The sequence below is a fragment of the Lathyrus oleraceus genome, chromosome 6 (genome assembly GCF_024323335.1).
Source record: "Lathyrus oleraceus cultivar Zhongwan6 chromosome 6, CAAS_Psat_ZW6_1.0, whole genome shotgun sequence".
Taxonomy (NCBI): domain Eukaryota; kingdom Viridiplantae; phylum Streptophyta; class Magnoliopsida; order Fabales; family Fabaceae; genus Lathyrus; species Lathyrus oleraceus.
The window spans coordinates 88,401,736-88,473,824 of record NC_066584.1 but is presented as its reverse complement, the minus strand read 5'-3'; the positions used below and the strand labels follow the sequence as shown (position 1 = coordinate 88,473,824).

Below are 72,089 nucleotides of genomic sequence, written 5' to 3'. Positions count from 1 at the left end.
TACGGGCGTCACAGGCACTTGGTGTGACGACCGTGATGGCGTGTGTGACGCTCTTCACACAATCAGCTTGCAACGGTCACTGCTTGCGTGGGTGCTTCATAATTTGTTTTTATTATTATATTTTATTTTTGTTATTTTGTTTTGCTTATGCTTATTTTATTTTGATATTGTAATGCTTTTAAATTGCCTTGCATGCTATTCTACTACCATAATATATGTATTTCTTTAACAGGCATAGTAATTATTAGCATATAGTGGATATCATTACTTGTAATTATAGAAATTGCATAGATCAAAATAAAATAAACCAATAATGCAATAGCTTCATAAAATAATCATAATGTAACATTGGAAAACAAAAGCAAACATGCGAAAGAAAAACAAATACTAATATTAAAAATAATGTGAAACAAAACTAATAAATAGCCTAAACTAAAACTAAGTAACTAAGAAAAAACAACTTCTAGCCACTTGCAGGATCTCTGGCCGGAGGAGCGAATGAGTTAACACGGTTTAGCAACTCGTGGAATTGATTTGTCATGCTGCTCATGTATCCCAGAAATTCTTGTCCCATATTAGCTAACTCTTCTCTGAGGGCGTCTTGTTCTGACATCAAAGCTTGAATGGTGGTGTTATAATTAGCTCCGGGCATATGATGTCTAAGATCTGGTATTGCCGACTCCTCGGTCGGGATAGGTTGAGGTGGAGGGTCAATATCATAATAACCAGATGGTGTCTGAGGGTCAGACTCAGCATAAGGAATCTGGTCGTCACAAATCTCATAGTCCTGGATGGATTCAGTAGATCTAGCAGGAGAAGGTGTTCCATTGTAACAACCCGTATAATATATATCTAGAATAATATCATACAAGTGTTAAATTTTGGTACTGTCACAACATAAGTGCCTAATGGCATCAATATATATATACATGTCCAAACTAGAACATCAATGGAACATGTTATACAATAATGCCTAAACAATAAAAATCTAAGAACTATGTACAATATCTTCATTGCACACAACTCCACAGCGGAAGATTATAATGAACAACAACCCTTGAAACATCCATAACAGTTTCTCTTAGATCCAACCTGTAAAGAATACCTGAAAAATAACAACAATGATAGGATGAGATAATAATCTCAGTGAGTTCTCCTATCCTATGGGTCCACTCGGCTCTACAGGGTATTCTAATCGAACTCAACTCATATCCAACTCAAGTCAACAAGGGAACGAAGACCTGAGCGATGGGGAACTATCTCGCAATTGTATGACAACATGCATCTGAGTTCTCATAACTCAACCACGATCATTATTCAGATCATGAAACATCAATTCCGATCGGACTTACGTCTAAGCCAGACTCGGTTCATGCATGCTCGTATGATTCGACTTTCGCGGTGGATATCCGGTCCCCCTATGGGACTTAAACCCACTATTGAGAACCATCACTCGTATGGAACTCTAACCCACCTAGGGTATCTTTCACCGTATGGGACTCTAACCCACATAGGTGTCCACCTTTCCCCCATGTCCGCCATGGTTGGGGCTCAAACCCAATTGAGGCTCGAATCATTGGTCCCACATCCCAATGCTTACTCATCTAAGCATACCAATAGAGATGTGTACCACCACAGAAAAACACACATTCTGAATACATGATCGGTTCCACCAAACGTTGGTTCCACGAACCATAACAAATTCATCAATCATAGGTGACTTCATTCACCATAATACACAAATAATAATAGGGCATTGTCATACCCCAATTTTGTCTGGGCATATTTAAATTTTTGTAAAATCGATTTCATTTTTAATTTGCATCATATGCACAACATGACATGCATTCCATCATGAATAATAACTAAAATATCAGTCAAAATAAATTTATTGAAAATACAGACAAATCGGTTGAATCATTTCCTCAAGTACAGACAAAATCAGTGGATACAAAGTTTCAAAATCAAACTTGCAGACGTCAGTATTATTAATCTACGGTCCACATAGTTTAATCGGGTATGCTCGTTATATTTTTCGACAACTTTTTCAGCTACATTTTAATCCGTCTGAACCTATTAACCGGTGAAAATTTATTTTAAAATTAAAAGAAACGCTGTAGTTTTTCAATGAGTATATTTCGCACTGATCATTTTAATGTATCCGATTTAATTTTTCGAACAAATTTTCGCTCGACTTTGATTCATTTTTAATCATTTTAATTTTATTCTTTTGTCAAAGTATTCAAATTAAATAAATAGAAATTTTCATGTCTTTGTTTTATTTTTACCATATTTATTTTAGAAGTTGTGAATTTTAACTGTTTCAATTGATTTAATCTCATTTAAATTAATTAAAGCTTCTAGAAGGGGCGTCTTTGATATTTTAAATCAGTTTGTGTTTCTTTAATTCAATCTTGATCATTGATTCAAAATTAATCAAAGGTTCACATGCATCATCCTCATTTTCCCTTATTAACCAATCATAAATCAACATATTATTTTACTTAATAAAATCTAAAAATTCTAAAAATATCTTCCTTCCAATTACATGCTGCCACGTAGCCCCCTCCCAACGTCTCTTTGCTCACACAGACGCTACTCTTTCGGGGATATTTTCATTTTGGGGGTGATTTGGGGAAAGCATATTTTTGGGGATTTCTTTCAATTCATACACACACCCTCCAACGGTAATGAGGAAATGTTAAAAAGGGAAAAAGAAAATAAAAGGAGAAGGCCAATGATCTCTCTTCTCTCGGGGGGGACAGACTTTCTCCAAGGGATCCCTCTCCATTAAAAAGAAAATACTCTCTCTCTCTCTTTGAAAAACAGATTTTGGGGCTTGGCCAATAAAAAAGGGTTTGTTGCATCTCCTTCGACCATTTTTTCTCTCCCTCTGTTTCCGGCGAAATCTCATCTTCCTCACTCAAAGTCTCCACCGATACCACCATTTAACCTCTTCTTCTTCCTTCAACCTCCCCCACTAAACCGAAAAATCCACACATACCTTGCTTCACCATGACCGTCGTCAGCATCACAGACCATCCATCCACCTTCCTTCAAACTCCTTCCACCGGTGACATCCAAAATCCGCCGTGACAAACAAGCTTCCGAATCTCCTTCCGCCTCTGCCACTCACCATCAAAACCAACAACCGACAATCTCCCTTGACTTCCGTAACTCGCATCCGCTCACCTTAAACCTCACAAGTTCATCATTACCATAACGTTTGAGTTGCGATTCGTTTGGATTCTATATCTATGCCGCAGTTTTGGAAGTAAATCTGAGAATGGCTGCTAGGGATGATAAAATATCCACAAACGAGACATATGGAGGAAGAGCAAAAACATCGCCATTTGATGTTGTCTCCGGCGAAGTCCAGTTGTGGTAAAGTGGAGCCGACGATATCTCAGTAGCATTCTCGGCGACGCAGCAACGACATTGCGATTCGTGTTGCAACCGTGTGAAATAGAGAAAGGGTTACAAGAGCATGTAAAGTCACTACACTCATCAAGGAAACAATTTGCTCACTCAATATGGTATTAACTCTTTTTTCACCATCACTGCTATTTGATTGTTTGTTCATTCTGTATTTAAAATATGATGAAGTAAATTGCTCTGTTCCATGTATTGAGAATTTCAAATTAAATTATTTTGATAAGTTGTTAAAACTACTGCATATGAGTGCATTTATACGACCTTGTTTTACCCTCATGGGAGGGTTTTAGTGGGTATGTGGATCATGGATTAGTGTCGATTTGTTTAGTTATGTGAAATAATATAAGTATGTAAAATATAATATTATGTTGTTACTTGGAAGTTGATAGAGGTTTTATCTTGACTTTTCACGTTGATTCACTTTCCAAAAAAATGATAACAATTATTATATTTGTTTTACAAAAATATTTTTTTTTTCAAACTTGTTCATTTCTCTTTTATTATTATATGTTGTTACTGTGATACTAAATTTATATTAGGAATTGGGTTTTCCTTATGAACATTAGTCTCGTTAACTATTCATGGCACCCTTATATGTTATAATTGAAATTGTAAATAATATTGAGTGGTTGTTTAATTTCATTACCATAAATCAGATTTTTTTTATCTGTGGATTTGGCAATTTTATGTTGATATGCCGTTGAAGTTTCTATACATCAAGTTAATATTTTTTCCGTATTTTGGTCTTTGCGTATGACATTACTCGTGTTGTCATTACGCACAAACCGCTTGTTGAGCACATCGTGACCAATTCACTTCGATCACTGTTAAATCGACATTGTCACTTGTTTCTATCTCTTCTAATTAAATAAATAAATTAATAAAACTTTGCTTAATTAGTTAATTTTGATTAATTACTTTTAATTAACTTTATTATTTGATTTAATTAAATGATTTTGATAATTAATTGATTTAACCAAATTTTAATAAATTAATTTTGACAATTAAATGTTGATCGATTTCCTCCACTATCACAATTTCATAATCATTTTTAATTTACTAATTCGATTTCACTCCATTTCATCATCGATCCAAAATCATGTTAAACCACTAAAATCACACAACGTTCGGTTCAATATCGAGCCCCATTTTCAGACACCTTTCGTAAGTCGATCGCTTTTAAAGGATCGCCATCAACCTCACATGGCTTACTCTTGGGCTTTCTTACAATGAGACCTATTCGATTTTAATTTAATCGATTAGATGAATTATTCACTAAATAAATTCAATCCATTCGTAAACATAAATTTTAAACCTCGATCCAACATTGAGTATTCTTTATTAAAATTAAATTAGAATACCCAATCACAATCAAACACCATTTCATTTGGAAATAAAAAGGGGGGTAGCTTTGAGTTTTCAATTCCTCTCCTCGATTATTTAAATACGAGTTCTCTTACTCGGTTAGTCAAATAGTCGTCATTTCCATCCACCTAAGCACAAACAAATCAAACTATTTCATAATAACAAAACGAAAAGGGAGATGACTTTGAGTCTTCAATTTTTCTCCTCGATTATTTGAATACAAGTTCTCTTACTTGGTTAGTCAAATAATTGTCGTTCCTCTACAAATTTCCGAACCCAGATTAAATCAAAATATTTTCACAGTAAGCTAAATGAAAAGGGAGTTGATTTTGAGTTTTCGACTTCACTCCTCAATTGTTTGAATACGAGTTCTCTTACTCGGTCAGTTGAACAATTGTCATTTTTTACAAACATACAACTTAATCAAACCATTTTCATAACAAACTGTACGAAAAGGGAGATGATCTTGAGTTTTCGATTCCTCTTCTCAAATGCTTGGATATGAGTTTTCTTACTCAGTTATTCAAGTATTTGTCGTTCATTCTAAAAATACATCAACCATACGCAAACTTATTTTCGTAATCACTCAGATGAAAAAGAAAGTGGTCTAGAGTCTTCTATTCCCTTTCCCGATTATTAGGATACGAGTTGTCTTACTCGGTTATCCGAGTATTCGTCATCCGTTTAAAATACCTTAACCATCATTCAAATCCTTTCCATAACTAAGGATGAAAAAGAAAGTGGTCTAGAGTCTTCTACTCCCTTTCCCGACTGTTAGGATACGAGTTGTCTTACTCGACTATCCGAGTAATCGTCATCCAACCAAACAAAATATCCAACATATTAATCCAGCTTGTCATCCCCGTGTGACTGAAAGTCTTTTCAGAAAGAACACTGTTAATCCTTTCTAATGCGCATAACAAACTAGTGCTTAAAGCCTCCGCCGAGAGTAGACAAGCCAGCGTTTAGCCTTTAGAACGTGATCTAAATAGCTGTTCGGTAAAAGACACCAACCAACCGTAGTTCCCCGAACTACGAATGCTCTGATTTCCTTATTTAAGGATACGTAGGCAGAAGATTGTTGTATCTTCGTGAGCACACTAATAAAAAACCTCCCCTTTCCTTTTCCGAGGTTCCCATCCATTTCAATTTCTAATATTTTATAACCCAAAGATAATAAACAAACATAAATTAACACTCGAAACGCAAATTAAAACTAAAAGGTTCCCGTTGAGTACAACGGACGTAAGGGGTGCTAATACCTTCCCCTTACGTAATCCACTCCCGAACCCGAATATGGTTGCGACGACCATTATTCCATTTCCTTAAGGTTTTATCGATATTTCCCTATCCCTTCATTGGGATAAATAAAGAGGAAGAAGAAGAAAACTCATGGGTTTTAGAGCCAGTTATTGCGGTTATGAACACTAGTCCTCGGACTAGGCAAGGTGAATAGGCAAAGAACTTGGTTGTCAATTATTAGTTCGAACTCTTCAGGCCCGAGGTTTGCTATAAACATAATGTTGAAAAGGAAGGGTATACTCATAGTCGCAATGCCATAAAAAGGGCTTAGGTCAAGCATAGGTTGACGTAATCCGATAGCATTACCAATCATGGTTATCAATCCGCCTATTTGAATCGGTGCCCGTTCATCTTGGATAAGGCGGTCAAAGTTCGCCAACATAAAAGTGGCACCATTCACTGGACGGTTCTGGGAAGCACAAAATATGATGAAGAGTTCATCACGTGATACTGTAGTAGTATTTGACTTCTTCCCAAAAAGGGTGTGGGCCAGGATCTTATGGAAATAACGAAAGGCCGGGTTATGTATGTTTCCAGAAAGAAACTCATGTTCCTCGGGGTCGTCATTTCCAGTCAAACTTCCCCAAAAATGTTCAAGTTCTCTATATTCAAAAAGGTCTTCTTGGCTCACTGTGAATGTATCAAAAGAGGTAGGGAACCCTAAAAGGTTAGTAAAGTCTTGAATGTTAAATTGATACTCCATGTTGAACATTCTGAACTGAATGAAACCTCTGCTTATTCCTTTTCCATGACTGGGTAGATAGATCAGAGAGCTAAGGAATTATAGAGTCAGTCTCCGGTAAGTGACGAATTGTCTTCGAATAGGAGTGGTTTCCCACCCTATTTGACTCAGCAAATACATGACACTTTCTCTTAGTCCAAGGGCAGTAATTGCCCAGTCATCAGCATACAAGCTAGGTAGCATCTCTCTCTCTGCTAGTTCCTCAAACTTTTATTTATGAGCTTTCCCTCTGAATTTGATACCCATACGATCAATTTGTCCCATCAGGTTAGTGTTAGCTAGAGAAAAGAAAAACAAGAGTTTTAGTCAGGATTTGGCCAAATGCCGAAAGAAGAAAAGAAGAATTTTTTTATAAATTAAAATAAATGAAGAATGAATACTAAATAAAATTTAAAAGAATAGTCAAAGAAGAAATAAAAAAAAATATTTGTGGGTTGTCTCCCACGAAGCGCTTTGTTTAATGTCGCAAGCTCGACATAAAAACTATCAAATATAATCTATAAATTCTGGAGGCATTACGTCTAAGTGCAGGACTTGCGAATCTTCATTGTTCTCAGCATAATGATAATGTTTTAGACGCTGCCCGTTTACGATAAATGGTTCAATAGATTTTCCTTTAATTTCCACCGCTCCACTTGGAAAGACATTGGTGATTTGGAAAGGGCCTGACCATCTAGAACGTAGTTTTCCTGGGAATAACTTAAGTCTAGAGTTGAACAAAAGGACTATATCGACTTGTTTTAAGATTTTTCTTGATATACGTTTATCATGCCATTTTTTCGTTCTTTCTTTGTAGATTCTGGCATTTTCGTAGGTGTCTTGTCGAAGTTCCTCTAATTCGTTTATGTCAAGAATTCGCTTTTCACCAGCGGCCTTATAGTTTAAATTTAGATTTTTAATAGCCCAGTAGGCCTTATGTTCTAATTCTACCGGGAGGTGGCAAGATTTTCCATAAATAAGCTTAAATGGGGTTGTTCCTATGGGAGTTTTGTAGGCGGTTCGATATGCCCATAAAGCTTCGGATAGTTTTGATGACCAGTCTTTCCTTGAGGTGGCGACTGTTTTTTCTAATATTTGTTTAATTTCTCTGTTAGACACTTCCACTTGTCCGCTGGTTTGAGGATGGTAAGGTGTTGCTACTCGATGCTTTACACCATACTTAAACAGTAGTTTTTCGAGTACCTTAGATATGAAATGCGATCCTCCATCACTGACTACTATTCTTGGGACACCAAATATTGGGAAAATTATATTCTTAAAGAGTCTAGTTACTACTCGTGTGTCGTTTGTTGGAGAAGCTATAGCTTCAATCCATTTTGATACGTAGTCAACTGCTACGAGTATGTACTTGTTACCAAAAGAAGGCGGAAAAGGTCCCATGAAATCTATTCCCCACACGTTGAAAATCTCTACTTCCAAAATGCCCTTTTGTGGCATCTCGTCGCGTCTAGATATGTTTCCTGTGCGTTGACATCTATCACATTTCTTGATGGCATTATGTATATCTTTCCATATGTTTGGCCAATAAAGACCAACTTGTAGGATTTTAGAACAGGTCTTGGATGTACTTGCATGTCCACCATAACGAGCGGAGTGACAATGTTGGATTATACTTTCTACCTCTTCTTCAGGTATACACCGACGAAAAATACCATCGGGGCCTCTTTTGAAAAGTAAAGGGTCATCCCAGTAATAATGTTTTATGTCATGGAAGAATCGTTTCTTTTGTTGGTAAGATAGATTAGGTGGAACTATTCCGGCAGCTAAATAATTGACGAGATCGGCGTACCATGGTGTAACACATATAGCTAGGGTGGTCTCTACTTGTTTATCAGCTTTATTTTCTTCCAAAGTAGCTATAAGTTTATCGTACGAGAAATCATCGTTGATCGATGTTCTTTCCGGTTCCAGGTTTTCAAGTCTAGAGAGGTGATCTGCTACTACGTTTTCAGTTCCTTTCTTATCTTTGATATCCAAATCGAATTCTTGTAGCAACAAAATCCACCTTAGGAGTCTAGGTTTAGCGTCCTTTTTTGTTAAGAGGTACTTAATGGCGGCGTGGTTAGTGTAAACGATTATTTTAGCTCCGACCAAGTAAGAACGAAATTTATCTAGTGCAAATACTACTGCTAAAAGTTCTTTCTCGGTCGTGGCGTAATTCATTTGTGCTTCGTCTAGGGTTCTACTTGCGTAATATATGACGTGAAGCTTTTTATCTTTTCGTTGTCCTAAGACAGCACCTACGGCGTAGTCACTTGCGTCACACATTATTTCGAATGGTTCATTCCAATCTGGAGCCTGCATTATGGGCGCGGAGATCAATGCTTGTTTAAGCGTTTGAAATGCTTCTAAACATTTATTGTCGAAGATGAATTCAGCATCTTTCATCAATAATCCAGTTAAAGGTTTAGTTATTTTAGAGAAATCTTTAATGAATCGTCGGTAAAAACCGGCATGTCCTAAGAAGCTTCGTACTTCTCTCACAGTTTACGGAGGTTGAAGGTTTTCGATTACTTCTATTTTGGCTTTGTCTACTTCAATTCCTCTATTTGATATGATGTGTCCTAAAACAATTCCTTCTTGTACCATAAAGTGACATTTTTCCCAATTAAGTACTAGGTTTACTTTTACACATCGTTCTAGAACTCTTTCTAGGTTTTCAAGACATTCTTCAAAGCTTTGTCCGCATACGGAAAAATCATCCGTAAATACTTCCATGATGTTTTCGAGAAAATCGGCGAATATTGCCATCATGCACCTCTGGAAGGTTGCAGGAGCATTGCAAAAGCCGAACGGCATTCGTCGATAAGCGAAGGTACCAAAAGGACATGTGAATGTTGTCTTTTCTTGGTCATCAGGATGAATTGGTATTTGAAAGAAGCCTGAGTATCTGTCTAGATAGCAGAAATGAGAATGTTTTGCTAATCGTTCTAACATCTAGTCAATGAATGGTAAAGGGAAATGATCTTTTCGGGTTGCTTTGTTTAGTTTCCTATAGTCAATGCACATTCTCCATCCCGATTCGATTCGTTTGGTTATAGTTTCTCCTTTTTCATTTTCAATAACTGTTATACCTCCTTTCTTTGGTACTACGTGTACAGGACTAACCCATTTTCTATCAGATATAGGATATATGGTACCTGCCTCTAATAACTTTGTTACTTCCTTTTTCACTACCTCACTCAGGATCGGGTTTAGTCTCCTCTGATGTTCCCTAGAAGTTTTACAGTCTTCTTCTAGCATGATGCGGTGCATACAAATAGAAGGACTTATCCCTTTAAGATCGGTGATGTTGTATCCTAGTGCGGTTGGGTATTTTCTTAAGATATGTAGGAGTTTTTCGGTTTCGAGTTTTCCTAAGTCTGCATTAACTATCACTGGTCGTTCAAGTTCTAAGTCTAGGAATTCATATCTCAGATTTTTGGGAAGTGTTTTCAGGTCGAGGTTTGGTTTCTTAAGGCATTGCGTAGGATCCGATGTCATTGCTAAACATTGGTTCAGTTTGTCTTCTACACGATAGTCAGACAATTTGTCATTTTCTAACTCTGTTTCTTTTATGCATTCATCGATGATATCCATGAAGTAACATGTGTCGTCTATTGCAGGTGCTTTCAAAAATTGGGAAAGAATGAACTCAATTTTTTCTTCTCCTACTTCGAAAGTGAGTCGTCCTCGTTTTACGTCTATGATAGCACCGACGGTTGCTAAGAATGGTCTTCCCAATATAATGGGTGTAACTTCATCTTCTCTTATGTCCATAATTATAAAATTGGTTGGAATGTAGAATTGACCTATGCGCACGGGAACGTTTTCAAGAATTCCTACAGGATATCTAACGGAACGATCTGCTAATTGCACAGACATTTTAGTTGGTCTTAATTCTCCCATTTCCAGTTTCTTGCATATGGATAAAGGCATAACACTGATACCGGCTCCTAAATCGCATAGAGCTTTGTCTATGACAAATTTTCCTATGTGACAGGGTATAGAGAAACTACCAGGATCTTTAAGTTTAGGAGGCATATTCTGGATAATAGCGTTGCATTCAACAGTGAGTGTAACGGTTTCGCTCTCTTCAAGTTTCCTTTTATTAGAAAGAATTTCTTTTAAGAACTTAGCATATGAGGGCATCTGCGTAATAGCTTCTGTAAAAGGAATTGTGACGTTTAATTGTTTCAGTAAGTCAACAAATTTTTTAAATTGGCCCGCATCTTTGGTTTTAATAAGCCTTTGAGGGTAAGGGATAGGTGGTTTATAAGGTGGTGGAGGTACATAAGGTTCTTTCTTTTCTACGGTTTCCTTATTACTCTCCTCCTTTTCCTTAGGTTTATTTTCTTCCTCAGTTGACTTTTTAGAGTTTTGGTTCTCAATTCTTGGATCAGACGATCCTTCTACCTCTGTTCCACTTCTCAATATGGTTGCATGAGCGTGGCTTTTCAGATTAGGTTGGGGCTGTCCAGGAAATGTACCAGTTGGGGCAGCGGTAGGCGCTTGTTGTTGAGCTACTTGTGATATTTGTGTTTCCAGCATTTTGTTATGGGTAGCCAGGACATCTACTTTACTTGCTAGTTGTTTAATTTGTTCGCTGGTGTGTACATTCTGGTTTAAGAAATCTTTATTGGTTTGCTGTTGAGAACCTATGAAGTTCTCCATCATGATTTCCAAGTTGGATTTCCTAGGAACATTATTGTTAGGTGTGGATGGGGTCGGCTTTTGATATCCAGGGGGTATAGCTGGGGCTTGACTGGGAGCTTGTCCTGGTGCGTATAAAGCATTATTGCTCTTATATGAAAAATTAGGATGGTTCTTCTAGTTTGAGTTATAGGTATGCGAGTAGGGATTTCCTTGAGCATAATTCACTTGCTCTGCTTGGATTCCTATTAGGAGTTGACAATCTGCAGGAGTGTGACCTTGGATTCCACAGACTTCACAATTTTGAGCTGCGGCAACCACGGTGGCTGGAGGTGATACATTTAAACTTTCAATTTTCTGGGCCAGAGCATCCACTTTTGCATTAACATGATCAAGGCTACTTATCTCGTACATGCCACTTTTCGTTTGAGGTTTTTCTACCATTGTTCGGTCGCTTCCCCACTGATAATGGTTTTGGGCCATGCTCTTGATAAGTTGATAAGCATCGGCGTAAGGTTTATCCATAAGCGCACCACCTGCGGCGGCGTCTATTGTTAACCTTGTTATATAAGAGACCATTATAGAAGGTATGAATTACTAATCAGTCCTCTAAACCATGGTGTGGACAAAGTCTCATCATGTCTTTGTATCTTTCCCATGCTTCGAAAAGAGACTCGTTATCTTTCTGTTTAAATCCATTTATCTGGGCTCTCAACATAGCTGTTTTGCTTGGAGGAAAATATCGGGCAAGAAAAACTTTCTTCAACTCATTCCATGTGGTGACTGAGTTGGAAGGAAGAGACTGAAGCCATCTTCTAGCTTTATCTCTTAACGAGAAGGGAAAAAGACGAAGTCGAATCGCCTCTGAAGTGACACCATTAGCTTTAACAGTATCAGCGTATTGGACAAATACGGATAAATGAAGGTTTGGATCCTCGGTAGGATTTCCAGAGAATTGATTTTGTTGCACTGCTTGTAACAACGAAGGTTTAAGTTCGAAGTTGTTTGCTTCGATTGCGGGTGGAGCAATACTCGAATGCGGCTCATCTTGCGATGGAGCGGCGTAATCTCGAAGAGCACGAGCTGGTTCTGCCATCTCGGGTATCGACGAAGGAAGAAGATTTTTGAGGTCGGGCACTTCGATAGGAGGGAGATTGTTTGTAGCACGATATTCCCAAATTCGTCGTAAGACTCAGAGATATAGTTCAATGTCGTTGATTCGTAAGTAAAACGGCTCGCCTTGTGAGCGAGTGTGTGGCATACAAATCAACGAAAGAAAGAAAAAAATTGCCTTAGTCTCTACAGCGTAACAGAAGGGTTACGATATCGACTAAATAAAAGTCCCCGGCAACGGCGCCAAAAACTTGATCGCGACTTTATAAGTCTATTGGGGTACTAACTGCAAGTGCACAGTTCTATCGCGTAGTTTTAAAAGATATCGATCCCACAGGGACTTATGAATCGATATACCGTTTTTCTAAGGTTACTTCGTAAAGCTAAGGCGGATGATACTTTGATGATTAGGGGGAAAAGTAAAACTAATATTGGATCTAATTTAAATATCAATTAAGCGGATATCGGTATGTAGTTCGTCGTAATTAGGGAATCAAATCTTCGTTGGTTTCTTGGTTTTTAAAATAAATCTTTTCAGTAGACACTATTGATTTAAAAGTCTTATCTCAAACTCTCGCTCTGTTGAATAGACTATGACTTTATGTTAACGTAGCTGTCACTTATTAGTTAAGTCCAAAATCACTTTTTGAAAACAACTGAATCTATAGAAACTCTTTTCATTAAAATAATAACCGTTTAAACACCCTTGTCTCAAACTCTCGCTCTATTGACTTAGATTATATAATTAAACTTAAATGCTTAACTCTCGTCCTCACATTCAACCTTTAAAAATACTTTTTGAAAAAGATTAGAATTTAATTAACTCTAAAAATTGTTTTCGCCCTGATTTAGAATTAATGTCCAATTTACACTGTCCAGTTAAAAACTCAAACCGTCGTTCTATTGATTTTAACTTCTTTATGTCTTTTACTTTCGTACAAAAACCTTGGTATTAACTCTGTAAATTGAGACCATGAAAAGAGTGACTTTAATTTTAAATAAAATTAAACCAACTTAGTTTTGATTCCTTATTCCGCTTACTTTACATACCGATATCTAAATTAATTAGTCGGACATGCTAAACAGGTCTGAACAATTATCATGCTTAAATAAAACCATATCAGGCAAACAATATAAATAAATAGTAATGCAGAGCATATATAAATTAAAACAATAAATTAAAGAACCTGAATAATTAATAGGAATCTTGAACACTCCACCACAGACCGGTTGGATTTGTTCTTGCAATCTTCAATCGGACAGGAAAATAAAAGCAAAGGAATAAAATACTATGATCTAACGTAAGGTTAGATCCAGTAAAAGATACACAATAATTTCCGGTGTAGAAACTATTGTGTGAAAAATTAATTAAGTGCTCTGAAAATTGACTGGAAAAGAAAATGAAATAAAAATTGCTAATAATAGAAAGCTGTAGAAAATTAATGCTGTAAATGCTTGCACGGCGGAAAAAGAAGCGAGACTGAGCGAGAGCTGCAGGGTTGGATCTTTGGCTCTATTTATATTACTCTCATTTGTAACTGTTTCCCTTTGGTAGGTTTCTCACGTCAATTGGTCAAGCGAAGAAAGAGGAGGAACGTGCTTCCGTTGCTTCTGTTACGCATCAAACCCAAAAATATAGGAATGGGGGTGTGACGCTCGTCACACCATGTGTTACGCTCGTCACACCATGTGTTACTCTTGTAACACTTAGCAGGGGGCGTGACGCTCGTCACACCTTGTGTGGCGGTCGTCACAGCTTCAGCGGTTCTTGCTTGTAATTGTGGGCTGGGCTTTAGTGGAATTTGCTTTCATCCTCTTTTTGCACCCCCTTTTCTTCCTTTTTCACTTATGCTTCAAATAAGTTACCTGAGACAAATAGAAGGGAAAATACCACGTAATATCGAATAATATGAAATAAATTGAAACAAATAATAATATAATTTAATTAAATCGAGTCCAAAAATGTGATATTATTTCATGTTATCAATCTGCTCACCCTGACGTTCAATGTCAGTGGTTAAGAGCCCATTTGATTACCTATTCCATGGCTTGTTTGTCGAGGTTGATATGACCCCTCTTGACTAAAGCCCTACCCATGTAGGTTTGAGCCCCCTTGGTGGCATTTTACTTTATGCATGTTTGTTTTGTATGGTGTGATCGTCTCCCCATAGGATTGCTAGGCTTCGTATAGTCTCTCGTTTGCATGTCAAGTAAGGTAGCACTGTTCCTTCGTCTAGGACTTCCTTTTTTGCATGAGCATTCCTAAAACCCAAACAAACTCATTGATTTTTCTTCTCCTAAGAACACATTAACTCCTTCTACTACAGGCGAGTAAGTCTCCAAAGGTCGAGCATCCGGTAGATTGCGTAGTAACGTCGTTCATCTAAAAAACATAACCCTTAACCCGTAGTTAGCCGAACTACGGTTTGCTCTGATTCTCATTCCAGATGAGATACGTAGGCATAAGACGCGATGTCTTAGCGAGCACACTCCTCTTTAACCCATAGGCAGCCGAGCTACGAAGACTCTGATTCTCATATCCAGATGAGATACGTATGCAGTGGATGCGATATCTGTGCGAGTCATTTTCTTTTGACCCCCTCTTTTAGCAAATAGTACATTAGATAAACCCACACCCTTTAGACAAGAACAACAAAAGTGGATCCCGTAGAGTACTAAGGATGCGTAGGGGTGCTAATACTTTCCCTTCGCATAATCGACTCCCGAACCCAAGATTTGGTTGCGAGACCTTGTCTTTTCCTTTCCCTTTTCCAGGTTTACTTCGAGCGTTTCCTTTCCCTCCTTTGGGATAAATAACGCACGGTGGCGACTCTTCTGTCATTTCTTTCTCGCCGGTTGTTTTTTCGCATCTCCTTTTTCAGGTTGCGACAGTATTGTACTAGAGTTTATGAATAAGGATGAACGCTTTGAATATTTGGGGCATATGCCCCATATGCAAAGTCGATCTAGACGAGGGTAGGAGAGACTCCATCATATCATTCCTTACTACTTAAGGGTCGTTTCGTACAATTGAATCGTGTTTACCAAGTGTTGACCTTTGATTTATCTTGTATAATTCGCTGCTTGATATGACTGAGGATGCCTTGATTGAAAGATCTTGACTTGAGGCTTCGAGCTCCACAACTTAGAATAAAAGTCTTATTAAGTGACCAAGGGTCTTTTGGTCACTCAATCCAGACTGTGGGATTATACAAGTTCAAAGGACTTAATTGATCAAAATTGCTTTTGATCAATTTAAATCAGAGGATTTGAAATGATTTGGAATTTTTGGTTAAAACCTAATCTAATGGTTAAAATTGAATTAGACTATCCTAAGGGATCATGTCATGGTTAGTCAAAAATTCGATTAAGATTCTATGTACAAATTCTAAGGGAACATGCGCATGTTAATTAAAGTCTTGATCAAAATCTATGTTAATTCTATTCCTAAGGGAGCATGGCAATTACATGAGTAAAATATCCAAAATTACCCCTAAAGGGTAGAATGGTCTTTTGACACTTTCATGATTATTGAATCTAAAATTCTAATGATGAAAATTCTAATTAAACTCCTAATTGATCCAATTAACCTAAATTTTATCAATCAAAGTTAATCAATAAAACCAAAGAACAAACAAATCAAACAAAATAGAAAGCCTTTGCAAAACAGAGGTGTAGGCCTGGTTTGGATGTGCAGGAAAACAGTGGGCAAAACAGAGTCCAAATACATGGGTTTCAGTTGCCAAAGCCCAATGCTGGACAAGGTTCTCTTTAGTTAGGGGGTGCAGCAGAAAAAATGGTGTGAGATAGCACTGTATTGGGCTTATACTATGACAAGCCCAATCAGAAAATAAGCCCAGAGATTCGAAGCTATGTGTCATACCCCAAAATTTGCCCATTAATATTTTAAGACATTTTTCAGGGCATTCCGACTCATTTTTATGACACTGATCTTAAAGGAACAAAGGCCCAGCTCACGAATGGCCCAATCCAGAAAATGGCCCAAACTGGCCTGTTCGCTACACGTTCGCTACACGCTCGCCTAGCGAAGGTTCGCTACACGTTCGCTACACGCTCGCCTAGCGAACGTTCGCTACACGTTCGCTACACGCTCGCCTAGCGAAGCTGACAGACAACAGAAAATTTCGGGCTTCATTCTGAGCCCATTAGGTCATCAAAGGAGCATTATAAATACCAGCACTTCAGTAATGAAAAGGGGAGAACGAAAAAGGACGAAAGGAGAACCCTAGCAAGCAAACCCTCGCGCTCACAGACGGAAAACCCTGGAGGCTAACCCTGAGAATTCCGAGAAACCCTGAAGGAAAAGCCGGCGGCAGCAAGGTCACTTCCGCTCAATTCGATCCGGTCGGCCAATTCAAGGTTACAATTCGATTACAAACAGGTTGGCATTGCTATTACTACCTTATGTTCTTAATTTGCATATGGCATTATGATTAAATTTATGAAAATATCTTAAGTTTGTCATGTGAATTGTAGTGTGCACTTGAATACCTTAAATGATTAACCATATAATTGCTGTAATGAAAGCCATAAGGCATAAAATTGGTTGAAATTGTACTGATATCAAAACCAGAATCCGCAGTCGCTCGCTAGCACGTCGCTAAGCGAGCATGAAGCGAGTATTCGCTAAGCCTTCGCTAGGCGAGGCAGGCGCGAACCTGACAGTAGCCGACTTTTCTATTCTGATTTTTCATTCATGTTTTATCATAGCCAGGCATTGTTTATCTGATCATATTACTGTTGTGATTTCTTTCGCGGTGTAATCCTCGATTGCACCCTGATTTGGTATTCTAACCCGTTTGCTGAATGTTGCAAAGGTTCACACACCCCAGGAAAAGATTGTTGTTTAGGTCTTCCACTTTATTTGTGGGATACCCTTGTGAAGAGCTGCCCTAAATTGCTTAATTAATTTTAATGTAATTAATTTTAATGTATTATTTTTAATGTATTGATTTTAATGTGGAGATTCACCCTAATTACCTAATTAACTTTAAAACATGGCCTCTAAATATGTGATCTTGGACCTCTCTTTTGCCCTACGGTATTACGGTATAACGGTCATGTCCCGCGAATGTAGGGATACACTTAGCAACGGCCCTTCGGTTAAATCATCATAAAATAAATCATGGTCCCTCGGATGTTGCCTTCGAAAATACGATTTTGTCCCTCGATGACCCTTTCGGTGTAGCCTACGGTTAAATGATGATCGTCCCTTCGAATGCTAAGGTATCCTTACAACTGTTGCCTTCAATGACCTATCGATGACCCTACGATGACCCTTAAACATCCAAAGGGTAAAATTACTTACTTCTCAATAGTAAGGACAGTTTTACCCCCATAAGGATAGGAAACGTTCATAACGACCTTAGGAAGGTATAACTCTCAATTGCTGGATCATAACCTAAAACATTTTCCACCCCTCACACTTTGCAAGTCCTAGAAAATCACCACTTGGTATACATTCATACTAGAATCATTACCAAGTTATATTTTTCTAAACTGTTTTTCAAAATCAAACGAGATAAATACTTTGTATACATTCATACGAGAATCATTACAAAGTTAAACTCTCTTTTCGAAACATTTTTAAACAATTCACCAACACTTTTCAGACAAAAATATAAGTGATCCAGCAATTAAGAGCCCATGGATAACCATGGATACAAAGGGTGCTAACACCTTCCCTTTGTATAATGTACCTCCCGAACCCAAAATCTATTGAGGTCTTTCCTGTTCTTTTCCACCTTTCCTTATTGGATAAAAGAAAAGTCGGTGGCGACTCTTGCTATCCGCGACATTGCGATAAAAAGCAAAACACCCCAAGTCAGTTCACCGTATGACAGAACTGGCGACTCTGCTGGGGACACTTTAAAAAGAGAGGTTACCTTAAAAACAAGATCACTTATTTAAAATTGTCTGCTTTACTTTTAAGGGATTGCTTAGGTATTCTTGAGTGAAAGATCCTACACCCGGATCTAGTGTACCTTAGGTAAGTAGCAATAGATCATCGCGACTATCCGGCGTATACTGGAATGGTTAAAATGATGGCTACGGTTAATGTGACACTTTGGATGTCCTGATGTTCCTCATGTTTACTTGAGGAAAAATTTGGCATCTGCGTGGTGTCATTAAAGCATTAACCAGACTTTTAGAACCCTAATTGACTCATCCTGGCCATTAGAAAGTAGTGAGATAACTGACTTCGGTTCCGACTGGGGTTGGTTGAGACTCGATACTACACTCCTTGAGATTGGACTTTAGGGAAGCTTCGGTCAACCACTTGGTGTTGCACTAAGTAGACTTGAGGGAAGGTCAATGATTGGAGATCCTTTTAGAACCCGGTTACTATTCTAGGACAGGTTGAACCAACTAAACTTCAGTGGGGAGGGTACTTACCTATGGAACTCATGCAAGCCTTAAAACCTAGGAATGATGGTTGTGTGACTTGCTTGCGCTTGTTATTTATTTAACCTCATAACATCATAACATCATGACATCATGACATCATAACATTGTACTAACCATTTCAAGGACTTAGGGATTTAACTTTGCTCTGTTTTGTAAAGCTATGGCTCCCAGGAAGACCATCCGGATTAATCTTGTAGCAATCTCTCCTCAACTCAAGAACTTAGTGTCAGAACTTTCCGATCATGCCCAGTTCATCAAGAAACACGGTTCTCTCCTCAATTTGGTTACCACTGGTTTCAAAGAAGATATGATGAGAGTTTTATTCCAGTTCTTCGACCCTAAACATCATTGCTTCACATTCCCAGATTATCAGTTGGTACCTACACTGGAAGAATTCTCCAGACTGCTTGGGATACCTATCCTTGATCAAATACCTTTCAGTGGTTTAGAAAAGGTTCCGAAGGCTGAAGAAGTTGTCGCAGCTTTACACATGACGAAGTCCGACATTGAAGCTAATTGGGTAACAATGAGTGGAGTTAAGGGTTTACTTGCCAAATTCCTGACAAATAAGGCCCGAGAATTCTTAAAAGTTATGAATGTCCGTGCTTTCGAAGACATCCTGGCATTGCTAATCTATGGCTTGGTGTTATTCCCTAATCCAGACCAATTCATAGACATGAATGCTATTAAGATATTTCTCACTCATAACCTTGTACCTACCTTGCTGGGAGACATTTTGCATTCCCTCCACACTCGTACCATGAAGAAGCAAGGGACTCTCATGTGCTGCATACCTTTGTTGTCTAGGTGGTTTATTTCGCACCTTCCTCAATCAGTCATGAAGAACGAGCAGAATTTGAAATGGTCTCAAAAGATAATGTCGCTCTCCCACCCAGACATCTGTTGGTGTCCTCAGTTCAAGGAAAATGTTACCATCATTGATCGCTGTGGCGAGTTCCCTAATGTACCACTCCTAGGAATAAGAGGAGGTATTACTTATAATCCTGCTTTAGCTCTGCGACAGTTTGGTTGTGCTCGAAGAGATGGTCCACATGAAATGATCATCGAAGGCATTGTGTTCGACTATGACAACGATTCCCAAGGCCTCCGTCAAAGATTTGTACGAGCTTGGGGCATGGTGAAGAGAGGTACGTTAGGACAGAAAAATTCTATTCCTATGGAACCTTATCTCAGATGGGTACGCGCCAGAGCTCGTGAACTTGTCATGCCATATCTTGCAATCGGACCTCAGATTGTCGAACCTGAAGCTGAAGGAGGTGCTCCTCAGATCATTCCTTATCCAGATATGCCTACCAATGTTGAGGAACTAAAGAGATCCTGGATCCAGTTGAGAGAAGAAAGGGATACTTTCGAGACTCAGTTCGTCGCAGAAAGGAAGAAAGTGTTAGAACTTACCAGTCAGCTTAATGAGGAACGAAGACTCAATGCGTATCTTCGCCCAAAAAGAAGCCGCCCCGGGGAGACTTGAGCTTTCATTGTATTTTTATTATTATTCCTTTTGTAATGAACATTGGTCAAAGAAATTAGCAATAAACATTTCTCTCTTGTTGGTGATTTACGCAAAGTTAAATTCCAAAAGTCCTTGAAAACATTTCATACATTGCATAGCATAACATAACACTGCATAACAGGTATTCTACAAGTTCAATGTTCTCACGGTCTTCATTACAAACAGAAAAATGGATCTTGAACAAACTGTCAAAGATCTCCAGACTCAGAATGCTCAATTCAAGGAGATGATGCTAAGCTTATCCAAGGGGCAGGAGGAACTGAAGGTTCTTTTGCTCGAAAAGAAGAAAGACAAGAAAGCTGTGAGTTTCATTAACCCGGGAAGAAGGCGTAAAGGACAGGCCACAGGAGTCAAGTTTGGAATCCCGAATGGTCCAGAAGAGGGGGCGGAGAATGATTCAGAGGAAGAGAATGCTGATTTCTCCAACCCTGAGGATGACGATGAAGATTATGAAAATGAACAGTACTCTCCAAGAGATGATAAGTACAAGTTGCTGGAAGAACGTATGCTAGCTATGGAGGGTCAGAAGGCGCCCGGTCTGGATTTCGAAAGTTTGGGTCTGGTCTCCGATGTGACCATTCCTCGCAAATTCAAAATCCCCACTTTCACTAAGTACGATGGTGCGTCTTGTCCTCAGATGCATCTGAGAGCTTATGTGAGAAAGATTCAGCCGCATACCACTGACAGGAAGCTATGGATCCATTTCTTCCAAGAGAGCCTGTCTGGCACACAGTTGGAATGGTATTATCAGCTCGAGAGCTCTGACATCCGCACCTGGACTGATTTAGCAACAACTTTCTATAAACAGTACCAATATAACTCTGAACTAGCACCTACCCGGCTACAGTTGCAGAATATGACTATGGGATCTAAAGAAAGCTTTAAAGAATATGCTCAAAAATGGAGAGATTTGGCTGGCAGAGTCAAACCCCCTATGACCGACAGAGAATTGGTGGACATGTTCATGGGCACACTGACCGGCCCATTCTACAGCCATCTACTGGGAAGTTCTTCATCAGGTTTCACTGAACTTATATTAACAGGTGAACGTGTTGAAAGCGGCATCCGAAGTGGAAAGATACAGGCGGCTACCTCTGCAAGCACCAAAAGGTCCTATCAGGGGAGGAACGAATCAAATGCTGTGTACGGTCAAAAGGGTCGTAACAAGAAAAACCGTGACCACGACATTGGAGCAGTTACGATTGCAGCACCACCATCTCAAAACTTCCAGCCCAAACAAGACAGGCCAAGAAGGCAGTTCACCAGGATCAATATGACCTTGGCACAGGCACTGCAGGGAATGCTAAAGGCAAATTTGATCACCCTTAGAGATCCTCCTACAAATCCCAACACTACCTCTTCTCGTTATAACCCTAATGCCAGGTGTGCATATCACTCCGATAGCCCCGGGCATGATACAAACGATTGTTGGTCATTGAAGAATAAGATTCAGGATATGATCGAAGCTGGAGAAATTGAGTTTGAGCCTCCGGAGACTCCTAATGTCATCACTGCTCCTATGCCTAACCATGACAAGACTGTTAATGCTATGGATGACGATTCTCACATTTCCAATGTGGCGGACTTAACATCTCCTCTCCCGATCATAAAGAGGAATTTATTGCAAGCTGGTTTATTTCCAGGTTGTGCTGAAGATTGCAATCTCTGCATACTCCGGCCCGAGGACTGTTTGAAATTGAAGAATGGTATTCAACGGCTGATGGACGATCGTACAGTTCTCTTCGAAAAGATTCCTAAGGCGGAAAACCCTATTGAAGAAATATTTGTGATTGCTAGGTCCAAAGTTCCAGTGAAGATTACCGCTACCAGGGCGCCTGTGAAGATTACTGCTGAGCCCAGGGTTGCTCCCCTAATCATCACTGCACCTGGCCCGATCCCGTATTCCTCAAGCAAAGCTATTCCGTGGAATTATGGCGGTGATGTTTACGTCCATGGCGTGAAGCAAGTGGATAATGCTGCTAATACTAGTGGCATTGTTGGGACTAGTAAAATTACTCGAAACGGAAGGATCTTCTCTCCAGAAATCTCACCTCCTGTCCTTGAAACTCGAGGAAAGGAACCAGTCAATCCTTCTCAGTCAGAGACACCGGTCGAAGTTACTCCCGAAGATGTTGCCAAACAAGAAATGGAAGAAGTGCTGAAAATCATTCGCAAGAGTGATTTTGATGTTGTAGAACAGTTGGGGCATACCCCGTCTAAGATCTCAATGTTATCCTTGCTGTTATCTTCTGAATCTCAATGCCAATGCATTGGTAAAATTCTTGAAGACTGCTCACGTGCCTCAGGAAACATCTGTCGATCAGTTCGAAAATTATGTTGCTCACTTGGCTGTTGACAATGGCCTAGGCTTTTCCGATGCTGATCTGACACCAGCAGGAAAGAATCACAATAAAGCCCTGCATATCTCCATTGAGTGTAGGGGAATCACTTTGTCTCATGTGTTGATCGATAATGGCTCTTCCTTAAATGTGCTGCCGACAGCCGTGCTGGATAAGCTGGATTGTAAAAGCATTGAACTGAAACCTAGTGACATTGTGGTACGTGCTTACGATGGTGCGAAGAGTGTTGTCCATGGCGAAGTAGTCCTCCCTATCAAGATAGGACCTCAAGTCTTCAATACTACCTTCCATGTAATGAACATTCGTCCTGCCTATTCCTGCTTACTGGGACGCCCTTGGATTCATGAGGCAGGCGCTGTAGCCTCGTCTCTCCATCAAAAGTTGAGGTATCCCACAAAGGGCAAAATTGTCACCGTGTGTGGAGAAGAAGAGTACATTGTCAGTAGTGTGCATACCTTCAGATACGTCGAGATGGATGGTGAATTCGTTGAGACTCCTTGTCAGTCATTTGAAGTAGTTCCTCCGACCAATCCTGTCCTTAAGCCAACTTCCTGTGTACCCAAGGTTATTCGTGCTCCTCCTGCTATGATTTCTCTGAAGGACGCTCAAGCCGTGGTTGAAGATGGTGGTCGTACTGGCTGGGGTCAATTGATCGACGTACCGTACAAGTCTGACAAATTTGGCCTGGGGTTCAGCTCTGACAAGAGTCAAATTAATGCTATAGAAGATGCTGACAGCGATTGCGACCTGGATAGCTGGATTTTCCCAACAATTGGTGACAGACTCAATAATTGGAAGGCTGAAGACACTATCCCGATTTCCTTTAGTCAGGAGTAATTGTTATTGTCTATTTTAGTGTTGCAAATTTTTGTTTTTTTACAATTGAACTTCTCCAAGCGTTGTGTCTATGCCCGGGGCACAATAGCTAATTTGTTAAGGGTTTTGTCATCTTCATAAGCATATTCATATTCAATAAATCAATGGACTTTTTGCATTCAAATATTGCGCTCTTTATCTTTTCTGTCATCTTCCAAACGAGCTATGTTTTCTTACACACACTCACGTAACGAATTGCAGATCCATACCCACTCTGGATCCTGTTGACAATAGTTCTACTACTGTTCATTATGACTTTGAAAATCCGATCTACCAAGCCGAGGATGGAAGTGAGGAAGATTGTGAAGTACCTGGAGAACTTGCCAGACTGTTACTGCAGGAAGAAAGGACTATACAGCCACACGAGGAGTCAGTTGAGACTGTAAATCTGGGCACTGAAGTAAACAAGAAAGAAGTCAAAATAGGAGCAGGCTTGGAAAACAGTGTCAAGAGAAGGTTGATTCAGATGTTGCATGACTATGTAGAGATTTTTTCTTGGTCTTATGAAGACATGCCAGGACTGGATACCGATATAGTAGTGCATCGACTGCCAACGAGGGAAGAATGTTGTCCTGTTAAGCAAAAGGTTCGTCGCATGCGTCCTGAAATGTCTGAGAAAATCAAAGCCGAGGTGATGAAACAATTTGATGCAGGTTTTCTGGCTGTTACTTCTTATCCTCAATGGGTTGCTAATGTGGTACCAGTGCCAAAGAAGGATGGTAAGGTGCGAATGTGTGTAGATTACCGAGACCTGAATAAAGCGAGTCCCAAGGATGACTTTCCACTCCCGCACATTGATGTTCTGGTAGATAACACCGCTCAACACAAGGTGTTCTCATTCATGGATGGATTCTCAGGTTACAACCAGATTAAGATGGCGCCTGAGGACATGGAGAAAACTACGTTTGTGACGCAATGGGGCACGTTCTGTTATAAAGTAATGCCATTTGGTTTAAAGAATGCAGGGGCAATGTACCAGCGTGCTATGGTGGTTTTGTTCCGTGATATGATCCATCATGAAAGAGAAGTATATGTGGATGACATGATAGCCAGGTCTCATACTGAGGAGGAACATCTCGATCATTTATACAAACTGTTCGAGAGGTTGAAGAAATACAAGTTGAGGTTGAACCCGAACAAATGCACATTTGGGGTAAGGTCCGGCAAACTCCTGGGCTTTATTGTCAGTGGTAAAGGGATTGAGGTTGACCCGGCTAAGGTGAGGGCTATTCAAGAAATGCCAATTCCCCGTACAGATAAAGAGGTCAGAGGTTTCTTGGGACGTTTGAATTATATTGCCCGATTTATTTCCCACTTGACTGCTACCTGCAAACCCCTCTTCAAACTACTGATGAAGAATCAAGAGATGATATGGAATGATGAATGCCAAGAAGCTTTTGACAAAATCAAGAAATATCTCCAGGAACCTCCAATTCTGCTACCACCAGTTGAAGGAAGACCTCTAATCATGTATTTGACCGTGTTAGAAAATTCAATGGGGTGTGTATTGGGGCAACATGACGAGTCTGGTCGAAAAGAGCATGCCATATACTACCTGAGCAAAAAGTTTACCGACTGTGAAACAAGATACTCACTGCTCGAGAGAACTTGTTGTGCTTTGGCCTGGGCTGCTCGTCGACTAAGACAGTATATGTTGAATCATACCACTTTGTTGATTTCTAAGATGGATCCCATCAAATACATATTCGAGAAACCTGCCCTCTCCGGAAGAATAGCGAGATGGCAGATGATCTTAACAGAGTACGATATCCAGTATACTACCCAGAAAGCAATCAAAGGAAGCGTGCTAGCTGATCATTTGGCTCATCAAGCGGTGGACGATTACCAATCTATGAATTTTGAGTTTCCAGATGAGGATGTCATGTTTGTCACTGATTATGAAAAACCTAGACCGGATGAAGGACCCGCACCGGGATCCCGATGGACTATGGTTTTCGATGGATCTTCTAATGCGTTGGGCAATGGTGTTGGTGTGGTAATCATTTCTCCCGAGGGTTACCATACGCCTTTCACTGCTAGACTATGTTTTCATTGTACCAATAATATGGCTGAGTATGAAGCATGTATTTTGGGACTCAGAGCTGCCATAGACCTAAGGATCAAGTTTTTGAGTGTGTACAAAGACTCAGCATTATTAATCAGTCAGATCAAAGGAGAATGGGATACTAAACATCCGAATCTCATCCCTTATCGAGAGAAGGTGTTGTCACTAATCCCATACTTTGGAGAGATTACATTCGAACATATCCCACGAGAAGAGAATCAGTTGGCAGACGCATTGGCTACCATGTCATCTATGTTCAGAGTCAAATGGGACAATGAAGCTCCCATGATCACCATTGAGCGATTGGATGAACCAGCACATTGTTATGAGCTTAATATTGATGAAGTGGAAGAGAAACCTTGGTTCCACGAAGTAAAAAGATATTTAGAAACTCAGGAGTACCCTGAGGGGGCATCTATCAATGACAGAAAATTCCTGAGGAAGTTCTCTGCTAAATTCTTTTTGAGTAATGGAGTATTATACAAACGTAACCATGATTCGACTTTGCTTCGCTGTATGGATAAAAAGGAAGCAGAAAAGATTATGGGAGATATGCACGACGGTATTTTTGGGACTCATTCTAGTGGACATACGATGGCCAAGAAGATTCTGAGATCAGGGTATTATTGGTCTACCATGGAAGCTGATTGCCACCATCACTCCAGAACTTGTCACAAGTGCCAGATATATGCGGATAAAGTACATGCACCTCCTACTCCATTGAACGTGTTGACCGCACCTTGGCCCTTTGCAATGTGGGGCATTGATATGATTGGGGAGATTAAACCTACTGCTTCTAATGGACATCGCTTCATCCTTGTTGCTATTGATTACTTTACAAAGTGGGTAGAGGCCGCCTCATTCGCTTCTGTCACCAAGAATGTGGTGGCACGATTCATCAAGAATAATCTCATTTGTCGATATGGCATCCCTGAAAGAATTATTACTGACAATGGTACTAATTTGAACAACAAGATGATTACTGAACTCTGCACGCAGTTCAACGTAAAGCACCATAACTCTTCTCCGTACCGACCAAAGATGAATGGCGCTGTAGAAGCTACTAATAAGAATATCAAGAAGATCATACAAAAGATGACGGTGACGTACAAAGACTGGCATGAGATGTTACCGTTTTCTCTTCACGGTTATCGCACTTCAGTACGCACTTCGACAGGAGCAACTCCTTTCTCTTTAGTCTACGGAATGGAAGCCGTTTTACCAGTGGAAGTCCAGATTCCCTCTCTAAGAATCATAAAGGAGGTGGGCTTAGATGAAGATGAATGGATTCAGACTCGACTCGACCAGATAAACTTGATCGATGAGAAGAGACTTGCGGCTGTGTGTCATGGACAGATATATCAGAAGCGCATGACCCAGGCATTTAACAAAAGAGTCAAGAGACAGGTGTATCAAATCGGCGACTTGGTGGTCAAGCGTATCATTCTACCACAAGGTGATCCCAGAGGCAAGTGGACTCCCACATACGAAGGGCCATTTGTGGTTAAGAAAGTATTCTCTGGTGGAGCCATGATACTTGCTACGATGGATGGCGAAGGCTTCCCACATCCCGTGAACGCAGACATAGTCAAAAAATACTACGCATAAAAGAGACCTGCTAGGTCGACGTACCTAGGCAAAAGTAAGGGCATCCCGGCGAACCAAAAGGGTTCGGGCAAAATTTAGGGATATATATATAAAAAAAATGTACACCCGGCAAGTCGAAAACCTGAAAAGGCGGCTTGGGCAAAAAAGGGTATCCCGGTGGATTGAAAACCTGAAAAGGCGGTCCAGGCAAAAATTAGGGATCAAAGCGTATGACTATGTCCCATTCTCAGACAGCTTCATCCAAGTTCAAAGGACTGAACAAGCTAATCACTTCTATCCGACAGCAGGAGATGAGAGGTTTGAAGACATAATGGCAGTAGTGGAATTAAAGTCAATAGGACGTTTTCGGCATAGCTTTCTCTTTGTTTTCTCGACAATTTCCTCTTACTAGGATTTCTGTCTCTTTGTACACGAATTGCCTGTTTATAGGCCCTTTTCAAATTAATACAATTTTATTTCCTAAAAGATGATTTTGTTTTCTTTTTTTACTTTGTCTGTTTTGTTTGCGTAAACGTCCATTGATTTAATTCGAATTAATATATGCATTTGGATATGATCGATGTTTACCAAAAATGCGTGCATAAAATAGAAATAGCGATTACTACTAGGCTTCAGGATCGAGGAGAAGGTCTAATCATGCTTTCCAATGAATCCGTTGCTAATCCTATTCCCCAGCAAAGCCAGTCATTCCCAGAAGAGAGTGGCATTACTAGACAAATGGGTCATCTCTTCCACCCCCAGCCAGGCTTCTGTTGAACATTTCTACCATCAGACAGAAATCAAGCATCCCCGGCTAAGAAAGGGTCATCGATACCAGTATCTCCCAACCAGAAGATTGAGATTTGTTTTCCCCAGTAGAGTCCTCTGGAAGAACTTTTCAGATGCATAATTCATTCATTACATCATTTCACAGCATACGCATGCATACATCGTTTGCAGTTATTTTCGAAAGCATAAAGCATCTCATGCATCATGACATGGCATGAAGCTGACTTTATTTTTCAGGTTAATTATCTTCCTGATACAGTCAAAATAGAGAGTCATTCAGACGGACATCTTCATCGATTACGTTCAGATTCAAATACATCTTTCAGATACACTCCATGACAACATTCATCCTGACGTCCTCCTAGTGACGGCATCTATAAGCCCATCCCAGACATTTATTGCAAATACAACGTATACAAATACTATCAGATATAGCCTAGCGTACGGTTCATTCTGATTCAGCTCAACATATGACTCTTTCAACTCAGATGCGATCTAACGTACGATCCATTCCGACCTTCAACAACTCCAATACGGTCCAGCATACGACCCATTTGGACCTTCAAGGCCTCGGATGCTACCTAGCGTACGGTACATTCTGAAGTGTAGTCTGGCGTATGACTACCCCTTTATTATCAGATGCAGCCTAACGGACGGCTCGTTCTGCTACTCAGAGACGGTCTAGCTTACGACCCGCTTGGATGTTCATCCCCTCAAATGCTACCTAGCGTACGGTACATTCTGAAGTGTAGTCTGGCGTATGACTACCCCCTTCATCATCAGGTACAGCCTAACGGACGGCTCAGTCTACAACTCAGATACGATCTAGCATACGATCCATTCTGATCCTTCACCCCCAGTAACGATACAGCCTAATGGACGGCTCGTTCCGCAACTCAGATACGATCTAGCGTACGATCCATTCTGATCCTTTATCCCCAGCATATTACTCCTCCAACAATACGGTCTAGCGTACGACCCATTCGGATCTTCATTCCTCAGATACTACCTAGCGTACGGTACGTCCCGAGGTGTAGTCTAGCGTACGACTACTTTTCGTCAGATACAGCCTAACAGACGGCCCATTCTGCAACTCAGATACGATCTAGCGTATGATCCATTCTGATCTGTTATCCCCAGCGGCGTATGACCCATTCTAACTCCCCAGTGAAGTCGACGGCCTAATGAATGACTCACTATACGGTCTAGCGTATGACCCAGTGACACCCATGACTTCAGATATCTTCTAACGTACGACGTACTCTGAAGCTCTCATCATCAAACTTCCTAGATGGCATCTTTAAGCCCATCTCCATCAAGACTAACTACTTGACAAGTGCAAATTTTTGGGGCATTCTAAGTGTTCAATAATCTTCCACCTCCAGACCACGAATGGCGTACATACCATTCTGACTCTCTCGGTTCAAGAATATCGAACAGGGGCAGCTGTCATACCCCAAAATTTGCCCATTAATATTTTAAGACATTTTTCAGGGCATTCCGACTCATTTTTATGACACTGATCTTAAAGGAACAAAGGCCCAGCTCACGAATGGCCCAATCCAGAAAATGGCCCAAACTGGCCTGTTCGCTACACGTTCGCTACACGCTCGCCTAGCGAAGGTTCGCTACACGTTCGCTACACGCTCGCCTAGCGAACGTTCGCTACACGTTCGCTACACGCTCGCCTAGCGAACGTTCGCTACACGTTCGCTACACGCTCGCCTAGCGAAGCTGACAGACAACAGAAAATTTCGGGCTTCATTCTGAGCCCATTAGGTCATCAAAGAAGCATTATAAATACCAGCACTTCAGTAATGAAAAGGGGAGAACGAAAAAGGACGAAAGGAGAACCCTAGCAAGCAAACCCTCGCGCTCACAGACGGAAAACCCTGGAGGCTAACCCTGAGAATTCCGAGAAACCCTGAAGGAAAAGCCGGCGGCAGCAAGGTCACTTCCGCTCAATTCGATCCGGTCGGCCAATTCAAGGTTACAATTCGATTACAAACAGGTTGGCATTGCTATTACTACCTTATGTTCTTAATTTGCATATGGCATTATGATTAAATTTATGAAAATATCTTAAGTTTGTCATGTGAATTGTAGTGTGCACTTGAATACCTTAAATGATTAACCATATAATTGCTGTAATGAAAGCCATAAGGCATAAAATTGGTTGAAATTGTACTGATATCAAAACCAGAATCCGCAGTCGCTCGCTAGCACGTCGCTAAGCGAGCATGAAGCGAGTATTCGCTAAGCCTTCGCTAGGCGAGGCAGGCGCGAACCTGACAGTAGCCGACTTTTCTATTCTGATTTTTCATTCATGTTTTATCATAGCCAGGCATTGTTTATCTGATCATATTACTGTTGTGATTTCTTTCGCGGTGTAATCCTCGATTGCACCCTGATTTGGTATTCTAACCCGTTTGCTGAATGTTGCAAAGGTTCACACACCCCAGGAAAAGATTGTTGTTTAGGTCTTCCACTTTATTTGTGGGATACCCTTGTGAAGAGCTGCCCTAAATTGCTTAATTAATTTTAATGTAATTAATTTTAATGTATTATTTTTAATGTATTGATTTTAATGTGGAGATTCACCCTAATTACCTAATTAACTTTAAAACATGGCCTCTAAATATGTGATCTTGGACCTCTCTTTTGCCCTACGGTATTACGGTATAACGGTCATGTCCCGCGAATGTAGGGATACACTTAGCAACGGCCCTTCGGTTAAATCATCATAAAATAAATCATGGTCCCTCGGATGTTGCCTTCGAAAATACGATTTTGTCCCTCGATGACCCTTTCGGTGTAGCCTACGGTTAAATGATGATCGTCCCTTCGAATGCTAAGGTATCCTTACAACTGTTGCCTTCAATGACCTATCGATGACCCTACGATGACCCTTAAACATCCAAAGGGTAAAATTACTTACTTCTCAATAGTAAGGACAGTTTTACCCCCATAAGGATAGGAAACGTTCATAACGACCTTAGGAAGGTATAACTCTCAATTGCTGGATCATAACCTAAAACATTTTCCACCCCTCACACTTTGCAAGTCCTAGAAAATCACCACTTGGTATACATTCATACTAGAATCATTACCAAGTTATATTTTTCTAAACTGTTTTTCAAAATCAAACGAGATAAATACTTTGTATACATTCATACGAGAATCATTACAAAGTTAAACTCTCTTTTCGAAACATTTTTAAACAATTCACCAACACTTTTCAGACAAAAATATAAGTGATCCAGCAATTAAGAGCCCATGGATAACCATGGATACAAAGGGTGCTAACACCTTCCCTTTGTATAATGTACCTCCCGAACCCAAAATCTATTGAGGTCTTTCCTGTTCTTTTCCACCTTTCCTTATTGGATAAAAGAAAAGTCGGTGGCGACTCTTGCTATCCGCGACATTGCGATAAAAAGCAAAACACCCCAAGTCAGTTCACCGTATGACACTATGTGTTGGGAAAAAACCAGAAAAATTTGAATGTTTTGCGCGCCTTTTCCATGACAGTTTAGATCGTCGGTGCCGGAGCTCCACCGCGGACCACCGTGCCAGAAATCGCTTCCGGCGGTGGTGGCTACCGGAAATGAAAAGCGGAGACACCTTCATCTTCGTCTCCACCTCCCGAACAAGGACCCACTCTCAAAATTCTCTAATTCCTGTCCTAAATCCAATAATGAGACCGAATCCTTAAGAACCCCTAAAAATTCAGATCTACAATACTCCTTTATGAACAAGATTAGGAGCTCCTTACGATAGGGGTTTGTAATAGCATGGTATATGTTCAGCATAACAACCAAAATGCAATGAAAAAAAAAGACCTACCTCCGAAGCTGAGAATTGCTCCAGCGAATATTGATCGGAGAAGATGAAAATGGAAAATCACGTGTACAAGAAGGTGAAGTATTGCCTTTATCTTCCTCTGACTTGCTTGTTTTCTGAATCTTCTTCTTCAAAAACATTGTAGTGATGAGGTTAAGCTCACTCTTCTTGAAGCTTTAATGTGAAGCTTCAATGGAGTTTGGGGGGAATTGAGCTTTGAGTGTGAGAGAGAGAGGGTTCAGAGAAAGATTGCAGAGAATTGAAGGTGATGAATGCAAAAGTGTAGCTAGTGTTGGATGATGATGAAGATGAGAATTTATAGAGGTTAGGCTTGGGATTAATGAGGTTTGGAATTAGGCTTGGAGTTAGTTAAAGGAGGTTTGGAGTTACTTAGGATGAACTCGGTGAGTTATTGAAGCTCATGAATGAAGCTTATGCATGAGTTAATAATGTATGCAGTTGAACCCTAGTCAAACGGTTAGATGGAGATGTGAAGAAAAGGGAGGACAAATTTTAGGATACAACACATATCTAATACAACAAATAATAAAAAATATATTTTAAAGCTCAAACAATCAGAACAATCCAGATATGCATCTCCAGACCACACTAAACTTTGTCCGGAGATACATATTCAGACTCAACGTTCTTTTTTTCCAACTTAAAAACCAGATTAATGCAAGGAATTAGGGATAAAATGAATGAACTTTACTTGCAATTCCAGTTTATTTTGCTCCCTTTGATGTGATGAAATATAAGAATGATGTTTTGATGTTGAAATGTTGATTGAGAATGAAAGAATGTTTTTTAAGAGTTTTGAAAATGAAGTTTTATTTGAGCATGAAGAAGGAAATCCTGCAAGGTGGTGTTTTATTCAATTTCGCGCTCGACATTTATGGTATGCATCTCCGGAAATATCACTGAGTCGTTAATTAAATCAGCTTAATAAATAAAAACACCATAAATGAGTATAAAGAATATTTCGAAGATACATCTCTGGATACGCCCAAATAATATACGAAAATGCATCTACGGACCATGCTTTACTCAATATGGGGTGGATCTCAGAAAAAATGAAGTTCAATGTGATTTTGGATGCGTTCGGAGATGAATCTCCGGATGCATTAAGGGTATTTTAAGATTTTCAGAGGCGTGAGATGCACATATAAAGGTGTAATGAGCATTTCCCAATCACAAACCAGAGCCTACTTCGTAATTAAGACAAACACTCGATCCATTATTGATTAAGTCATATGATAGAGTTCAGAAGTCAATCAGAGAAAGCACAAGAGTTCACCATTGATTTACCTAAAAATCACTTTCAGACAAAAAAAACTCGTATCTTCCACTTCTTTCACAGTTTTTGAAACACTATTAAAGATGACATCATTTTTTACTATCCAAATAGACAAGACTTTAACATGTTGAATCATAACAAAATGACCCCTAGACTTAGTTCTTATGAAGCACGGAGTCCGACACAGACATTGGGACACGATACGACACAAATACTTTAACACCGATAGTTTCAAAAACATGGGACACTGACACCGCTACATATATGATAGTATTTGAACTTCATTTATCTATCTAATATTGAAAGAGTTAAAAATATTTTAATCAAAATTCATGTGTTTAATTATTCATTGATAACATTGTTTAAATACATGTTTAACTCATTTAGATGTGTGTGAGTTTGTAAAAAAAATGTGTAAAGAGTGTTGAAACAAAGAAGAAAAAAACAATTTCTTATACACTCCTGTTTGAATTGCCCGACATGTATTATATGAGTGTCATCTGGGTGTCAAACATCAATTCAAATAATGTTGAAGCAAATAAAAAATATTTTTCGGAGACACTTGTCTGACTTTTCTGACACTTGTCTAATTTTTCTAACATGTATCGTATGCGTATCATCCAAGTGTCGGACACCACGACACGCCTACTCTTAGAGGTTTCTATGGTTCCCAAGTTAGTTCTACCACCTAAAGAGATTAAAGACTTAAAAAAGAAGTATATGATCTCTATGAAAAATCATTTTCCAACACAATTATAGAAGATCTTACATGTGACAAAAAGATGGAAAACCGACTCAACGGAATCTCAAAACAAGAGACAAGAGATCGATTAGAATCAACAATCACCCATGTTTAGACAAGCTTTGTTCGAAGGGAGTCTATCTTAAAAAACTGTCAATAGAACATCAACATCTTAGAAGGAAGTCAACTCATTTAAAAAAAACTATCACATTCTCAACTGTACAAAACAACAAAGAAGACATAGAACTAACCAACGGAACATAATAGCGAGAGGTAATAAAGTGAAAAGAAAACTTAAGTTAGACTAAATTGAAATTGGATAGAGTGGAGTTGAATTTTTTTAAATAACCACATTTTTCAAAAAATTCCTCAAATAACCACCTTTTCAAAATATATACCAAACTAATCACTTTTCAAATAAAAAAATGTGTCCCCTAGAAGATGCCCCATTGCTTGTGGCGCATGCACTCAAATTTTGACTTAGGCATTAATGCTTATGATGCATGCTTCTGTGCAATGCCAATGACAATCGTGCATGCATGCAAGTTTTAGAAGCATGCGTCATTTCCTGTGGCTCCTATGTTATATTTTATTTTTTAAAAATTATTTTAACAACAAAATAGTAGTAATAAAATGTTTGATAAAAAAATTAAACTATAGTATTATTCCATAAAATATAATTTTACAATGATTTGAGATAATTTTAATGACTCGTTCGATCGTAACGCTCATTGGTTCCACATCCTGGCGCATTCACTTGCCTTTGAGGCCTCCCACGATTTCCCTGAGGTATTTGGAGTCTCCTAGTATTTTCCTGAGCCTGAGGTGTTTGGTGCGGAGTTTCCAAAACGAATCAATGTCTCAATTTAACCAACCAACTCGCTCACACGTAATCCAACCAACACGGTCCAACTACGACAACATGGACACCGAACTCGATTAGAGCAGCCCCGAGTGTTGGGAAGATATGATCGACAATTTACTAAATAGCACTTCTATTTTATGAAATAATATTATAATTTAATTTTTTATTAAATATTTTATTATTATTATTATTATTATTTTATTAAAATAATTATAAAAAAAACAATACAACATAGGATCCACATGCAATGGCACATGCTTCCAAAACTTGTATGCAAACGTCAATCATTGACATTATAGATAAGCATATGCCACATGCATTGATGTCTAAGAAAATTTTTAGAAGGTTATCTAAAATTTTCTTTAAAAAAAATATAATTATTTTAAAAAAATTGGTGGAGTTGAGTTCCGCAAAAAGAGATATACATGCTTGAATATTTTAAGATAAAATAGAAATAAATTTAGAGAAATTAAAGTAAACAACAATATGAGATAGAATGGATGTCATATGTCACCGCCTTCTATTCCATAATTTTTTAAAATATTAAAAAAATGGAAAATCATTCAATCCCATTAGATATCATGAATTTAAACAAGTCATATAGCCTCCTATCATAGAGGCATTTAACTAAAAAAAAAACTACTATAACATTATGAATGCAATATAGTAATGAAAGAGTTGGCAATATTACTCTTATAAAAAAACTGAATGTGTTCTCTAAAAAAAAATTGAATGTGTTTGATTGTTACCCTTCTCAAAGATACAATCATTTGTGGAAGAAGAATATACATATAAGTCAAGCACAATAACATTAGACATAATAATTGGGTTTAATTCGGGGTCACGAGACTATCGTTATGAACAATATATCTTTGTGAGTCTCACACCACATAATTATCAAAAATCTTAAAGTGATAGGTGTGTGAATTTTTTCACTTATAAATATTCAATTATTTACCTTTCTAACCAATGTGAGACTTCCCCACACCACTCTCACTGATTCTTTCATCCTGATATATTTATACCGAAGTTGATAATTTTCAACAAGACATTCTACCACGATCATGTGGGAATACTTTCGATACAAGTGAGTCAGTCCCTTCACTCGAACCAGTTCCAATACCACTGTTGGAGTCAATTCGTGGGGTCAACACGAGAAAACATTTTTACTTTGAGACTTTCTTTATGAGCAACACACCTTTGTGAGAGACACACTACATATACTCATCCAAAATCTTAAAGTGATAGTGTGTGAGTTCTCCCATTTATAAATGCTCAAGTCTCCATATTTATAACAAATGAATGACTTCTCCATACTACTCACATTTGTTAGAAAAAAAAAACAATATAAAAGGGAAAGATATATGAAAGACTTTCAAACACCAATCAAATGTCTAAACTATAGTCTATATTTTATAACGCCAAATACGGTTCAAAGTACCTCCCTGTATAATGTAAACTCGATCAATTAAAACTAGAAGCCACCATCCTCTATCTCCAATCTAAACAAGAAAACTATATGATTATTTATTTACCAAAAACACTAGAAGAAACCTCAAGGCCGGTAACCTCCATTCCAAACAGGCTTGGAAGGAAATGCTGCATGATCACTCTGACTTCCAGTAAGCCTATGAAAGGGTAGCTTGTTTCTTCTAGCAGTTCTCAAGGGACCTGATCTATTGCCGAGTCGAGTTGGTAACAAAGACAGATCATTTTCCATCAAGTTTGAACCTGAAAACATTCTGTTTTCCATTTCATCAAGTGGACCGGAACTGTAATCCATTGTGATGAAGGACGGCGATAATGCTTGCCTAAAAGTTAGTCGACCGGAAATATCTTCAGGCTCATCATACCACCAACTGCTATCAGAAAGATCAACTCTAAAATCAGACCCTCGACCAGAAGATTCCCTCGGACTGAAGTGATCCACGTCCATCTCGTTGTTGTCGTTGTATATCAACTTAAGAGCCTGCACAACTTCACCCATAAAGGGTCTCTGAGTGACCTCCCGGCTTACACACATTGAAGCAATGGCAGCAACTTTTGCCATTTCATCAAAGTCATAAGTTCCAGCCAATGTCGGATCCACCAGCTGTTTTAAACCCTCTCTACTTTTCAACAATGGACGTGCCCATACCACGAGATTCTCCTCTCCAACAGGTTGAGACATGTCCACTGGCTTTCTTCCTGTTAGAAGTTCGAGCAGCACGACACCATAACTGTAAACATCGCTTTTAACAAGCAAATTTCCTGTCATTGCATATTCTGGGGCGACATACCTGCAAAGTCGAACAGATGAAAATGGTATCATTTTGAAGGCCAGGAATTTATACCAACATCACACACTGATGGTAATCATGAAAAAATTTATAAGATAAGATACAGAAGTTACAATTAATGCAGTTGATAATTTTGGTAAACTATTAAATAGAGAAGAAAAGACAATCTATAGAATCATTGGCTAAATGAAGTAAAACATGCAAGTTAACTCAATGAAGTATAGTTAAACATCACCATGTTAAAATTGAAAGATATCGAAAATCTTAATCATGTCATGGTCATTCGAAAATGCTTATGATATGGAAAAGTTACACATCATGTATGAACCAGTCTATTAGATACAGAGGATTTGCCCCATCTGTTATGTGTGTCGGGTTAACACCCATGCTTTCCAGGATATACCGTTTAAGAAATAATCAATCAATTGCTGCAGACAAAGTATTGTACTTACCCAAAAGTCCCCATGACTCTTGTAGGAGCAGATTGACTTCCTTCAGTTGCTTCTCTTGCCAATCCAAAATCAGAAACCTTGGGGTTGAAGTCATCTTCTAACAACACGTTGCCAGTTTTAAAGTCTCGGTGGATTACATGAGGATTAGAATCCTCGTGAAGATAGGCTAATCCTCTCGCAGCTCCAAGGGCAATTTTTTTCCGTGCTTCCCAATCCAGAGGGTTATTTATCTGATCAACACCTGCAAGGATAAATAACAAGATTTACATTTAATTGATGGTAATGCAATGTAAATCGAACAAAGGATGCATACTGAAGCCGGAGAAAACATGTCATCATTTACCATGCAAATGAGACTCGACACTGCCATTGCGAACAAGCTCATACACCAAGCATCGTTTGTGCCCTTCTGTGCATATACCGATTAGTTTCACAAGATTACGATGATGCAAACGGCATAGTATCGCAACTTCCACATTAAATTCACGGTTTCCATTTTGATGAAAATCCTTCGTTAGTACCTTAACTGCAACATCAGTTCCATCATCCAATCTCCCACCATAAACGCGCCCAAATCCTCCTTCCCCCAATATTCTTTGTGAACTGAATGTATCTGTTGCTTTCGTAAGCTCAGAAAGAGAAAACCTTTTCACAGAAAGAGCAGAAGTAGCTATGGTGGACATATGGGACATTGATCTCGAGCTTGTCATTCTGCTAGACAATGTAGACTCCATGTCTGCAAAACAACCAACCACCTGTTTATATTAAACCTCAATTCTGATATGATTTACAGAACAAAGTAGACAGTAAAGAGTCCAAGAAAACATAAATTTTCTGCCATTAATGCGTGAAGCTATGTACCATATTCGCAACAATTTATACATCCCACACAGCAACAGAAGTCCACAAAATAGATAAAGATGATTTTTTAAACATAAATGAGAAAATTGTTAACTTCACTACTTTATTTTTCGAATCACAGGTTATCAATATAACCCATAAAAGCAAAGAAAATCCCGCTGATCTTATAAATCTTGTAAATACACATCACTATCATTTTGGTTGTAAGAAGGTTATTCAACCAACCCTTAAACAGTGAGTGATGTCCCCAAGTAACACTAATATCAATTGGTCGAAAAATTTACTTTATAATTGTTGTATAAAAGCAAAGCACTAGAAAGCATACATGTAAATCACAGAAACATAATTGAACTGTGACACAATAGACATGTAATGATCAAACGACATTGGGATAAAATAAAATTCAAAGACCAACAAGCTATGAACTCGTAAAAGTGTAAATAAACAAAGTCTTTTGCAGTTACTTTTCAAGAAATAGAATATAACAGACGTAATCTTTGAGACATGGTCATATCTAATGATGAGTATAATGAACTAATAGAAAGAAAGTGCAAAAAGAGCTGTGCTTAACCTAAGAAATAATATCTTAAAGTGCTTCTAAAAACCTCAAAACTTCTATGTAAACATCTGAAAAATATTTTATAAAACAAACACACATAAAGTTTGAAACTGTACCAGATCTATTGATTAGAGACGATGTGAATGGCAGACCAGCCGCACTTGATGGTCTCCCGACTTTCCTCCATTTAAAAATGATGTAAAATGCTCCTCCAACCATGCCCAGCAAGAGTAAGATGAAAGATATAGCAATAGTGATTATGATTCTAAGAGTCATTTCATCCTTCTTGCTGCTGCCGTTAAAGTTGACACTGAATGGGAGATCTGCAGCACTTCCACTAGGAAGGGGAGCACTCCCAGTTGATGTTCCATTCGGCGGAGATGATGGGATCCCTGATACTAATTGCTTCAGTCCCAAGCAGTAACATACGACAGGAAAAATGTAAAATGTTATTTAGAACAGCAAAACAGCTACCTACCTGGATAAGTAGTGTCCAAGACTGTGTAATCACCAAAAAGACTCTTGCTTAGAGGAACTTTCTTGTGCCAAAATCTCCGGGATATCAGAACCACAGTTATATTGTCAAACTTCTCACCAAGTGGTACCAGGTTAACGTCAACTAAGGTTTTTCCTTCATTTTGATTGTCAGCAATAACACCCATTATCCTTACCTGGCTTTGCTTCAAATATGTTCCAGATGCAAGTTCAATCTCTAACTCATTAATTAACGGATAAACAACCAAAGGAGCTGCATCCAGTAAAAGTAAGACACTCATGGGAAGTACACAACCACAAGGTGAACCAAAGGGAGTTTCTGTGAGTGGATCTTCACAGCTTAGGCCACATGCTGCAGAAATTTGTTTTTTGTACAATGAGTGCATGGTACTATGATCCATGAAAAACGAAATGAAATGCAAACCTTGGTGTAGCGTATGGTACTAAGGAATAAGAGCACTGAAAAACTGCTACTTCACATAACGTATTTCAATAAAAAAATTTATTAATCTCGTTGCAATTTAAACTTTGAAATTTCCACTAAAATGAAAAGCTGCCCCATTACACTGTATTAAATAAACCCATTAGAAGCTATCATGATGTACATAAGCAGACAATAACTTTGAAAAACCAAAGGCAATCAATGAACATCCAAAGGTAAATTTAGTTTGAAAAAGTAGCATAAAATCTAGTAAATAAATTGATTGTTGCACATAATATTTTTAAACCAAAGCTTCAAAATATGCTTTCAAATTTTCTGTTTTTGACAGTACGCATATTTATAGCATCTTACAATGCTTAACATGATAGCATACACTAAAAGAATTACTATAGATGAAACAGAAAATTCAAATTATTAGATTACAAATAATCTACTCCTAATTCTCTTGATCAACTTGCATTGCCCAACCGAGAAAAAACAAACATATATATAAAAAGAGGGGGGAAAAGGATCGTGGCTACAATATTGAAGGACTAAAAAGACATTGAGGTACTATAATAGTCCCACCCAGGTGAAAGGTGAGTAACTGCTGGAAATTACCTTGGCTTTGGGAAGGAGCCACAGCAAAATAATTCCTATGATGGCGTTGACTGTGATGGTGAGGGTATCTTATCGGTCCTGGAGCAATAGTAGAAGGTAAAACAAGAGAACATTAAATCAAAGGCTCATAGCAAACATGAAAAGTAACCGAAAGTTCTTGATAAATATAATAATATACCTTCAATAGATGGAGATGACGCAGGATCAGAAGATGACCTAGAAAAAGGTTTAACCATCCACACTTCAGCTAGTTTGGACGAAGCAAACGACGGACTCATAGAACCCAACTTCGCTGCAGGTAAAGAAGGCAATATGTCATATACATAATATAATAGCATACTTTTTCTAACCATGCCATTAATGCAAAGTATAAGCCATCTTAAGTGCAGTCTTGCATCTCAACCCAAGACTTCGATTAAGGGTTTGAATCCAGATTCACTCATATGTAACAGCATAGGCTAATATGTAGAGAAATTGAAAAAGAATTTCTGAAATACTCAATACTTATATAAGTGAACACATAAGCAGAAAAATAGTTATGTAACACAGCTAAATAAAGCCAATAGTACACCAATATAAACAATCAATAAGAATTAGGTTTCATGTGAAGTTGAAACATTACAGAAGCTAAAGGCAGTGAAATAATTGATGATATAGCCGAGAAGTAAAAAGCAATAGCAATACCTGAGCAGGAGTAAAGCAGCAAGTGAAGAAAAGCAAAGAGAATGGAAAGAGAAGTTGACGACATGTTGTGCGGACGTCGAAAAAAGACAGCAAGTTGCGGAAATGATCGAAAGTGAATTGAAAAAAGCTATAAGAAGAAAAACACAATGGTGGGGTGGTGAGTTGCGTAAAGAATATGAATGAAGGTGTTGGTAGATCCCTGAAAGGCAGAAACCGAAATGTAGTATAGAAGAGTATAGAAGAAAATGAAGTCAGAAAGAGAGTAAGAGAGTGAAATGGAAAAGAGAGACTGAATTTTGGGGGTAAAGTGAGTAGTAGTGATGACAGTGTAATGGTTGTAGTAGTGGAGCACGTCATGAGCTGGCGCGCGTGAGGGAAACGGGTTTTAAGGAAAGATAAAATTGGAGGCGTTATTCTGACGTTGGAAATTGTTGTTGTACGGTGGAGTATGAGGTTTTTCGGACGATGCTCGGAAACGCCCCGGCCAACCAATGTAACACCCTTTTGCACTGAAACAAATGCAGTCACTCAAGTCTAATTGGTTCAAAATCAATTCTATAGTAAGAAATTTTGATTTTTTTTTTCATAAATTTATGAAACAGTTTGTTTTGGTTTTTTATTTTTAAATAATTTTGATAGTATTATATATTTTGGTGTAAATGAAATTGAGAAAAAAAGAATATGCATTGACAGTGTAGAATATTTTTACACTGGCAACGAATGAGACTCGTGTATCCCGCCACATCACATTTTTATTTTTAAAATATTATTATGATTTAGTAATATAAAATGTTTTGATTGGATGTATGTGTAATATTTTTCTACACCGATGCACTACCTTTAACCTCAATGAAATTTATAAAAGAAATTTTTAGAAAAAATTCAAATGAAAATATAATTTTAAAATTTGATTTAAATAATTATTCTTAAAATATTATTTTAGATATTTTATCATTTTATCAAAACTTTGAATATCCAAATTTCAAAAAATCAATTAATTTGATATATTATAAATAGTTTTTCATAAAAATTATTTTTGAGATTCACTTTTTGAAAAAATTATGATTTTTATTAAGTTTTGATCTTAAATAATTTATGTTTATGTTATAGAATATAAAAATTAATCTTTTAATTTATAAAAAATAAATTTAAAAAAATTTATAATATTTTAGAAAATATTTCCGTATAATGATTATCCAAATTACAAAAAAAAAATCAATTTTTTAAATATCCTGCACGCAACTGGTAAATGTTTTAGAAATTTATTTTAGGATATGATTTTTTTTATATATAAATTGATTTTAGGGTATGATTTTTTTTATAAATTGATTTTAGGATGTGATTTTTATTTATAAATTCATATCCTTGAATTGAAAATAAAGTTATTTATTTTTAATAAATTTACATAAAAAATGAATTAAAAATAAAATTTAGAATAAAAATTATGTTTAATTTCAAAAGTTACAAATTTTATATTGACAGAGAATTAATTTTTAAAAAAACTTAATTAATCTTACTCGAAAGTAAGGATGACAAAAGATAGGATTTGGGTAGGGTACTATAATACTCGTCCCCATATCCGCAGTTGGAAAAAATCTCCGTATCCGAGCCCATACCCGTTTGGGTATCAATATTGACACCTGTATTTGTACCCTATGAGTATGTAAGTGCCCATACATGTACCCGTTATCCATATTTCTAATAAAAATAAATATGTTATAAAATATCATTTTGTTTTAAGTTTTTAAAAACATAAAAAAAAATTTAAATTTACTTTTGAATTATGAAATAAATGATCACTTATATTAAACATGTATTAGTTTAAAATTAATGTATTTTTTAAAAATTGACACACATTTATTTTTATATAATAATATAAATTAAAATATATAAATATATATTATGCGAGTATGGGGCGGGTTGAGTACTAAGGTGTCCATATCCGCACTCATCCCCACTTATTTAAGTGGGTAATTACCCGAGCCCATGTCTGTACTCATGTATGCGAATTTTTACCCTATCTGTTGTGGGTATTTTTGTGGGTATCCACTGGAAATGGGTCAAATTACCATTCCTACTCGAAAGCATTAATACATGTCAAAATCAAATCTTGGTACATAAATTTTAATCTTTAAGTTATTAAAATAAGAAAAATAGAGTGAGTATAAAAAGTGTAGTCATAGATTCACATTTATTATAAATATAAAATAAAAGATATTAAAATGAAAATAATTTATTTTCTATTTTTTATCATAAATAATTTTGAAATGTTCATATATATTAATAAATACATTTAATTTTTTATTAAATTAGAAAAAAATATGAATTGTTTTGCAAAATTATCAAGTATTAATAGTATTGAAAAATAAATTAAAAGAATTTAAAAAAGTAATGAGTATTTAAAGATACGCTAAATAAATAAAGAATTTAATTATAAATAAATAAAATATTTTATCTATTTTTATTATAAATTTTTTGACACTTTCACACACACACAACACACACACACACACACACACACACATATATATATATATATATATATATATATATATATATATTATATATATATATATATTATATATATATATATATATATATATATATATATATATATATATATATATATATATATATATATAATTTATTTTTTATGAAAAATAAAAATTATGCATTGTTTTGCAAAATTATCATGTATAAATAGTATTGATTTTTTTAAATAACCAACATTTTCAATTAAAATATCAAAATAATCAAATTTTCAAAAAATATACCAAAATAACCACCTTTTTTAACTGATGCATCCAGTTGAATTGACGCATCCAATTAAGCTAGAGAGGAGGCGCCCAGAGCATTGGCGCATGCATGCAAAGCCAATGCATGTAGGCGCCATGCTTCTTGGCGTATGCATGTGTAGTTTAGTGTGTGCACCCATGCATCTGGCGCATGCATTGTCATGTGTGTGTGGCGCCTAGGACATTGACACATGCATTTCATGGTTCATATATAAATAACATGCGTATCTCCCATATTTTTGCAGACTACTTCTTACCCTCTAAGCCCATTTTCTTTCATTCTACTTCAATCTCCTTCAATTTTTTGTTCTTTAACCATGTCTGAATACATTCACAAGAGAAATATCGATTTAATTTTTTCAGTAGTCGCACCTCCGATAAAGATTCGACTTTGGAATATAGAATCGTTTAAACGTATTAATCGGACGTTGAACTGTTGGTTAGATGGAGAAATTGTAGATGGTGAAAGGATTAGAAGAATTCAATGACTTGAGTCCACGTTCAACCAAAATGGAGAAGTGCGTGTATGGGTGGATATTAAGACTGACAAAGACGTTCACAAGATGATGTATAATATGTTCAAAATTGTTTTAAGGGTTGTAATCTCTTAGTTATAATAATGGTATTTTATTTGTTGTAGTCTGTTGTGTTGTTTTTGTGTTGAATGTGTTGTATTTGTTTGTGATGGTATTTTCTCACAAAGTTATCATATGAAATAAATATTATTTTTAATATAAAGCAAAATAGGTACATGTAAAATTATCTTGTTGTGCTTGTTCCAACACTATGACAGTTAGTATGATGTTGATCGGGCTGACGACATGAACTACATAATCAAACCATTTTGTTCGTCGTATCCATTTCGGTTTGAATACATGTGTTGTTTGGGCGACTCTTTTTCTTTCTTCGCATAACTTCATTGTGCCAAAGAATGTCCCCTTGATATTCAAGCCAATAATCCTCTTTTGCAACAACTGAAAAGCTAATTTTGTAAACATTGGATAGGCTTATGACTTTGTAAACGTCAGATAGTAAGTAGGATGGATCCCTTCGAACCTTTGAACATGCTGTAATAACATGGGAGCAGGGCGTACGAAAAGGCTTGGAACTTTCCGCAGTCGCACCAACCTGTATCTAGTTCCACTTTGTATTGTCCCATCAGCATGCCTTCATTGTGATCCATGGACTCAACAACACTGTACCAACCTTTAGTACGGTCAAACACCGTGACCACGTGTGTGTTAGCTTTGGCAGCTTCGTGTCTAATGAATTTCATTGAAGTATCACTGAACAACTGCCCAAATTGTAACACTGAACTTCATTTGGAACGTCTAGTCTCAAACAGCACCCCTAGCCTGAAATATATTGCTTGCACTAAAGCGGTTATAGGTAGGCTTCAGATGCCTTTGAAGATAGAGTTCATTGATTCCATAAGATTTGTTGTCATGTGGCCCCAATGTTGACCGTTGTCGTATGCCCTAGTTCACTTCTCCAATGGAATACTGTCGATCCATCGTATTGCATCTGCGTTAGACAATCTGATGTCTTCACGGTAGTGTTTGAAAGAAGGTTATGTTAATGCATAACCTGCGTTGACAACTTTCTTCTGTAATGTTTTGTCTTTTATCTCTCGCATAAAATTTTGAGCGATATGTCTAATGCAGTAGACATGCGTCGACGGAGGATCCTTCCAGCCACTATCAATGTTTTTGTAGGCACTCATTATTGAAGGGTGTCGGTCAGAGATCAAACATAAGTTAGGTTGAGGAGCAACGTGCAAGCGAAGATTTTTTAGGAAAAAACTCCATCCCTCAACAATCTTCCTTTCAACTAGGGCAAATGCGATTAGAAAAATATTATTGTTGCCATCTTGTGCCACTGCCATCAGTAGCGTTCCTTTATATTTCCTATACAACCATGTATCATCAATTTGTATAATAGGTTTACAAAAAGCAAAACCTTTGATGCATGGTTGATACGCCCAGAAGAGACGGTGAAATATTTCATTTCCAATAACACAAGTCCCGTATGGGGTATATGCCGACAACGTTTCCAACTTGACAATAGTCCCTGGAGCATACTGTTTAAAAGCCATCAAGTATTTTGGAAGTTGTTTGTAAGACTCCTCCTAATTGCCATACATTTTTTCAACCGCCTTTGTCCTAACTATCCAAGCATTTTTGTATGATGGAGTATAGTTATATTGGGTTACAATATGCGAGATTATTGTACTCACCTTTAACGACGAATTGTCGCTAATGACAGACAAAATTTCATCGCATATTAACTGAGAGCTAAGTTTACAATGGTCTTGCATTGGGTTCGTGAGCATGCATGTGTGAACTGGACCCATAAATCCAATATTCCAAGAATCACTCATCTTCCGATAAGAATCTAACAACCGGAAAAGGCTACGCTCATTTAGAAAATAAATCTTATACCTCATTGTATTAGTTCGATCAACTTTGTAATCAACTGATAGTTCCATGTGATATTTCTTAATGACTTTTACACAATCTTCTTTTGTGCGAAATGTGTCTCCTTCTTTCAATGATCCTTGAATTTGCACATAGGGATTGTAAAATATATCTGATGAAGGTTCATCGGCGCCCAAATTCAAGCTTGTCATATATTGAGGTGGACAATATACATGACTACCTGGTAATGGCTCCTCTTCTTCATCGTTCAACATTGAATCAACCAATAACTCGACTTCTTCTTCTTCCTCATCAACAACATTGACTTCAGATTGTTCATTGTCATCAGTTTCACAAAACACTTATGACTAATCAATGAACTGAGACACTTGTTGTTGTTGTGGTAATATATATAACTCTATATCATTGTACCCAGATTGTTCATTGAAGGTGAGAAAAACAAGAAAGGGGGGGTTTGAATTGTTTTAAAAATTAAAAGCTTTTTCAAAATTAAGAGCACACAGAATTTTATACTGGTTCGCTTATAAAACAAAGTTACTCCAGTCCACCCGGCCAAGGTGATTTCACCTTCAAAAAGGACTTAATCCACTAATCTTGAAAGATTAATACAACCAAACGTCTAAGAGAATGATCTCTTAGTCCTCTCAAGTATACAGACTACGCAGAGTCACTTGAGGAACAAAAGCGATTTAGCAAAATAAATTTGTAATAGAAAGTGCTTCTAAGAGTAAGCAAGTATTACAACAGAATATTTAAGCAAGAGTTTTCACGTATGAGCAGCAGCTCGTGAAAAACTGAGAGAGATTGTGAAGGATTTTTCTGTGCGTTGTTGTGTGTCTCTCAATGAGGTAGGTTGTCCTTTATATAGTAGTGAGAAGGACCGTTGGAGTGATGACCGAATATTGGTCTTTGATGAGCATTCAATGTCATTACTTCTGGGTTTCTTGCCATAACCAATTTGTCTCCCTGAATAACTTCTTTCTTAATATACTTCATTTCCATATTGAGAATTTCTTTCCGTTACTCTTTCTGGATATGGTGAATCTTCATCAGAGTCTTTGTTATTTTGGAGTCATACGTCAGAGGGAGATTCTGTTGAAGTTACATCAGAGCTTCTTAGAGTACTAGTCTTCTAGATCATCAGAACTAGGACCCGTGGATGTTTAGAGCTTCTGGTTCTTTTTACTGTCTTGCTTTGTTCAGATTCAGAACTTCTTGGGCGCACTTCTTCCTCAGATGCGTCTGATCTTCTAGTACTTCGTATCTGATCAAAGTTTGTATCTGATAAAATGATCAGAGTCCTTTGTTTCTGTTCAGAGTCCTGCACACTTAGAAAAATTTCGTTAGGGTGCCATTTTTGGTTTCATCCTTTGTTATCATCAAAATCCTGGAATTCTACTGTAGAACTAATTTTGTTCTTACAATCTCCCCCTTTTTGATGATGACAAAACATTCTTAATTCAGAGATGAAACATTTTTAGATAAGAGTTTTAGATCAAATAAAAGTGAGCTCCCCCTGAGATAAGTCTGGGAGTTCAGAAGTTCTTACCGGAGCTTCCATGAAATGATGTTTCTAGATACTCTTCTGCAAATTTCTAAGTTAAGAGGGTTAGAACAATGTTTGTAGAGTACTGATAAGAGTTAGATATGTTTTCATCAGAGCTTTATTTAGTTCTCCCCCTTTTTGTCAGAATCAAAAAGACTTAGTAAAATGAAAGGAATATATATATATATATATATATATATATATATATATATATATATATATATTCACAAATGCCAGAAACACAGACAACAAACAACAGCTAGAGAACATAAAGCAAAAACAAACAAAACAGAAAGCAACAAGCAAATCAGAGCAACAAGCAAGGGAGCACATAAACAAGTCCAAGGTGCCTAAGGGTTTGGAGGTGGAGGCATCCTCTGGAGCAGCTGGGTCAGCAGATTCTAAATGTTGACATTTACTGAATCCTGTTGATCCAATCTGGCTCGGACTTCCTTCTGCTCTTTCTAAAGATCTTCAAGTGTCTTTAGAACTAGAGGGACAAAGGTGAAGGACTCCCCCTGAGTCAGAGCATCCGGTTCTACCATGGTGGCAGACTCTTCAGCAAGGCGTGCTTTAGCTTCAGCGGCAGCTTTGGCTTCAGCTTCAGCAACAGCCTCGGCTAGAGCTTTGGCTTCAGCTTCCTTGAACCTTTGCAGTTCTTTTTGCTTAGCTTTCTCTTCTGCTTCCTTGCGGGCTCGCTCCTCAGCTTCTTTGGCCAGGTGCTCCTGTAGTCTGATCTCAGCGTCTCTAATGAAGTCGTTGTGGACTTGCTCAGAGAGGCCCTTCAGCTTGAAGGCTTCAGCGGTCATCCAACCAATCACTTTGTTCCAGTGTGTCCTTATAGCTGAAGGATCATCACTGATGCCAGAGTTGAGGGTCAGAGACTTGACCTTGTCAACTGAGGCTTCTGCAAACACCATTATTGCTTCCTCAAGGGTTGGAAGGGTGTTTTCAGGTTCAGGGGCTTGGGTGGAGAAGTGGGAGGGCTTAGGTTGAGTGTGGCAGGTTGGGGTTCAGCGGATGTATTTGGTGGGGGTATGTCAGAGTTGGGTGGTTGTGTTTCGGCGTGGATTGTTTCAGATGGTGGAGGGTCAGAGGTGGTTGTGTTTGGTTCTTCTGTGGGTGATGAAGTGACTTCTGGTTCAGGTGTGAATTGTGTTGGCTGTTGTGAGGCCAGAGCACAAGTTTGGGGCTGGGCCAGAGTTGGAGAGGGAGGGTCAGATGGTTCAGTATCTGTGGAAATGTTGTAGTAGGGGGTGATTCTGGAGAAGAAGATGAAGAGGGTGAAGTGGTTTTGTTTAGCATTTCTACTTCTGAAATAGGTAAGATTGTGGTGGCAAGGTTGAATTTTTGAGATGGTTGGTTAGATGGTCTGGTGGTTGAGGGAGGAGTTTCTGAATTGGTATATATGGGGGGTGGTTGAGGGATAGAGGAAGCAATATAATGAAGTTGTACAGAAGGAGCGAGAGAAATAGACTTACCAGAAGATCCAGTCAGAGGTACTGGAGGTCTTGATCCGGAGGATTCTCCTAGCTTTGCTTTCTTCGCTTGCTTTGCCTTCTCAGATGGTCCTCATGGTCGCTTCATGAAGTTTGGAGGCTCATCTGGCAGCTGGCTTATGTTGAAGTCTGAGATATCTACTCCTTGTTTTCGCAGATCATCTAAGTAATACAGGATTACCTCTGGAGGGTCGATCTTTGAGAACAGATAGAGTCCATTTGGGATCTTCCTCTGATCTTTGAGAGCTTCCCAGGAGGTGTCCAGAGTAGGTTTGAACCTTACTTGATCCAGAATCCCCATGCTCTTCAGATTGCGGGTATTCAGAGCTCTTCCAGTGTCGATCATCACGTCGTCCATGAGTCTGAAGGTAATCAGATGATCTACGAGACTGCTTTAAATAAGAACGTCAGAGATGAGTCTGCCCAGGGGAATGTAGTTTCTGGGCTTCATGTTACTTCTGGTATCTCGCGTAGAGTCTCTGAGGTACTTGAAGAGAAGTGCAGGGAGGCAGAGCTTCAGACCCTTGTGGATGCAGTACAGAATGCACTTCTGGTCTGTGTTGATGTAGTCTGAGGAGTTTGAAGCTGGGCGATGATGGATGGTGCCTAAGATGATCTTCAGCCAGACCCGAAGGTTCTGATGTAGTTCCTTGTTCTTGGAGTGATTGCCTTCAGCGTTCTGTTTGAAGATAGTTGGATTAATCTCATGTGACAGATATTTTGCCCTAGGATTAATGTTGTAGATCCTTCTTCCTCCATCTTTCTCCATGCCCAGAAGAGCAGCAATCGACTTCTCAGTGATCACCATTTTGACTCCCAGAACATAGGAGACGATGTAGTGATCGTCAGTGTCAGCGAATCTCCAAAATTCCTTCACTAAGTTTGTGTAAACTGGACCATACAGACGTTGGAAGTAGTTTCCCCAACCTTGATTCTTCAGTTCTTCAGTGAGGTCAATACCATTTCTTCGCATGTTTTCAAAATCCACCAGTGATTCACACAAAACTTCCAGTTTCTCAAACGGTGTTGCAAGGTTGATATGTGGCTCACGATCAAGAATGTGAGGCTCTTTGTAGATGGGGGTTGAGACGACACCGGTAACTGCTGGGTTTTGGTTGCTTGAACTTGGAGCTTGTTCGTTGGAATCCATTTGTTGAGAGAAGTTATACACTGATTATTGTTGGGAATCCATGAATGTTGTTGATGAGCTGAGTTGAAGGTTGAAGAACTTGAAATGCTGCAGGAGTGCCTTGAGGGAGAGAAGAACTTGCAGAGGGTTAAGAGTGTTTGTGAGAGTGAAAAGTGTGCAATGTGTGAAGAGAAATGTTTAAATACCCAAATTAGGGCGCATGCAAAACGACACACAAAATGGAGTTTAGCACAAAAACCAAGTATGCACGTTAGAGGGAAAATGATTACAGCTCATAAGTGATGTCTAATCCCAACAGTCAGTACACTGCTCGAGGAGATCTCAAGAGACTGTTCCTTGATTACTGCTAGACAGCTGTCTAGAAGTTCCAAGGTCAGACGCAAAGTGCTTCACGTGTTTGCTCTATCTGATCTTCAGGAATACCAAAGGATTGGTTCCTGGAGATTTCTAACTCAGATGACTTCTAACTTGGTAGGAGTATCAGAGTCAGAGGCAGAATCCACTTTGTTTACATCAGAATCTTATTTTACAAACACAGAGGCACATTTTATTCAGGGCAATTTTGAATGTTCAGATTCTTTAAGATAAAAAGGAATCTATCTTCAGCTAGGGGTTTGGTAAAGATGTCATCCCATTGATGATCTGTATCAATGAATTTCAACATTACTACCCCTTTCTGAACATAGTCTCTAATGAAATGATGTTTTATTTCTATGTGCTTAGCTCTGGAGTGTAAAATAGGATTCTTGCTTAAACAAATGGCAACAGTATTGTCACAGAAGATAAGAATGTTACTCTCAAATATTTGCAGATCCTCTAATTGATTATTCATCCAGAGCATCTGAGTGGTGCATAGTGATGCTGAGATGTATTTCGCTTCTGCAGTAGACAAGGCTATGGTTGATTGTCTTTTGCTGGCCCAGGATATCAGATTCTTTCCCAAGAGCTGACAATTTCCAGATGTACTTTTTCGTTCCATTTTGTCTCCTGCGTAATCTCCATCACAAAAACCAGATAGTCTATACTCTGATGTTTTCTCATACATCAGGCCCAGGTTAGGAGTTCCTTTCAGATATCTGAGAATTCTTTTAACTGCTGTTAAATGGGATTCTCTAGGATCTGATTGGAATCTGGCACAGAGACAAACACTAAATAGAATATCAGGACGTGTAGCAGTCAGATAGAGAAGAGAGCCTATCATACCACGATAGAGCTTCTGACAAACCTTTTGACTAACTTCTTCTTTTTCAAGAATGCAAGTTGGATGCATGGGTGTCTTAGCAGGTTGCATTCAGCCATTTCAAATTTCTTCAGAATGTCTTTTATGTATTTACTTTGATGAACGTAGGTGACTTCTGAAGCTTGATTAATCTGAATTCCTAGAAAGAACTTTAGTTCTTGCATTAAGCTCATTTCGAATTTTGCCTGCATTAGCTCAGAGAATTCTTGACATACAGAGGTGTTAGCTGAACCAAAAATGATATCATCAACGTATATCTGGAATATCATGAGATCATTATTAATGTTTTTACAGAAGAGTGTAGAGTCAACTTTCCCTCTGATAAAATAATGTTCCAGAAGAAAATTACTTAGTCTTTCATACCAAGCTCTGGGAGCTTGTTTTAGTCCATATAAAGATTTCTTAAGTTTAAAAACATGTTCTGGACAATTAGAATTTTTAAAACTTGGGGGTTAATTGACATACACTTCTTCTGATATATAACCATTAAGGAATGCGCTCTTGACATCCATTTGATACAGTTTGATAGAATGATTTATAGCGAATGAGACAAGTAAGCGAATAGATTCTAACCTGGCGACTGGGGCAAAGGTTTCATTGTAGTCAATGCCTTCTTGTTGACTGTAACCTTGAGCCACCAGTCGAGCTTTGTTTCTGACAACCTCTCCTTTTTCATTCAGCTTGTTTCTGAACACCCATCTAGTTCCGATAATGTGAGTGCCTTTAGGTTTAGGAACAAGATCCCAGATGTCGTTCTTTGTGAATTGATCTAGCTCTTCTTGCATGGCTAGAACCCAGTCGCTATCTTGAAGTGCCTCATCATAGGAAGTAGGCTCGATCAGAGATGCTAGTCCCAAAGGAGTTTCTTCAGGTGTCTTGAAGGTAGACCTAGTTCGGATAGGTTCGTCCTTGTTTCCCAGAACCAACTCTTCAGATATGTTGAGGAAACTTTTAGCTTTCTTTGGGATTGTTGGGGATTTAGTTCCTTCTGAGGTTTGAGTGGCAGTTGCTTCAGGAGCTTTGATCTTCTCGTCAGAGCCTGCAAGAGTAATCTCCAGATCTGCAAGTTTCTCAACTAGCTTTGACTTTTCAGGGTCAAGCTTATCATCAAATTTGACATGAATTGATTCTTCCACAATTTTGGTTTCTGTATTGTATACTTTGTAGCCTTTAGAGTGTTCTGAGTATCCTAACATAATACCTTTTTGTGCTTTGGAATCAAACTTGTTCAGATGTTCTTTAGTATTTAGAATAAAACAGGAACATCCAAAAGGATGAAAATAAGAAATGTTGGGTTTTCTTCCTTTACACAGTTCATAGGGAGTCTTCTCCAAAATAGGTCTTATGGAGATTCTATTCTGAATATAACACGCTATATTTACAGCTTCAGCCCAAAAGTGCTTAGCCATATTTGTTTCATTGATAATGGTTCTGGCCATCTCTTGGAGTGTCCTATTCTTCCTTTCTACAACTCCATTTTGTTGTGGATTTCTAGGGCAGGAGAAATCATGGGATATTCCATTAGATTCAAATAGTTCCTCAAAAAATTTATTTTCAAATTCCCCACCATGATCACTTCTGAAGTTGATGATTTTAGAGTCAAATTCGTTTTGCACTTTGGAACAGAAGCTAGTGAATACAGAGTGAGACTCACTCTTGTGCTTTAAGAATTTTACCCATGTCCAGCGACTAAAATCATCAACAATGACTAGTCCATATTTCTTTCCATTGACTGATGTTGTTTTCACATGACCAAATAAATCAATGTGAAGAAGTTCCATAGGCTTAGAGGTAGAAACAATGTTTTTCTTTTTTAAAAGATGATTTTGAAAATTTTCCTTTCTGACATGCTTCACATAGAGCATCTGAAGAAAACTTCAGTTTAGGTAGACCTCTGACTAACTCGAGTTTATTTAGCTGAGATAACTTTCTCATGCTAATGTGGCCCAAGCGTCTATGCCATACCCATTGCTCTTCGTGAACAGACATCAAACATTTTACATTTTGTTCTCTTAAATCCGAAAGATTTATTTTATAAATATTGTTTTTCCTCTTGCCAGTGAATAGGACAGATCCATTGTTTTGATTTATGGCTTTACATGTTTTTTGATTGAAGATTACATCATACCCGTTATCACTTAATTGACTTATTGATAACAGATTATGCATTAATCCTTCTACATATAAAACATCAGATGTAGAGGGAAGAGTACCATTACCAATAGTTCTGGAGCCTCTGATCCTTCCTTTCTGATCTCCTCCGAAACCTACGAATCCAACGTCTTTAAGTTCCAGGTTTTGGAACATATACTTTCTCCCCGTCATGTGTCGCGAGCATCCAGAGTTCAGGTACCATGACTGGTGTTTTAACTTTGCTGCATAAGATATCTGCAACATAAACAATCTTATCCTTTGGTATCCAGAATCTTTTGGGTCCTTTGTGATTAGTTTTCCCAGAGTTTCTTAACACTTTGGGTTTTCTAGCATTATTAAATTGTTGTGCTTGTGTATGTGTATAGTGATAGGAAAATGGAGATTTAGGTTGGTCATTAGTGGACGTTTTATCTTCACTAGGATCATACCCAATTCCTCTTCTATTGTTCTGAATGACCCCATAAATCATGGATGCCATTCTGCTCCTCTCTATCCCATTTTTCAGAAACTTTTGAAAAGATTTTTCATATTCATAAATTATTGTGTTTGAAGTTTGTGGAGCTTGAGATAACGCTTCTTCAAGTTTTGAACAATTTTTCTTTGTTGAATCTCTTTCTAATATCAAGGTTCTATTTTCATCTTTAAGTTCTAAAATTGTTATCTCAAGTTTGCCACATTCTTCTAGTGTTTCTTCAAGCACACCTTTTATAGCTTTAAATTTACGTTTGAGTTTCTGATATGAGTTTAGAGTTTCAGATAGGCATGATTCTAGGTCAGATCGAGAAAGTTCAGAAAATACCTCTTCAGATTCAAATTCTTCATCTGAAGTATTCTTGGATGTGGTAGCCATGAGTGCCACATTTGTCTGTTCATCAGAGTCTGATTCTGATGAGTCAGGTTCACTGTCGTCCCAGGTAGCCATCAGTCTCTTTTTGGTTCTGAAGGAATTTTTCTTGAAGTTCTCTTTTCTGGAACTGTCTTTCTTCAACTTGGGACATTCGTTTCTGTAGTGACCTGTTTCCTTACATTCATAACACGTAACATCTTTGTTAGATTTACCTTTTGAGGTTGATTCTGATCGATCTCCTTTGGATCTTGGTTTTCTAAAGTTATTATTCCTTTTTCTCCAGAGTTGTTTTACTCTTCTGGTTAGAAGGGATAATTCTTCCTCATCGTCAGAGTCTTCCTTTTCAGAGTCATCAACGTCTTCTTCTTCGGCCTGGAAGGCTTTGTTTCTGTCAGACTTGCGCCTTTCAGATTTGGACTTTAGTGCTACAGACTTGATCTTCTTCTGGGGCTCATCTTCCTCCAATTCTATCTCATGACTTCTGAGTGAACTGACAAGTTCTTCAAGGCTGATGTTGTTCAGATCCTTTGATAGCTTTAAGGCTGTGACCATGGGTCTCCACTTCTTTGACAAGCTTCTGACTATCTTTTTGACATGGTCCGCAGTTGTGTATCCTTTATCTAGCACCTTGAGACCTGTAATTAGAGTTTGAAATCTAGAAAACATTACCTCTACTGCTTCATCATCCTCCATTTTGAAGGCTTCATATTTCTGGATTAAAGCCAGGGCCTTTGTTTCTTTGACCTGAGAGTTTCCTTTATGAGTCATCCTCAGGGAGTCGAGTATTTCTTTAGCTGTTTCCCTGTTGGTGATTTTTTCATACTCATTGTAGGATATGACATTGAGAAGTATCATTATGGCTTTATGATGATTCTTGAATTCGCGCTTCTGATCATCTATCATTTTGCTTCTGGGAATAGTAACTCCAGCATCTGTTACAGGAGGTATGTATCCAACTGTGACAATGTCCCAGAGATCAGCGTCGTAGCCCAGAAAGAAACTTTCAATTCTATCTTTCCAGTAATCGAATTTCTCTCCATCAAAGACTGGAGGCTTAGCGTTGTAACTATCTCTTTCATTGGTGTTGGCCATAGTTTTTCTCGTTCTGGATCTCTCTACATTGTTAAGTGTTTGATTAGAAAATCAATAACAGAGCCGAAGCTCTGATACCAACTGAAGGTGAGAAATCAAGAAAGGGGGGTTTGAATTGTTTTAAAAATTAAAAGCTTTTTCAAAATTAAAAGCACACAGAATTTTATATTGGTTCGCTTATAAAACAAAGCTACTCCAGTCCACCCGGCCAAGGTGATTTCACCTTCAAAAAGGACTTAATCCACTTATCTTGAAAGATTAATACAACCAAACGTCTAAGAGAATGATCTCTTAGTCCTCTCAAGTATACAGACTACGCAGAGTCACTTGAGGAACAAAAGCGATTTAGCAAAATAAATTTGTAATAGAAAGGGCTTCTAAGAGTAAGCAAGTATTACAACAGAATATCTAAGCAAGAGTTTTCACATATGAGCAGCAGCTCGTGAAAAACTGAGAGAGATTGTGAAGGATTTTTCTGTGCGTTGTTATGTGTCTCTCAATGAGGTAGGCTTTCCTTTATATAGTAGTGAGAAGGACCGTTGGAGTGATGACAGAATATTGGTCTTTGATGAGCATTCAATGTCATTACTTCTGTGTTTCTTGCCATAACCAATTTGTCTCCCTGAATAACTTCTTTCTTAATATACTTCATTTCCATATTGAGAATTTCTTTCTGTTACTCTTTTTGGATATGGTGAATCTTCCTCAGAGTCTTTGTTATTTTGGAGTCATACGTCAGAGGGAGATTCTGTTGAAGTTACATCAAAGCTTCTTAGAGTAATAGTCTTCTAGATCATCAGAACTAGGACCAGTGAATGTTTAGAGCTTCTGGTTCTTTTTACTGTCTTGCTTTGTTCAGATTCAGAACTTCTTGGGCGCACTTCTTCCTCAGATGCATCTGATCTTCTAGTACTTCGTATCTGATCAAAGTTTGTATCTGATAAAATGATCAGAGTCCTTTGTTTCTGTTCAGAGTCCTGCACACTTAGAAAAATTTCATTAGGGTGTCATTTTTGGTTTCATCCTTTGTTATCATCAAAATCCTGGAATTCTATTGTAGAACTAATTTTGTTCTTACATTCATGACTGACAAACATATGATGAACATCAACATCATCTCGAATTTTCAATTGATAAAACTTTACTTGGTTGTCTGCAAGCCACGCCGAATTTTTATAGATGATTTGGCCCACCTGACTACAATGTAATTTCTTTTCTATTCTTTGTTCCAAATGTGAAAAATTTGATCGTCGATTTATTATAAACCGAGTTACTTCTGTGTTGTGAAAACAAAAACCGAACAGTTGATGCTCAAATATTTCACCTTCGATCTGGGGACTGATCATGTAATATGGTGAGGAAGACATTTTTTTAAATGTAATTTTAGTGTTTGATGGTGAATGCATTGATCTTTTATTCGCATGCAGTTAAATAGGGGAGACGCTGTATGTACTGATCACACAATTAACCTACAAAGACAAGATAATGCAATGCAAAGAATCCATACAGAGACAAGACAATGTAAAGCATGCACCTGCAAAGAATCTCTTCCCTAATAACCTACCACTAGAAGCATGCGCCTGCAAAGAAGATGCCTCTGCCATAATAATCCAAGGCATGTGCCTTTTTCAATGACGTATAAAGCAAGGCATGCGCCCTAGCCTTAGGCGCCTATTCCTTGCATGCATAAAAAGGAATGCATGCGCCACTAGCTTTGGTGCATATGACCATGCATGTCTTAAACAAAGCATGTGCCCTAGCCTTAGGAACCTACACCTATCCTCACATGCATGCGCCTTATCCCATGCTTCACATGTTGCATAGCTATTCACATATTGCAACATTATCTCATCTATAAATAGGGCAGTAACTCATAACACTCAGCATCTGCAACACTAATAATCAACCTATGCAACACTCAACCTTTACAACACTTAACCTCTGCAACACTCAACCTCTGCAGCATTATGTCTCTATTGACTATGGATGATGAACATCGAGGAACAATCAACAATATCATGACATTTTTATGTTATTACTTCTTCTTACTTATTTCGTACTTATTTCTTACTTATGTTTCTATTGTTTATTATTTTTTCTTATTTTATTTCTTACTTATGTTTTATTAGGACCCAAAACTATTTCGATGTTGTGTACATGAATATGTACCCCACGATTCTTTGAAAGAACCATATATTCGAGGATGCGGTTTTGGTAATCTCCTCAACATAGTCTCATACTCGGTTGACTACAAATTTATTCTTGCTTTGTTAGAGAGATGGAGACCTAAGACTAACACATTTCAACTTCCTTTCGGTGAGTGTACCATCACACTTGAGGACGTCTACATGTTGTTAGGTCTACATATCGATGGTAAGGTCGTGAATGGTAGAGTTAACCAGGATAACTCTATATGCAATGAATTGTTGGGTGCCCCTTTGTGTGACGACACAACTGATCGCTCGACTGGGTGAGTCGAGAATGGGATACAAACTGCAAGTGCACAGTTCTATCGCGTAGTTTTAAAAGATATCGATCCCACAGGGACTTATGAATCGATATACCGTTATCTAAAGTTACTACGTAAATCTAAGGTGAAGATGTTTGATTGTTTGGGGAAAAACTAAGAGCTAAACTAATGTCTAGATTAAATATTAATAAAACGGATATCGGTATGTAATTCGTCAAAACTAGGGAATCAATTCTTTGTCGGTTTCTTGGTTTTAAAATGAATCGTTTCGGTTAACTTTATTGGTTAAAGGTTCTATCTCAAACTCTCGCTCTGTTGAATAAACCATGATTTTATATTAATGTTGCTGTCACTTATAATTAAGTCAAAAACCATATTTTGAAAACAATAAAGTTGCAGAAACTCTTTTTAAGAAAATACTGACCGTTTTAAACACCCTTATCTCAAACTCTCGCTCTGTTGACTTAGATTATATAATTAAATCCAAATGCTTAACTCTCGTCCTCACATTCAATCTTTAAAAATACTTTTTGGAAAAGGTCAGAATTTAATTAACTCTAAAACTTGCTCTCGCCCTGATCTAGAATTAATGCCTAACTTACACTGTCCAGTTAAAATCTCAAACTCTCGCTCTATTGATTTTAACTTCTCTATGTCTTTTACTTTTGTAAAAAAATCCTGTTATTAAACCTGTAAGTTGAGACCATAAAAAGATTGATTTTGATTTTAAGTTTAGATAAACCGACTCAGTCTCGATCCCTTATTCTGCTTACTTTACATACCGATACCTAGGCAAATTAGCCAGACATGCTAAATAAACAAGAATTTATATCATGCATAAACAGACTCATTCCAGGCAGGCAATATGAATAAACAATAGAATAAAACATACAAAATTAAATAGCAATTAAAGAACCTGAATGCGTAATACAATGGTCTTGAACACTCCACCACAAGTCGGTAGGATTTGTTCTTGGATTCTTCAATTAAACCGTAAAATAAATCAAGGAAATAAAACTCGAATATAACGTAAGGTTAAATCCGGTATAAAGATGCACAGTAGTTTCCGGTGTAGAAACTATTATGCGAAAAATATCTAAAAGCTAAAAACGGGAAAGATAAATTGCAAGGGAAAAGGGAAAGTAAAGCTTGCAAAAGAAATAAATAAAATAAACAATGCTGGAAAGGAAGAAAATTAAGCAAAGGCGTGAAAGGAAAATTTGGCAGAGCTTTCGCAAAACTGAGCGTGCAAAAACTTGTGTCCGGCAAAGAGAGGAGATGGCTATTTATAATAGCCTTGGTAACTGCCTTGCGTTTCCTACGAGTCTTCAGCATGGCTAAATACACGGCTTGAGAATAGGACACGAAATCCTCAACGTTACTTCCATTCTTCTGAGAGCGTAACTTGCGCCAAAAAGCTAGTGGACTGGTGTGACGCTCGTCACACCATGTGTGACGTCCGTCACAAGGCTACTTCGCGTGACGCTCGTCACAACCCTTGTGACGCCCGTCACAGGGGCAACTTGCGCTTCCTTTTGGGCTGGGCTTGGTCTTGGTTATTTGTTTTCTTTTTATTGCTTTTTACACCTCCTTTTCTTCCCTTTTTCACTTTTGCTTCAAAATGGGTACCTGATGTAAATAGAAAAGAAATACTGCATAATAACTGATAAAATGGGATAAATTAAAGTAAATGATAATATAATCTAATTAAATTAAGTCTTAAAATGTGATATAATTTCATGTTATCAAACTCCCCCATACTTAAATCTTTGCTTGTCCTCAAGCAAAATTCAGTATAGAACTTGTTAAAAGTTTTAGCCAGATGAAATTTCAAAGCACACCTCAATTCGTACTAGGTTGCGAATGGATTTTTGTTTAGGAGGATTTTGAGTTTAATCTTGACATCAACAACTACCGTTACAACTTAGATAACCCTACTTTTATGCCAATCAGTTACTAGTACCCTATGATAGCTATCCTGGTTCCTTTAGTCTTATTTTACCCGTTTTCATTCTAGCGAAATCACATTAAGCCCTTTATCTTTTCGCGCACATAGTGGAGTAACCGGTTAGTGATTATGATCTGCTTTTAGCTAGAAGTTCTGGTACATAAGTCGGATAACTTCATTATTCAGTCCATTGCAAATTGCGGGGGATCGGACCGTAGTCCGCCCTACCGAGTTCAGTACCAGATTCCTACTGAACCAACTCATAATGGATCTTTCGTATTGTGCTTTTGCATGATCTGCAACCTTTAGATTAAATGATCTGGTAAGGATCACCTAATTTAATTAGTGCATTTCTTGATATCTTTATATATTTTAGGTTACTTTGGGGATCATTCACTTATATTCATCGGCTCTCCACGTAGTTTGCTATTAAGACGGTGCTGACTTCTGTATAAACTACTTGGGGTTGCCATAGAACTAAAAGTTCGAGGAATTGGTATAATAGGTACTTATCCTGATCTAACATATTGAGGTTCTCAGAGCGTTGTTACGGTAATGGTTTTGTTTTGATCTCACTCAAGTTTTAGTAAGCAACCTTTATACTTATTGGGTGTGTTAAAATTTTTGTTATGGCTTCAGGAAATTGAGGGGAATAGATAATAGAAAATTTTCACACTTAGGAACTTAACTTAAAATAAATATATATTATAATAATAATTTTTTTTTTTTTTTTTCATAATAAGAAGGGGAAATAACAATGAAAGGGAAAATAACATAAAAAAAACTGAGAATGGAAAGAATATTGTTTCCCCCCATACTTAAACTAAACATTGTCCTCAATGTTTTAAGGAAGTGAAATACAAGATGGAAAGGAAAAAAAAAGAAAATAACAACTAAGGCTGCCTTCCGCCTCTGGTTCTTGGACCTGGTGATCTTTGACGTATGTCTAAGTTGTCGAACCTGTTGAACAATTCAGTAAACCGCTGGTCGGTTATGGCATTCCGAGCGTCCTGTTGCTGTTGCATTTGACGCATCATCTGCATCATCTCTATATTCTGTGCCTGCATACCATCGATAGCATCCATAATGTCATCGTTGGTCGCAGGCCTTCGTCGTCGACGACGTTGGGAGGATGGGCCGGCTGCATTACTGGAAGGGTTTAGCGGGACTGATTGTTGTGTTGGCGGATGATCACCTTGTTCCATTTCTTCAAACTCATCTGTTTGCTGGTTTGTTTGTGAAGGCTCGGTGGTTTCAGGAGCGCTAAGATCGTAGAGGTGGCGGTCGGGGTTTGTGACATCAGTTAGGGTGGTATTGGGTAGCACAACACTCGGGACTGCTTGGTTGTTCACCATAAGATAATAGCCTCCGCCTACTCTGTTTTTAATCAGGCAGCTGGAGCGGCAATAGCTGATATCCATAGACAGGGGAGGTAGGGATTCTAAAGTTTGGAGTTTATCCCCTAGGTTCAGGCCAAGTGCTATGGAGGTTATTAATCCACCAATTATAAAGGGTTGCCGGCCTCTAGCACATAAGGTGCGGATATGATGAAAGAGAAAAGAGGCGGCGTTTACCTTAGTATCCGGTTCGAAAACGCACTGGAGGAAAAATAACTCCTTCGAGTTAACCTTACTGTTGTTTGGTCTTCCAAAAAGTGTGTTTTGCAGGATACGGAGAAAATAACGGATGGTGGGGTTATGGATGTGGGAGAGAAGGAGTTCTTCCCAGTTGTAGGTATTTATACCGGAAATTTTCTTAAAAAGATCGAAAACTAGAACTGTGTTCCAGTTTGAGGTTGGAGGGATTCTGGCATGCAGCAGACCTTCTGTGGGAAATTGTAGCATGGCACTCAATTGGCGTTGGGTTAGAGAGTACTCGGTGTTAAACATACGGAAGGTTGCCGTACCGGTTAGAAATTCACCTTCACCGGCGGGAGTGGTGTAGTCGTAAGAACTTAGGAATTCTAAGGTTAGGGAAGGGTAGGTGGGTTGGTTATGGGTGCAAAGGAAGGTTAAATCGGCTTTACGGAGCATCCACTCGATACCTTGGAGTAAGCCCAATTGTTGTAAACAAGTTAAATCGGGGTACCTGGTGGGAGCGACGCCTCGCTGTTGGAAACGCTCGAATTGCTCTTGCTGATAGTTGTCATCTCCGGATCGGAAGATGATATTTCCGAAATTTTGATTTCCCGCCATTGTGATGAATTTTTGAAGGGATGATTTGGAAAGGAAAAGAAGTGTGTTTGATATGAGAGAATTGTTTTGTGGTGAATGAAGGAGGTTTTGGTAGGTATTTATAGGAGAAGGGTTGGAAGGTAGAAAGAAAAAGTGGTTGAAAAGTAATTAAGTGTGGTAAATGAAAAATGAATGGGGAATGTAAAAAAATCAAAGTGTAACGTTCGTCTCCAACGGCTCCTTAACGTTCACTTGTCTGAAGGGCGTTACGCTCGTCACAGGGGTGTGACGTTCGTAACAGGCGTTTTGCGTGCCGTTCGTCATGGAGTGTGTGACGCTCGTCACACCTCCTTTTTGGCAAGGCTTCAGTGGCGCTTCACAGAATTACTTTGGCGTATTTTAATGTTTTATTTTGCTTATGATCAGTTTAGTCTGCAGTTTTAATGCAATGTGCACGCTTACTTGCTTTGTATAATGATAATAGTAGGTAACAACAGTAGAACATAATAGCCATTGCATAATAAAATTAATTAAACAGCTTCAATAAAATTGATCATAAAGTATTACAGGGAAGGAAAATAATGAAATGAAACAGAAATAAACATGAATTCAAACAACATTAATGAAAGAAAATCTAGCCTAAAACTAAATAACTTAGAAAGAAATATAACTAAATTCCATCTATCTTCGGATCTCTGGCCGGAGGAGCAAAAGAGTTAACATGATGCCGTAACATACGTAACTGACTTGCCGTTCTGCTCATGCATTCTAGGATTTCAAGTCTCAAGTTATGGAAATCTTCCCTGAGGGCGTCTTGCTCTGACATCAAGGCTTCAATGACTGTTTTAATATCTGTTCCTGGCATATGATGTCGGAGATCAGGCATGACTGACTCTTCGGTCAGGACAGGCTGAGGAGGAGGATCAATATCATAGTAGCCGGAAGGTGTCTGAGGGTCAGACTCAGCAAGAGAGATATGGTCAACATAGTGCTCATAGTCGTCACAAATCTCATAATCCTGGATGGATTCAGTGGATCCAGCCGGAGTTGGGGTTTCATTCAGGTTATAGAGCCAGTTCCTTTGATTATGAACACTAGTTCTAGGATCGGGCATGGTGAATAGGCAGAGAACCTGGTTATCAATAATAAGCTCGAACTCATCAGACCCTATGTTTGCTATAAACATAGTGTTGAAGAGGAAGGGTATACTCATAGTAGTAATGCCACAAAAAGGGTTAAGGTCAAGCATAGGCTGACGTAGTCCAATAGCATTACCTATCATAGTGATCAAACCGCCTATTCTAATGGGTGCTCGCTCATCCTGGATAAGGTGGTCCAAATTAGCTAACATAAAAGTAGCACCGTTTACTGGACGGTTCTGGGAAGCACAAAATATGATGAAGAGTTCATCACGTGAAACTGAAGTACTATTTGGCTTCTTCCCAAATAAAGTGTGGGTCAGGATCTTATGGAAATAGCGAAAAGCCGGGTTATGTATGTTTCCAGAGAGAAACTCATGTTCTTCGGGCTCATCATTTCCAGTCAGCTTACCCCAAAAGTGTTCAAGCTCTCTATATTCAAAAAGTTCTTCCTGGCTTACAGTGAATGTATCAAAGGAGGTAGGAAAACCCAAAAGGTTGGTGAAGTCTCTAATATTAAATTGGTACTCCATATTGAACATTCTGAACTGGATAAAACCTCTGCTAATTCCTTTTCCATGGCTAGGTAGATAGATTAATGAACTAAGGAATTCTAGTGTGAGTCTCCGGTAGGTGGTGAAATGTCTCAGGATAGGGGAGGTCTCCCATCCTATCTGATTCAGCAAAAACAGGACACTCTGTCTCAGTCCAAGGGCAGTCATAGCCCAATCATCAGCATATAAACTAGGTAGCATCTCTCTAGCGGCTAGTTCTTCAAACTTTCGTTTCTGAGCCATTCCTCTGAACTTGATACCCATACGATCAAAATGTCCCATCTGGTTAGTGTTAACTAGAGAAAAGAAACATGAGTTTAAGTCAGGATTTGGCCAAATGCCGAAAGAAGAAAAGAATTATTATTATTATATATAGATATATTTTTTTCTTTTTGAATAAATCAATAATGAATACTAAATAGAAATTAAAAGAATAATTAAGAGAAAAATAGAGAAATGATAATAATAATAGAATAATAAAATAACAGATTAATTTGTGGGTTGTCTCCCACTAAGCGCTTTGTTTAAATGTCGCAAGCTCGACAAAGAAACTGTTAAATATAGTCTATGAGTCCTGGGGGCGTTTCGTCTAAGTGTAGAATTTGCGAATCCTCGTTGGTTTCCGCATAGTGATAATGTTTCAGACGTTGCCCGTTTACGGTGAACGGTTCTGTAGATTGTCCTTTTATTTCTACCGCTCCACTGGGAAAGATTTTAGTGATATGAAAAGGTCCTGACCATCTGGATCGTAGTTTTCCCGGGAATAACTTTAGTCTAGAGTTAAATAAAAGTACTGCGTCGCCTTGCTTGAAGACTTTCCTTGATATACGCTTGTCATGCCATTGTTTTGTTCTTTCTTTATAGATTTTGGCATTTTCATAGGCGTCTCTTCTGAGTTCCTCTAATTCGTTTATGTCAAGGATTCTCTTTTCACCGGCGGCTTTATAATTCAAATTTAAATTTCTAATAGCCCAATAGGCTTTATGTTCTAATTCTACCGGGAGGTGACAGGATTTTCCATAAATGAGCTTAAATGGGGTCGTCCCTATGGGAGTTTTATAAGCAGTTCGGTATGCCCATAAAGCTTCTGGTAATTTCAATGACCAATCTTTCCTTGAAGTGGCGACCGTTTTTTCTAGTATTTGCTTGATTTCTCTGTTAGATACTTCCACTTGTCCACTGGTTTGAGGGTGGTAAGGTGTTGCTATCCTATGTCTCACTCCATATTTAAGTAGTAGTTTTTCGAGTACCTTGGATATAAAGTGTGATCCACCATCACTGACTACTATTCTTGGGATGCCAAATCTCGGAAATATTATATTTTTAAAGAGTCTAGTTACTACTCGGGTGTCATTTGTTGGAGAAGCTATAGCTTCGATCCATTTTGATACGTAGTCAACTGCCACGAGTATGTATTTGTTACCGAAAGAGGATGGAAAGGGTCCCATGAAGTCTATCCCCCACACGTCAAAAATCTCTACTTCCAAAATACCTTTCTGTGGCATCTCGTCACGTCTAGATATGTTTCCCGTGCGTTGACATCTGTCACACTCCTTAATAGCCGCATGTACGTCCTTCCATATAGTTGGCCAATAAAAGCCAGCTTGTAGGATTTTAGAGCAGGTCTTGGATGTACTTGTGTGTCCACCATAAGGCGCAGAGTGACAGTGTTGGATTATATTTTCTACCTCTTCTTCGGGTATACATCGACGGAAAATACCATCGGGGCCTCTTTTGAAAAGTAAGGGATCATCCCAGTAATAGTGTTTTATGTCGTGGAAGAATCGTTTCTTCTGCTGGTAAGATAAAGTAGGTGGAACTATTCCGGCAGCTAAATAATTGACTAGATCAGCGTACCATGGTATGACGGATATAGCTAAGGTGGTTTCTACTTGCATGTCAGAGTTGTTCTCTTCCAAAGTAGCTATGAGTTTATCATACGAGAAATCATCATTAATGGATGTTCTTTCTGGTTCAAGGTTCTCAAGTCTAGAGAGGTGGTCTGCTACTACGTTTTCAGTTCCTTTTTTGTCCTTGATTTCTAAGTCGAATTCTTGTAGTAACAAGATCCATCTTAGGAGTCTAGGTTTAGCATCCTTTTTTGTTAAAAGGTACCTGATAGCAGCGTGATCAGTGTAAACTATTATTTTGGCTCCTACCAAGTAAGAACGAAATTTATCTAGCGCAAATACCACTGCTAGGAGTTCTTTCTCGGTTGTGGCATAATTCATCTGTGCTTCATCCAGGGTTCTGCTAGCGTAATATATAACGTGAAGCTTTTTATCCTTTCTTTGTCCTAAAACAGCACCTACAGCATAATCACTGGCATCGCACATTATTTCGAATGGTTCATTCCAGTCTGGTGTCTGCATAATGGGTGCGGAGATCAATGCTTGTTTAAGAGTTTGAAATGCTTTTAAACAGTTATCGTCGAATATGAATTCAGCATCTTTCATCAACAGTCCGGTTAAGGGTTTGGTTATCTTAGAGAAGTCTTTGATGAATCGTCGGTAAAAACCGGCGTGTCCTAGAAAGCTTCGTACTTCTCTCACGGTTCTTGGGGGTTGAAGATTTTCGATTACCTCTATTTTGGCTTTGTCTACTTCAATTCCTCTGTTCGAGATGATGTGTCCTAAAACAATTCCTTCTTGTACCATAAAGTGGCACTTTTCCCAATTAAGTACTAAGTTTACTTTTACACATCGCTCCAGAACTCTTTCCAGGTTTTCAAGGCATTCTTCGAAACTTTGTCCGTATACAGAAAAGTCATCCATAAATACTTCCATGATGTTTTCGAGAAAGTCGGCGAATAATGCCATCATGCATCTTTGAAAAGTTGCAGGGGCATTACACAGACCAAACGGCATTCGTCTATACGCGAAGGTACCAAAAGGGCATGTGAATGTTGTCTTTTCTTGGTCATCAGGGTGAATTGGTATTTGAAAGAAGCCTGAATAACCGTCTAAATAACAGAAATGTGAATGTTTAGCTAATCGTTCTAACATTTGGTCAATGAATGGTAAAGGGAAATGATCTTTTCGGGTTGCTTTGTTTAGTTTCCTATAATCAATGCACATTCTCCATCCCGATTCGATTCGTTTAGTTATAGTTTCTCCTTTTTCGTTTTCAATAACGGTTATGCCTCCTTTCTTGGGTACAACGTGTACAGGACTAACCCATTTGCTGTCAGATATAGGATATATAATACCTGCTTCTAATAACTTGGTTATTTCTTTCTTTACTACCTCACTTAGGATCGGATTTAGTCTTCTCTGGTGTTCCCTAGAGGTTTTACAGTCTTCTTCTAACATGATGCGGTGCATACAAATAGAAGGGCTTATTCCTTTAAGATCGGTGATGTGGTATCCTAGTGCAGTTGGATATTTTCTTAAGATATGTAGGAGTTTTTCTGTTTCGAGTCTTCCTAGATCTGCATTAACTATCACAGGTCGTTCAAGTTCTAAGTCTAGGAATTCATATCTCAGATTTTTGGGAAGTGTTTTCAAATCAGGGGTTGGTTTGTTAAGACACTGCGTAGGATCTGGTGTTATTGCTAGGCATTGTTTAGATTTGTCCTCTAAAAGATAGTCTGATGGTTTGACTTCTCCTGACTCTGCTTCTTTTATGCATTCATCGATGATATCCATGAAGTAACATGTATCTTCTATTGCAGGTGCTTTCAAGAATTGGGAAAGAATGAATTCAATTTTTTCTTCACCTACTTCGAAGGTGAGTCGTCCTCGTTTTACGTCTATGATTGCACCGGCAGTTGCTAAGAATGGTCTTCCTAGTATAATAGGTGTCGTATCATCTTCTCTAATGTCCATAATTGTGAAGTCAGTGGGAATGTAAAACTGACCTATGCGTACGGGAACGTTTTCAAGGATTCCTACAGGATATTTGATGGAACGATCTGCTAATTGCACAGACATTTTGGTCGGTCTTAATTCTCCCATCTCCAGTTTCTTACATATGGATAAGGGCATAACGCTAATTCCGGCTCCTAAATCGCATAAGGCTTTGTCGATGACAAATTTTCCTATGTGACAGGGTATAGAGAAGCTACCCGGATCCTTGAGTTTAGGGGGCATGTTTTGGATTATAGCGCTACATTCGGCAGGGAGTGTAACGGTTTCGCTATCCTCAAGTTTCCTCTTATTAGAAAGAATTTCTTTTAAGAATTTAGCATATGAGGGCATCTGCGTAATAGCTTCGGTAAACGGAATTGTAACGTTTAATTGTTTAAGGAGATCAACAAATTTTCTAAATTGGCCTACATCTTTGGTTTTAACAAGCCTTTGAGGGTAAGGTATAGGTGGTTTGTAAGGTGGTGGAGGTACATAAGGTTCCTTCTTTTCTAGGGTTTCCTTATTACTCTCTTCCTTTTCCTTAGGTTCACTTTCCTCAATGGATTTCTCAGGGTTTTGGTTTTCTATCCTTGGGTCAGACGGTCCTTCCACTTCCGTTCCACTTCTCAATATAATTGCATGAGCTTGGCTTCTCGGATTGGGTTGGGGCTGTCCAGGGAATGTACCAGTTGGTGCAGCAGTAGGTGCTTGTTGTTGAGCTACTTGAGATATTTGCGTTTCCAGCATTTTGTTATGGGTAGCCAGGGCATCTACTTTGCTTGCTAGTTGTTTAAGTTGTTCGCCAGTGTGTATGTTCTGGTTTAAGAAATCTTTATTGGTTTGTTGTTGGGAAGCTATAAAGTTTTCCATCATGATTTCCAAGTTGGATTTTCTAGGGGTATTATTGTTAGGATTCGGTTTCTGATATCCTGGAGGTATAGATGGGGCTTGATTTGGAGACTGTCCAGGTGCGTATAAAGCATTATTACTCTTATATGAGAAGTTTGGATGGTTCTTCCAATTTGGGTTATAGGTATTCGAATAGGGGCTTCCTTGAGCATAGTTTACTTGCTCTGTTTGGATTCCAGTCAAGAGTTGACATTCCGCAGGAGTGTGGCCTTGGATTCCACAGACCTCGCAATTCTGAGTTATAGCAACCACGGCTGCTGGAGGCGATACGTTTAAACTTTCAATCTTCTGGACCAAAGCATCCACTTTTGCATTGACGTGATCAAGGTTACTTATCTCGTACATGCCAGTTTTCGGTTGAGGTTTTTCCACTGTTGTTCGTTCGGTTCCCCACTGATAGTGGTTTTGGGCCATGCTCTCGATAAGCTGGTAAGCATCAGCATAAGGTTTGTTCATTAGTGCACCACCTGCAGCGGCGTCTATTGTTAACCTTGTATTGTATAAGAGACCATTATAAAATGTGTGAATTACTAACCAGTCTTCCAAACCATGGTGTGGGCAAAGTCTCATCATGTCTTTGTATCTTTCCCATGCTTCGAAAAGAGACTCGTTGTCTTTCTGTTTAAATCCGTTTATCTGGGCTCTTAACATAGCTGTTTTGCTTGGCGGAAAATATCGGGCAAGAAAAACTTTCTTCAACTCGTTCCATGTGGTGACTGAGTTGGAAGGAAGAGATTGAAGCCATCTTCTAGCGCTATCTCTTAATGAGAAAGGAAAAAGACGAAGTCGAATTGCCTCTGAAGTGACACCATTAGCTTTAACAGTATCAGTGTATTGGACAAATACGGATAAATGAAGGTTTGGATCTTCGGTAAGATTTCCAGAGAATTGGTTCTATTGCACAGCCTGCAACAACGAAGGTTTAAGTTCAAAGTTGTTTGCTTCGATTGCGGGCGGAGCAATACTTGAATGCGGTTCATCTTGCGATGGAGCGGCGTAATCTCTAAGAGCACGAGCTGGTTCTGCCATCTCGGTTAAAGAAGGAAAATCTTTGAGATCAGGAAGGTCTATAGGAGGGAGATTGTTTTCAGCACGATATTCCCGAATTCGTCGTAAGACTCGGAGATATAGTTCGATGTCGTTGATTCGTAAATAGAGCGGTTCGCCTTGAGAGCGAGTGCGTGGCATACAAATCAACGAAAGAAAGAAAATAGAAGAAAAAGAAACCTTAGTCTCTACAGCGTAACGGAAGAGTTACGATATCGATTGAATAAAAGTCCCCGGCAACGGCGCCAAAAACTTGATCGCTCGACTGGGTGAGTCGAGAATGGGATACAAACTGCAAGTGCACAGTTCTATCGCGTAGTTTTAAAAGATATCGATCCCACAGGGACTTATGAATCGATATACCGTTATCTAAAGTTACTACGTAAATCTAAGGTGAAGATGTTTGATTGTTTGGGGAAAAACTAAGAGCTAAACTAATGTCTAGATTAAATATTAATAAAACGGATATCGGTATGTAATTCGTCAAAACTAGGGAATCAAGTCTTTGTCGGTTTCTTGGTTTTAAAATGAATCGTTTCGGTTAACTTTATTGGTTAAAGGTTCTATCTCAAACTCTCGCTCTGTTGAATAAACCATGATTTTATATTAATGTTGCTGTCACTTATAATTAAGTCAAAAACCATATTTTGAAAACAATAAAGTTGCAGAAACTCTTTTTAAGAAAATACTGACCGTTTTAAACACCCTTATCTCAAACTCTCGCTCTGTTGACTTAGGTTATATAATTAAATCCAAATGCTTAACTCTCGTCCTCACATTCAATCTTTAAAAATACTTTTTGGAAAAGGTCAGAATTTAATTAACTCTAAAACTTGCTCTCGCCCTGATCTAGAATTAATGCCTAACTTACACTGTCCAGTTAAAATCTCAAACTCTCGCTCTATTGATTTTAACTTCTCTATGTCTTTTACTTTTGTAAAAAAATCCTGTTATTAAACCTGTAAGTTGAGACCATAAAAAGATTGATTTTGATTTTAAGTTTAGATAAACCGACTCAGTCTCGATCCCTTATTCTGCTTACTTTACATACCGATACCTAGGCAAATTAGCCAGACATGCTAAATAAACAAGAATTTATATCATGCATAAACAGACTCATTCCAGGCAGGCAATATGAATAAACAATAGAATAAAACATACAAAATTAAATAGCAATTAAAGAACCTGAATGCGTAATACAATGGTCTTGAACACTCCACCACAAGCCGGTAGGATTTGTTCTTGGATTCTTCAATTAAACCGTAAAATAAATCAAGGAAATAAAACTCGAATATAACGTAAGGTTAAATCCGGTATAAAGCTGCACAGTAGTTTCCGGTGTAGAAACTATTATGCGAAAAATATCTAAAAGCTAAAAACGGGAAAGATAAATTGCAAGGGAAAAGGGAAAGTAAAGCTTGCAAAAGAAATAAATAAAATAAACAATGCTGGAAAGGAAGAAAATTAAGCAAAGGCGTGAAAGGAAAATTTGGCAGAGCTTTCGCAAAACTGAGCGTGCAAAAACTTGTGTCCGGCAAAGAGAGGAGATGGCTATTTATAATAGCCTTGGTAACTGCCTTGCGTTTCCTACGAGTCTTCAGCATGGCTAAATACACGGCTTGAGAATAGGACACGAAATCCTCAACGTTACTTCCATTCTTCTGAGAGCGTAACTTGCGCCAAAAAGCTAGTGGACTGGTGTGACGCTCGTCACACCATGTGTGACGTCCGTCACAAGGCTACTTCGCGTGACGCTCGTCACAACCCTTGTGACGCCCGTCACAGGGGCAACTTGCGCTTCCTTTTGGGCTGGGCTTGGTCTTGGTTATTTGTTTTCTTTTTATTGCTTTTTACACCTCCTTTTCTTCCCTTTTTCACTTTTGCTTCAAAATGG

At 38.3% G+C, this 72,089-nt stretch overlaps 1 protein-coding gene, 1 non-coding gene and 1 pseudogene across 2 annotated transcripts; 2 read left to right on the top strand and 1 right to left on the bottom strand.

Moving 5' to 3' along the window:
- The first annotated feature begins 12,087 nt into the window (after window positions 1-12,087).
- On the top strand, window positions 12,088-12,194 carry LOC127099710 (small nucleolar RNA R71). The gene has a single exon (XR_007794186.1). It is a non-coding gene; the product is annotated as a small nucleolar RNA R71 (small nucleolar RNA).
- A 24,170-nt stretch (window positions 12,195-36,364) lies between these two features.
- Window positions 36,365-41,873, bottom strand: LOC127096178 (receptor-like serine/threonine-protein kinase ALE2). Its single transcript, XM_051034785.1, has 8 exons — window positions 41,346-41,873; window positions 40,840-40,953; window positions 40,662-40,739; window positions 39,603-39,971; window positions 39,241-39,516; window positions 38,048-38,440; window positions 37,705-37,945; window positions 36,365-37,252 (listed from the first exon to the last, which is right to left on the bottom strand). The coding sequence occupies exons 1-8, from the start codon at window positions 41,407-41,409 to the stop codon at window positions 36,529-36,531; spliced, it is 2,259 nt and encodes a 752-aa protein (XP_050890742.1). The 5' UTR covers window positions 41,410-41,873; the 3' UTR covers window positions 36,365-36,528.
- Window positions 41,874-69,692: 27,819 nt separating this feature from the next.
- Window positions 69,693-69,792, top strand: LOC127099027 (uncharacterized; annotated as a pseudogene).
- Window positions 69,793-72,089: the final 2,297 nt, after the last annotated feature.

Coding starts and splice junctions, on each gene's coding strand:
- LOC127096178 (XM_051034785.1), bottom strand. CDS start 41,409: ATGTCGTCAACTTCTCTTTCCATTCTCTTTGCTTTTCTTCACTTGCTG. Junction 38,441..39,240: donor GTCTCTAATCAATAGATCTG/GTACAGTTTCAA, acceptor GTTGTTTTGCAG/ACATGGAGTCTACATTGTCT. Junction 37,946..38,047: donor TGTCGAGTCTCATTTGCATG/GTAAATGATGAC, acceptor TTATCCTTGCAG/GTGTTGATCAGATAAATAAC.